This window comes from Paramacrobiotus metropolitanus, unplaced genomic scaffold, assembly GCF_019649055.1.
Source record: "Paramacrobiotus metropolitanus isolate TYO unplaced genomic scaffold, Prichtersi_v1.0 Parri_scaffold0000021, whole genome shotgun sequence".
Taxonomy (NCBI): domain Eukaryota; kingdom Metazoa; phylum Tardigrada; class Eutardigrada; order Parachela; family Macrobiotidae; genus Paramacrobiotus; species Paramacrobiotus metropolitanus.
The window spans coordinates 694,998-765,418 of NW_026570241.1; the positions used below are offsets into that span (position 1 = coordinate 694,998).

At 41.3% G+C, this 70,421-nt stretch overlaps 6 protein-coding genes across 9 annotated transcripts; 4 read left to right on the forward strand and 2 right to left on the reverse strand.

Moving 5' to 3' along the window:
- Nucleotides 1–1,844: 1,844 nt before the first annotated feature.
- On the forward strand, nt 1,845–12,773 carry LOC129586518 (uncharacterized). Of its 2 annotated transcripts, none has more exons than XM_055479794.1 (6): nt 1,845–2,225; nt 4,460–4,552; nt 4,863–5,064; nt 6,103–6,592; nt 9,297–10,282; nt 12,347–12,773. In XM_055479794.1, exons 1-5 carry the CDS (start codon nt 2,210–2,212, stop codon nt 10,185–10,187), a joined length of 1,692 nt encoding a protein of 563 aa, XP_055335769.1. In that variant the 5' UTR covers nt 1,845–2,209; the 3' UTR covers nt 10,188–10,282; nt 12,347–12,773. The 2 variants fall into 2 exon arrangements, with proteins under 2 accessions (XP_055335769.1, XP_055335770.1); XM_055479795.1 differs by lacking the exon at nt 1,845–2,225 and adding an exon at nt 2,253–2,669.
- A 401-nt stretch (nt 12,774–13,174) lies between these two features.
- LOC129586652 (protein SEC13 homolog) lies at nt 13,175–18,158 on the reverse strand. The gene is made up of 9 exons (XM_055479975.1): nt 17,560–18,158; nt 17,139–17,189; nt 16,391–16,521; nt 15,719–15,867; nt 15,258–15,350; nt 15,064–15,107; nt 14,878–14,999; nt 13,977–14,244; nt 13,175–13,493 (listed from the first exon to the last, which is right to left on the reverse strand). The coding sequence occupies exons 1-9, from the start codon at nt 17,560–17,562 to the stop codon at nt 13,344–13,346; spliced, it is 1,011 nt and encodes a 336-aa protein (XP_055335950.1). The 5' UTR covers nt 17,563–18,158; the 3' UTR covers nt 13,175–13,343.
- Nucleotides 18,159–23,319: 5,161 nt separating this feature from the next.
- Nucleotides 23,320–37,580, forward strand: LOC129586651 (oxidation resistance protein 1-like). 2 transcript variants are annotated; one of them, XM_055479974.1, is made up of 8 exons: nt 23,320–23,642; nt 25,629–26,152; nt 29,061–29,893; nt 30,697–31,008; nt 33,012–33,473; nt 35,052–35,440; nt 35,927–36,000; nt 36,921–37,580. In XM_055479974.1, the coding sequence occupies exons 2-8, from the start codon at nt 25,638–25,640 to the stop codon at nt 37,054–37,056; spliced, it is 2,721 nt and encodes a 906-aa protein (XP_055335949.1). In that variant the 5' UTR covers nt 23,320–23,642; nt 25,629–25,637; the 3' UTR covers nt 37,057–37,580. The 2 variants fall into 2 exon arrangements, with proteins under 2 accessions (XP_055335949.1, XP_055335948.1); XM_055479973.1 differs by lacking the exon at nt 23,320–23,642 and having other exon boundaries at nt 24,515–26,152.
- A 794-nt stretch (nt 37,581–38,374) lies between these two features.
- Nucleotides 38,375–52,008, forward strand: LOC129586521 (histone deacetylase 6-like). 2 transcript variants are annotated; one of them, XM_055479799.1, is made up of 26 exons: nt 38,375–38,744; nt 38,915–39,033; nt 39,178–39,209; nt 39,781–39,930; nt 44,168–44,265; nt 44,625–44,729; nt 44,834–44,871; nt 45,111–45,141; nt 45,219–45,411; nt 45,920–45,979; nt 46,051–46,140; nt 46,211–46,240; nt 46,311–46,387; nt 46,496–46,609; nt 47,021–47,197; nt 47,676–47,826; nt 48,159–48,199; nt 48,257–48,374; nt 49,001–49,098; nt 49,155–49,265; nt 49,327–49,395; nt 49,609–49,744; nt 50,090–50,152; nt 50,215–50,474; nt 51,334–51,404; nt 51,539–52,008. In XM_055479799.1, exons 1-26 carry the CDS (start codon nt 38,719–38,721, stop codon nt 51,712–51,714), a joined length of 2,634 nt encoding a protein of 877 aa, XP_055335774.1. In that variant the 5' UTR covers nt 38,375–38,718; the 3' UTR covers nt 51,715–52,008. The 2 variants fall into 2 exon arrangements, with proteins under 2 accessions (XP_055335774.1, XP_055335775.1); XM_055479800.1 differs by having other exon boundaries at nt 51,549–52,008.
- Nucleotides 41,156–43,189, reverse strand: LOC129586523 (uncharacterized). Its single transcript, XM_055479802.1, has 2 exons — nt 42,797–43,189; nt 41,156–41,730 (listed from the first exon to the last, which is right to left on the reverse strand). The coding sequence occupies exons 1-2, from the start codon at nt 42,969–42,971 to the stop codon at nt 41,393–41,395; spliced, it is 513 nt and encodes a 170-aa protein (XP_055335777.1). The 5' UTR covers nt 42,972–43,189; the 3' UTR covers nt 41,156–41,392.
- Nucleotides 52,009–54,871: 2,863 nt separating the features above from the next.
- Nucleotides 54,872–55,647, forward strand: LOC129586524 (uncharacterized). Its single transcript, XM_055479803.1, has 2 exons — nt 54,872–55,054; nt 55,132–55,647. The coding sequence occupies exons 1-2, from the start codon at nt 54,979–54,981 to the stop codon at nt 55,527–55,529; spliced, it is 474 nt and encodes a 157-aa protein (XP_055335778.1). The 5' UTR covers nt 54,872–54,978; the 3' UTR covers nt 55,530–55,647.
- Nucleotides 55,648–70,421: the final 14,774 nt, after the last annotated feature.

Here is a 70,421-nt window from a genome sequence, read left to right on the forward strand (position 1 = left end):
TACAGTACAATATCACAAACATGACTATGTACAATACAGTATATGCATCCTTTCTCAATTTTAACGAATACCAATTTATTTTTAAATAATTAATACATTTTAAAAGGGAAGAATGCAAGCAACACGTGTGTAGTACTAGTCAGTACCGCCGGTAAAATCAACGAAATGGCTACGCTGCGTACGCGCACGAGAGTTTATTTTGTATTAATTTTGTTTACTTGTTGTAAAAAATAATTTCTTTTGGATTTCATTAGTTTGTTGTAAAAACCGGCATGCGCAAACATTCATAAACTCGTACGCAAATATTTATTCATAATTCAGTAGGTTGCCGTCACATTAAAATTAATTAATTAATTAACTGTAATCTCCAACTGCTACATTACCATTCTACACACCGGAGAATATCTTGCTTTCAAAAAGTACCATACAAAATCTTACCAAATACAAACAATTACATGTACAAAACCTTTGAAATTTTACACGCTCAACCCGCAGTAAAACCATCTCCAGAATTTTTTTAATAAATAATCGAAGCCAGCCACCAATAAATAATCACATTCGCACGAATGGATTCTTCCCCAACAACACCAGTACCAAAGAAGCAAACACCAACATCTAAATTTCTAACAATCATCTAAACACCTCACTACGCACGGTAATTCTCCACCACACAAAAACAAATCAATTTCCACACAGAATTTTTCAAATCAAAAAACACTCCAAAGTAATTTATATACAACAAAAATCCACACCACACATTTTCGCTCCTCCTCCAGAAGCACACTCCATCCCTACGTGTACCTCACATCCGTCTCCCCGATCGTCGCCACATCCCGGATCTCCACAACAGGCAGAGTTTCACTCTTCCTTCGCTGCATCAGCTCATTGTGGCAGTCGATCATGGACCGCGATCCGTGCAGCGACAGCCCCAACCCCAACACCACCACCCCCCAGCCGGCGATGAGGGCCACGGTGTCGATGAATTTATCTTTGGGTTGCGCTTTGGGAGCGGCGGACGCTGTGGAGTGCGCTCCTTCAGCTGGTGCAGTTTCCCGTGGAGGGTCCCGGGGAGGGCGTCCTCCTGGGGGAGGCTGGAGCCGTGGGTGGCGCTGTGGAACGGGGATGCCGGGGAGGTGAAAGCGCTAACTGGAAAACAAACAGACCGTGATGCCCGACCTAAGAAATCAGTGGAGAAACGTCAAAATCACCACAAACCAGGATAAATCGACAGCGAACCCGTGGATCGCCTCCGCCAGTGCCGTCGCACTTTGGGAAAGGATTGACACAAAGAGGAAACGATCTTCATCATGGAGGTTTAATGGTAAATTTCCACTGAATGAATGGTTCGTAGAAGATCGCCAAACGAAAATAAAAAATATAACAATATGCAGCGATTGTGCAATGGCAGCAATGCCGTGATGTTGTGACAGCAAGCGCCTCCAGGCTTCCGTCGATGTTTTCTATCGTTCAAACACAAAAACAGAGAAGTTCCTTGAATAAAGAATCGTTGAAAAACATAGAAGAAATGAAACAACAATCAGATTATCCCAAGGAGAATCTCCAGAATTATTCTGGTTTAAAAATCGTTTTTTTGTACGAACAAACAGGCATTTCCCCGTTTTAACTGTTTTCGAGCGTATGACGTCAACGCCAGACGGATGTGTGCATGCAGCCAGCACGTGTTGTCTGTATCGCAGTGAACAGACTGCGCCCCATGGTGGCTGCAGTATTTTTCGTGCGCGTGCATTGCGCGTGCTGCACGGCGCGCTGCGCAAATGGACCAATGGGCATTTCAGTCTTAAAATCCGTTCCGCAGCCGTTGTCAGTCGGCTGTCTCATTTTCAGTCAGAGCGTTTTCGCAAAACCTGTCAAGCGAAAACAGTCAGGTTTCGCTATTTGCCTTGCAAATTCCCAATTTGGACGCTTTTTCTCTCTTGGGCTGTTTTGCCGTTAAAATATTCGGCAGTGCAAATATTTATTATGTTTAGTCACGTTTCGTGGACAAGGCCAGCCTTTTGAGTTGGCGTAAAAGCGCAGAGATTTGTTTGGAATTCCGGCCGTACAGCGCGCGGTCCTCTGAAAACTGAAAGGAATCTTTTGTTGGTTTTATTCCAGTGTTATGCTTATTGGGCAGCATAATTCTGCTGTATTTTGTTATTGTTAATCCGGAGTGAAGTGAAGTGCAAGTAATTCGACTGCCTTTGCAGCAATGCGGCGCTCCACAGGTGGGCTCTCGTTCGGATGATTTTTTCTTGATAATTTATCAACTAGGCGCTCATTTAACCGTAACCGATGATTGTAAAAGCATTTATCACCATAAAACCATAAAAGTTTACGTATGAGAACGTAGTTGGAGCGGTAATTTTGTCGAAATTGTCAAAGTTTATAACGGCGGTCTGGGTTCTGGTTTTTTTGCAACGATTGGCTTCTTTGGCGTGATGCGTCGAGGTCGCATCTTTAAAAGGAAAAAATCTGATGGGCTTTCTAGAAAGCTGAACTGTCTCGCTTAATTCTCTTCGCATTTGATTATTTCCATCGTTATTTGACGTGGCCTTTGAGCGGGAAACCCAAGCGTTGAAACGTGAAAAACGGGCGCTGTTTAGGCGCGATCCTGACGTCGAACGGGTGTAGCCAGGCACCGGCAAAGTTGGCAGCCGCGACAAGCGAACGTAAGCCATTACGCGACCGTTATCAACGCCCGGGCGCCGCCCGTTTCCAGTTAATTATTTTAGATGTTTTGGTTAATATCTTGTTCGTGCAGTGTTAAATATTTTTATTTTGGAATTTTAAAATTGTTGGCGTATTAATCGTAAATATATAAAATTATTATGAAAAGTGCAGTTTAAACTTTAAAGCGTATGTCGCATTGTACGTTTTCTGAGCATACTTTGAAAGTAAGTAAATAACCTTGTTTTGAATTTTTACAGCGACCTTAAAGAACAAACTATTGTGAAATTATTGTTGAAAGTTAATACATGTAGTATTTGATACTGGTTTTTAGTTCCTGTCGCAGTTGACTGGTGCCCGAGATTTGCGATCGCCCAGTTAAAAAAATATTCTAAAATGTAGGAAACCTTTCCCTTAATTTCGATTTTTGTTTTTACTGTTTAATTTTTCAAAATTATCTTACGACCTGGCTGACCGGTTTGCCCAGCATGAGTAATTTTGATGAATCGGAGAAGGAGGCCGCCAATTTCTGTCGGGCCAGCGGCCCACAATGCAAACCGGCCCGGTTTCATTTATCGCCGGGATCAGCGAAAGTGAGTAGATCCTGTGATATGATAGCAAATCCAGGTGGTTTCACGGGATGTGTGTAATCGATTAGAAATATGTAACCCCGGGACCTCTTTTCTTCCTTTGTTTGCGTGTGGATTCCGTTTTCCTGCTGACCTGTTTATGGACAACCGCCGTGTGAAAAGCTAATGCACCAATAAAACCCTGTGTAAACTTTCAGCATTTGTGTGCCTGCTTCGGTGCTTGAACGTTAGAGAACATTCATTGATTATCAAAATTAAAAAATTCGTAAAATTATCCAGTAAGTTGTAAGTGAAATCTAACTCGCTTTAAACTGACAATTACCATCCGGTTCCAAAGCGCCGGAACGGATTGAAGTGAAAGACAAAAAATTAAAATGGCATTTTTAATGTTTAATTCAAAAAAGAATTCGAGCAGAGCTTTATTGAATTTTCTAATGGGTTTTTAAAATAATTTTATTTATTTTTCATTTTTACTGCATTATTGTTTGTTATTAACTTTATTTTCTTATGTACACCCGTTATCATACTTACAATAAAGTATAGCTAAAATTTCTAGCTGAAAATGTTTGATCAATTTTATTTTTCCTGCCAAAGCTCGGCTACTGATTCGAATCGATGGGATTATAGGAGTTGTGATGATATTATTAATTTTTTGTTGTTGACAAAAAATGGCCGTCTGATCGTTGCAATATATAATTGGCGATAACCTTTCGGTAGCTATTACGATAATGGTGGTCCATTTGAAGGCACTTATCACGGCGCATGACAAAACGATTTGTCGTGTATTTATGTTCAAAAAATGTAAATAGCCCCTACCATCAGTGGTCCATCCGCCGGTACAGTCCATTCGGCAGCGGTGATTTATTATCGTATAGCATTTTTCTTGTCGTTCCGGATCTGTTTTTCCCCACCCCAAAAAACAAGAACGGCAATTTAAGAAAAAGAGCGACAGGCCGCGGCCAGTTGCATGTAAACGTGATCTGGCTAATCGAAGCTGTTGCTGTTCAAGGCTATCATCGTCTAGTCGTCTCTCTTTGCTCAAGTATGCCAATCACCGATAAACACTCACAGTACACAAGCACACTGGCCCATTCCTCGACCTACCGCAGTAAACGCGGTTGGCGTACAATTGCTTTTAAAAACAGCTTGTAATGCGCTGTAAATTGTCGGCTGCATTGGAGATGAATGTGGTTTTTTTGCAGTGGTTGACAATATTTCAACGGCCGGCACCGATCTAATATGCCTTGATGACGGAGAGTGTGATTTAATCGCTTTGAAGGATATTACGCAACAGGGTAAGTTTCTATTTGATGGATAATACGTGCCAAATTATTCACTGGGATGCAAGGTAGCCGGATTCTGAAAGAGTTTAAAATCTGTTTGATTTTAAATGCGGCGTAGCTGCGTATTTTTCGGCGCTTCATAATCATTGCACCATGATGTCATACATAGTTTTATTACGGTTCGATTTATTCGAATATATTATGTAGTTTAATTTAATTACTGCGCAGGTGAATAAAATGCTGTACAGTTTTATGGCATTTGCTTGGCGCTTCACGGTGCAACGGTGATTTTGCCAACTAAATTTCGGTACAATTGGTTTAGAATCGCTTATGCAAACACCGTCGGTATGTGGCAATGTGGATGTGGTCATCAGTATGGAACGTAAAGATATGAGTTTATTGTCGAGAACGCCGGCGCGGAATGGCTGTTCACCGTTTAGTGGCGGGATTATGGAGCTGCGTGATGATCCGGATGATTTATTTGATGAACGATTTGACTGTGAAATTCGCACACCGGAGGCCATGTGAGTGTGTGGATATGGAATAGTGAATACTCGTATGGCTTTTATGATTAAAATCACCGTATTTAATGTGCGGCTTTTATTGAATAAGGCATTATCATAAAAGGTAAGACGGCTCTGACAGTTCTTTCCGGCTATTCGATGCGCTCAAACAAATCCATCTTTTCTGCCTTGCAAATAGCGCCATTGATGGTAATTTTGAAAAGGAATTTTCGGTATGGTTTGTGATATTTTCTGACAATATTGAAATATCGATAATTCAGTTGGTTTATTTTTTTTGTGTGAATTTTTGATTTTATTGATGACTGTTGCTTTTAATGCGCATTTTGTTTGATTTTTATTTTTTGGGTTATAAATCTCGGTAGAAAATAGTGCCGGATGTGAGGAAATTGGTTTTTTTAGGTTTATAAAATGATTATCTAGTTGATTAAATCCTCATTTGCTAAATGCACTGCGCTGTGGCAGATTTGACAGCTGAATCGTTCGGATTTGGCGCTAATTCGCGAGTGAATTAGGCCGATTGCTGGTTGATAACTGATAAATGGTATAACACGTTTTTAATCGATTTCTTGATTAGATGCGGTGATGTTGTGGCTGCTTTAATCTGCTTTTGAGCTGCTGTGATGACGGCCTTGATAGGTTTAATTGGACGCACTGGGCCAGTGTGTTGATAGGGCTGTAAACTGTGTAAAGTTGGTTTATTTATTGTTTAAAGTATGTGCTCATAATAAAGTGGCCTAGACGTGTACTGTGGTACGCTGGCTTTGGGAGGCAGAGTCACATTAGCAAATAAAAAAGTTTAATAAAAAAATGGAAAATTGAAGCGCCGCTTAACAATAAGCTATTTCTAAACGAATATTTATTTTTTCGGGTTTTTGGCAGTAAAATATTTTCGTTATTACCCGGTTTCTATAAAATATCTGAAAATCAAGCTTGCATTAACCTCATTCGGATTTTTACACGAAAAACAAGGCTGCACTTTGTAAATTGGCTACTTCAAAAATGTAAAAGTTATCGTCAATCAAAACTTGTACGTATTAGGTCGGATTCGGAAGATGTGCCGGTGAAAACACTGCTGGATAGCCCGCTGACCTTTAAGCAGCGCGTTATCGCCGCGCGCGAACGCTTTCGGGATTACGAGAACAGTGCGTCCAAGGAGATGGATGATTTCCTCAAACTGATCATTCCCACACCGCAGTCCATGACCCGTTCGACCAGTTCCTCCGGTATCTCCTCGCGATCTCCCGATTCGGTGGTGCTGCTGGATTTGGCATCATCCAGCCCGAGCAGTGCCCATTCGGAATACAATCTCAACCGTCAGAATTCGCTGTTGCGCCGCAAACCGGAAGAGTTGGGTTCGGGAGCGTTGGCGGAGATTGCCCGTCGCGCCCAGGCACAGGAACGGGAAATGTTGGAGGCTGGACGGGAGCTGATGCGGAAGATTAAGGAGCGACGCAGTTCACCCAGTACGCCGTGTTTGGAGGGAGAGAAGAGTGTGGTTGGGGATGATGGTACCGTCGCGTCGCCAACGGTAAGTTAGAATTTATATTTAGCTGAGCAGGATCATTTTCAGTGATTTTTCAGCATCAGTTTTAATCCTTCATTTAGATAATCCTTTTAAATTTTAATCATTAAATTAGTTTAGCTTTTGTAAATTTTTAAATGGTGTTTTGTTGCCAAAAAAATTCCGATTTAATACATAATTTCGATTTTCCTAACAAGTACGGATTTCCCAGATTCTAAAAATAAATCCTGTTTTTTCTTGTTAAAATGAAATGCGATTTGCGTCCATAAATTCACAAAAAGATGTTGCGGTTAGTTTTTTTAAACTTCTGATTTAGACATCGTTTGTTTTTCCTAACATTTCGCTTCGGCATAAATGCTGTTTATACGCTAAAGAGGTTGGTGGGTGACAAAATTTCGTGAATAATAAGGAAGTAGAACTGCGAGGGCGAATGTCGGAGTTTTCACCGGTTTGGCGGGCTGCACATGTGATGGTTTTGTGGTGGTGTGATTTTAACGATGCGGTTTACTGGGTGTGAAGTGGTCGTGCGGTGAATGGGTGTAAAAGCCGGAATTATGCTTGTTTGACTTCGCTGTCTGTATTATGCGTGTATGAGCGCAGTATGCGCAGGATGAGTGTACGGGGGTGGGCAATTGTACGGCGGGAGACAATAGCGGACACGGCGCCCGAGTGGGAAGGTGATGTTCGAGGGGGGATTGGGTTACGTGTGCGAGAAGCAACTTGAGAAAGCACTCGACCGATTTAAGACACTCCTCTTGCACTACAGAAAAACACGCTCTTCACGTGGACCATGTTTTCTGAGTGTCTTACAGCTGGAGTTTCGCGCTAGTAGTTGTTTTCGCATTTTCGTTTAACTTCTCCCGAGTTCAGTCAGCACAGTTTTTGTTATATTGCAGAAATTTTTTTATCCGCTTACTTGTATAATTTGCCTAGCCATTTTATTTGTGCTTTTTTATTTCTTCGATTATCAGCTACTATGCCTTCCCATTATAATATTTTATTCTCTTGCATTTCTTAGACATATATTGAATCAGAAATTATTTTGGGTTTTTGTGTTTCGAGTTGCTTTTTGCTTTTTATATTTAATTGTTTATTTGTCTTTTGGAAAATTATTTCTTTTTTAATTCTGTCGAAACATGGTGCTTTAGTGACATGAGCAAATTTACCGCGGCGACTTAAGTTGTTTTTTTCTTTGGCATTTATTTACAAAGGTGGTTGCTCAAGCTAAACATTCACGGATAAATTGGTTTATTTGTACCTTTGGCGGTATATATAAAATACGATGCAATGTTTGGCGCCGCAGTGTTGGTTCAGTATGTTTGCACATGAATGCCTTGACGATGCGGATCTGTCGGCATGAAGCATTGTTGGAATTGTTGAATAATTCATGTAAAATTTTAATAGGATTGGACATGCGTTTGCTTTGTGATGCAGTTTAGAAATCATTATTAGTGTACATTTATATTGATTTTCCTGCCGTTGTTTGCTATGTAAATTAGCTTGGGTTATCGTTAGCATAATATTTTTCAGTGCCGTTCTGAATGGGTCTCCCAACAGACACGTTGTCGACGATGTTTGACAATTTAACAATTAACATATTTTGCACTATAAGAGCAAATAAAACATTCGCCTACGACATTTCAGTACTTCAAGTTTGATTTATTTATCCAAAAAGGGCAGAAAAAAGTTTAAAAAAACTGTAAAAACTGATTCACATTGCAGCGGCTATTAAAATTACCGTTAACGTCGCTGAGCTAGAATTTTGAAGTACAAGCTCCTTCAAAATAAATTTTTATCAGGAAGCATAAAATTTAATTGTTTAAAAATTTTTGCCTGATTGGTTTTATAATTTTTCCGTTGGCTTACTTTTGCGGCGATTATTGGATTGATTTCGTGATTGTCACGCTAAGACGATGTTCGTGGCTGTAATTGTGTGTGGGTGTCTCAGAGTGGATTTAGGTTGAGTCGATTGATGAAATTACCACTATAATTTTCCACTAATAAATCACGAACTACCCGCAATCAGCCTGATCATCTCTCAGTCAAAAATCTACAATTATTCAGCAGCATGTTTTGTCTACTGGGTGCCATAAACATGGCAGTTCAACGAAGTAGGTCTGCTTGTCACAACTCGGAGTACTTAATTAAAAGATCATGCGCGTAATTAAGTTGTTAGCAGATATAGCTAGAGGAATTTAATTTCTCACTTGCCTTCCTTGTTTTATAAGAAAAAGTTAATAATCTGACTCCCAAAAAGACATGCATTGAAATTTCCTTGTGATAATTATTCAGTTTTTGTGCTTTTAGTAACTAAAATAAAGTATACTGGGTTTTCATTGAATAGTTACTACACAAAAAGTGTTTATAAAGCAGTTTGACATTCGATATGCAGAGGTTAAAAATATGGGGAGGTAAGGATAGTGCGGTATACACACTTATATGTAAAAGACCTGCGATGTAAACTCTTAGATCTTTAAGGATCGTGCAGCCATTATACTACGAATGCGTATTAACCACACCAGCTAAGCGTGCGTATCCGGCAAGCCGTATTTTCATCAGAAATATTTTTTATGAGTGCCTGTGGACCAGTAGTAACTGATGCCGTAAAAATTGTATGAATTTTTAAAGCTGATTTATTAATAATTTAGAAGTCTTTCACTCAGATTTTTACAACTGCCTGTATCTGACGTTCTTGATCGTTTCACTCCAGATTCCGTCGAGACTGGTTTTTGGATCGAGTCCGGAAATGCCTATCGCTGCTCCAAAGCAATCTTTCATTCCACCTCCCAGCAAAATCCCCTCCCCGCCCAAATCCGCACTGAAGAGTTCTCCCAAAGGCGTGGCTCATGTGAATTTCGCTCCGTTCCCAACTGTTCTCAATCCCAGTCCGTCCATTCCCGCTAATCACATCACAAATGCAGAAACTTCAGCTGAATCGAGTGTAGCCACGGAGAAATCGCAGATTGAACCGGAAGTTGTAGGAAAATCACTCATGGGAGTTCCCAGAACCGGATCGATTAGCTCAGATGCTGGGAAAAGCGGGAAGATTGTTCCTTTAGTTAAGAAATTATCCTTGCCCAATGTTGCGGTTGGAAAAATTGCAAAATCTATGGAAAGCCTGCCGAAGATGGCAAAACCGGCGGAGGTTCCGGCCAAAATCGCCAAGCTGCCGGAAAATCCGTTGAACTGGCCGGCACGAAGTGCCGTGTGCAGTCGATCACTTCGCATGCCCAAACTGCCGGCGGAGAACATTGTCAAGGGTGTTGCCCGCATGAGCTTCCGGGATTCCGCGCAGAAGGGCACATATAACACGAAGAAAACGGAGAAGACCGCCGCGGAGCCCTTGAAAGCCGTGCATGATAAGAAAATCCCCGGTCGCTTCACCTTGACCCCGGCGTTGGCGGAATCCGTGGCCCGCTTGTCCACGCCGAAGAAGCCGTCGCCTAAGACCTCACCGGAAGAGAAACCGGTCAGTCCGCTGGATTTTGGCAGTCTGCTGCGCGCCAAGACCCCGTCGCCGCCCAAGAAGGAGAACAGCGCGACGAAGCGGCGTTTATCGTTTATGCCGTCGACGGCGACCGGTGGAGCGGGGCGAAGGTGACGGCCAGTGCGGGGCGGGTGCCGGCCGGACGGTTGAGCTTGAAGCCGACGGTGGCGCTAACGGAGAATCTGCCGTATCGATGGAATGGGGCGAAGGTGGGTGAGCGTAGGGTTTTTTCGGTAATGCAGGTCGTTTAGTCAAGCGAAACATTGCGGTCATTAGTTTACGCATACTATAACGGTTTTGCGGGGGAAATTTGTAGAAGAAATGCTAATTTATTCGGGTTGCAAATTGAATTCCGAAGCAAACTTCCCGAGAAATGTCAGGTTCATCCGCGGAGATTACCAGATTTTATAATATAACCGGTATATAGTATATACTACTGTTTATCGTTAAATACTATTTTTGGTGTTATTTGGATACAATTTTATGCGATAACCGCCTTTTTACAATAATTGTTTGTTTGCTTATGTTATTTTTAGGTTTCGTCTTAGACTTAGATTTTTAGGTCTTACGCATGGCAATTCGTTTTTGAAAAAATTTAATTGTAACTTGATATATTTATCTAAATGTTATTTTCAAGGATAGTAAAAAATGCAAATTTTTGCAATCAGTTGTTGATGGATTCAGATTTGGTATCGTCAGTCGCCGTTTAGTGGTCTTGAAGTAATTGCCAGTTTTCTGCTCGGTAGTCAATAGTTAGAAATTGACACAAGGAGAATGATCGTTTTCTTTCCTGTTCGTTCCTTTTAATCACCAGTGAAATTGATGTTTATCTATCGAACAGTTGCGGTTGGCATTGGATAACAGCCAGCTGTTCTTTTCTTTATTTTTTGCTCAACGGAATTGTGAATTAGCGCACCGACCCACTTTATGATGCAATAAATATTGTCAAGCTTGTCTTGGTGTGTGAAACGCCGACGAGGCAAGTTTAATGTGATGTTTTTCGGATATTGGCTGTTGATATGCCGCTTGTGGATCCTGGATGATGGAATTTCCTTGTATTTTTTATGAAGCTAGAATTATTAATAATATCAAAGATTCCTTTTCTCTCATTACCGATTTTCTTATTAAATAATTTCGTCTGGAATGTTTTGGGTACTTTTTCGTTTTACAAGTTGGTATTTTATATCGGCGTTGATCTGGTTAAATTTTCGGCTGCTTTAAACGTTAAACGCTTTATTCGTTGAACCGAATTTACTGGCGAGTTATGAGTTTTAATAACTGGAATTAAATATTGACAGAATTTAATGCTTTTGTTTTTGATTGAAATAATAGAAATATTAGTGGTCGGCGTCGTTTCAGATTTGATTTGAGACGTTGGCTGTGTAATGAGTGGGCTTGGAGGTCAAGTTGTCAGGCGGTCGCGGGTAAAAGACAAAAGCGGTGGTTTGTTTGCGGATAAATTGAATATTGACACTTGAACCGATTAGCATGGAAATATGGAAAATAGCGTGGAGAGAGTCGTTAGGTGACAAAATTTATTACGACCGGGAGATGGTCATATTTAATGGCCATAAATAATATATTTTCTCCGGGGGCCGGCGTCGGTCAGTCAGTCAGCGGTGCAAGGCGGCGTAACAACAAGCAGGTGTATTTGATATGGATTTATGCGCCTGATAGGCCGCTCTTCATGACACATTGCGCCCGCTGGTGACCGATCGACTTGTCGGCTGCTCGATTTAAATAGTTTAACCCGTTTGTCCACATTTATAAATAGATTTTAAAACATTATAAATGACTTGATAAATTAGTCGAATACGGAATAATGACTGGAGATATAGTATCGAAAAAAAATGCCAAAGTCAGTGAACAATAACTCGGCTGGCAATGAGAACTGTGTCGGATTGTTTTCCTTTTGTTTGCGCATTTAATTGTTGTTTTCCTCCTTGTCAAAGCAGACTTAAATTACAACAGTAAGTAATCCAAAAATTATATTAAAAAATTAGACGTTATGATAATTGAATAAATTATAACGTAACTCATGCCAAAATAAATAAGGCTAATAAAGAATTAACAGTAAATTTTTAAAAATTTATGAGTGACCTGATAAGTCAGCTGCTTAATTAGTGGAATTCACAATTGAAAGAAATTAACGAAAATCGGTGAATACGGTACGAGCTACAGCTGGGAACGATGTTAAATTTGCGTCATATGTTTGTGCAGTTAATTGTTATTTTTTCTCGTCACAATATTATTAAATTTGTTATTTTTTACAGGCTGACACGCGCCCCAGCGGACCGGTTGCCAGACCGGCGGCCAGTCGTAACGGCAGTGTGGGAAGTGATAATGAGAATTTGTTGATTGACCTGTGAGCGATGTGGACCAGGAGTCACTTTTTTGTTGGATGTGCAAGATTTTGGGAGGATTTTTTGTCTCAGCTCGGCGGTAGTTATTTATTTTTCCTGCGCTGGCGTTGTGATTTTTTGTGAGAAGGAAATTCATTGTTTTTGCGGACCAATATTTATGGTAAAATTTGCTGTTGGATCTGACTAGGAAAGGTTGGCTTTTGGGTACGTACTCGGTACTCGTACAAATTGTTCCCGTGTCAGTAGAGTGCGGTGGATTTTCTATTTTTCAGCTTTGACTGCTTTGGAAATTCTGGAACTCTTGTACAATAATTTGAATAAATTTTGCTGGTTATTGTTTTGGCTCTTTTACTTACGTAATTTGAAACAGGAGATGCTTGTGAAGCAGTGACAAGCATGCGAAGATATGTACAGATGATTATTCAGTCAGTCAAGTGCAGACAATTTTTTAAAAAATTCTGTGGACAAAAGGAAAACGCGCCGGTGAAGGCTGCGTAGGAGGAATGGGAACGGTTCGCGATTTCGCGTGTATCGCATTTTTCGCAAGTATAGCGGCGGTTTTGATTATTTGTCACTAGACGAGTGAGGGTAATAATATCACGGATGAGACATCAAAAAGTGATCGAAATTTCGGGATGAGTTTGCGTTTTGGCTATTTTAGACTGGTGGAAATGGTCGTTGCACCTGCAACTCGTCAGGAACAATTAATTATTTGTCACTATTCACTACTAATTTGGATTCCCAGTTTACATTCTCTTATTCATCCAGAAGCCCACGGTGAGCAGCGGAATCTCATTATATTGTAGAAAAACTATAATTGTGCCAGACAAATTCCATTCAAATACGCAAAACGTTACCAACACAAATGTTAACTGGTCCAGAAGAGAAAAAAGGAAAACGGTATGATTTAATGGACTTGAGTGGCATCGTAGCCTTCGTAGGGACGGCTGTCGGCCTGCTTCCCATCGCCTTCTTCATTCCGTGGCCCATCCTCCTCTTCAGACGGCGCTTCGGTTATCGGCTGCCATTTCCCATTGGTGTCACGAAAGATCGTCATCTGTGCACAAAAAGCGAAAATCAGGAACGTTAAATAAAGCAATTTTTAGTAATACAGAATGCGATATAGCGATAACAAATTCTTGGACAGCAAAATGCGCCATTGCACTACATTGACAGCCCCACATAATACTTACGGTTAGAACTTTTTAAGAGGCCTTTTCCTACTTTACTTAAACGCGATTTCATCGAAAAACTATTTCATTGAAGCTCAGTTCAAAAGTTTCAAACAAACATCCATCCTACAGAAAAAATCTGAAAGGTGCGTACTACATAATGTTGAAATTGAACAGTACTCTCAGGTATAGTATGGCAATATGTACGACGGCGCTTATTTTGGACCAACACAAGAAGAACAAAACTGACAATTGAAAATGTATACCATCGCTCAGTTCAGAAATTAATACGCATTTATTCAAGCGAATATATTATTGGAAAAGCACTTATATCTACAATATTTAAGCAAACTTTCTTGTGCGCATACCGAATTCATGCCCCAGAAGACGCCCAGCGAGCTGCCGGTGGGATTGAAGCTCAGCGTCCAGGGAACATCCTCAAAATGCTTCAGCAGTTCATACGTCCACCCGGAATGGCCGTCGTGCTTCCAGATGAGCACCGTGCGATCCTGCGAGGCGCTGGCGATGGTGGTGTGCTCGAATAACCGGTTAATGCGCCAGGCCACATCGCGCACCCACTCCGTGTGCTTGTCCAGACGGACCTCCTCACTCCAGGGACCCGAATCGCCGTTTTCACTGCAAAAATCACGTATTTGTATATATATAAAAATCATTCTGGCTGTAAGCTCTTAATTCGACAATATTTTCTCCGGTAGATATTCGCTTTATCTCGCTACAGAAAGGGTCCAATCTGTTGCTTGAAAAATCGCACTGAATTGTGAGCAAACACAATATCAAAAATATTTCATAAAATACAGCAATTACCAATAATATAGGTAACAAATTATTTCACACTATTTTTCTTGAATTTCTGATTGGACTCCTGCTGCATTTTGTGCTCGGTAAAACTACGGTAAATACTCCTTGTTACTGATGGAAAGAACGACAACGCAGTACAAGGGCACAAACGTAATATGCACGAAGCTAATAAATATAATGGCTACCGATCTTAAACTGAACAGGTGAATAATTCTTAAAACGGTTTAAAACAGTTGTATAATTTTTGAAAACCTTTTATACTTCTGAAGGATATTTTAATGCGATGACCGCAATCATTCACAATTTATCGGTACAATACTTTTGAAGCTTCTTATCCCGCTTTTCTCGAAATTTTCAATTATGCTGATGATTAATCAATAGAGCAACGATTCCAAATATACTAAGCGGCCATGCTGATTTAATAAGAATCCACAGCAGAAAAAGACGTACCGCCAAATCTTGACCATATTATCGCAGCCACCCGTGGCCAGCCGTGCCGTCACGGTTTCTCCGCGTTTCCCGTTGATCGGCATGAAGAACGGATCGCCCCAACTGACCGCCAACACTCCCAACTGTTAAACAAAGCCATCATGTTAGACAGTGCTGTCGCCATCGAAAATCAAGCAAATTATTTACGGGATGAGCGTTAGGGATTTTCACTGGTTTCCAACTGCCATCATCTGCAAAAACACCCGGTTCATGAAGTTTGTCATCAGAGAAAAAAATTCACATCAGCAAAAAGGGAAAAAATTATAACGGCAGCGTCAAAAAACCGAACCTGATTCAGGATCCAGCAAAAATCTTACCAAGATTTTACCAAATACACCCACCTTGATAGGATAAAATGATGATGTTTCCGTCGCTCGCACCGCATGCCAGCATCAGACGGCCCAAATCAAACGGAGCAAAGGCCAAACAATTCACTAATAACCACATGACGTGTAAACTGACACCGGTAATCAACATTTGCTTCAAATCGAACAAACACCCAAATTTATAAAATAAAATCAACTCTAGATAAACTATTCCAGCCAAAACCCGGAGAAAGCAGCAAAAACGTTTTTCAAAATTATTCAATTATGTAGAAATTCGATAGAAACCCAGGGTGCTCATATTACTTAGCTACATACAATCTCCGATACAAGTGACATGGATAATACTAACTTCGAAAAATTACCAATTAAAATTACCGTTTACGTATCTCGTACAGAATACGGGTAAGTAACCAAATTCAAAAATACATTATATTACCGTTTACTTATATGTACACATAGCAACATTCAAAAATCACCTGAACTATCGTGGACGTATTCGTGCAGCTGATTCCAGTGACCGGCTTCCTGGCGCCAGATAATCACCTTCTTATCATACCCACAGGACGCCAGCACCGTTCCGTACAGCGGATTCGCCCAGCTGACCTGCCACACGGCATCATCGTGCCTGGAAATAGCAGCAGAGTACAGACAGTTTCAGAGACATGTACAACGTACTAGCGATTTTTAAAATTTTTTCACAATATTTAGCCATTTACCGCGCTTTTACCGCAGTCGGCGTAGGCCACAACCGCAGTTTAGACCGCAGTCATCAAGATATTTTCTTTTCAAAACCCACAACAAAACACATTAAAACGAAAATTAAAGCAGAAAGTAAAGTCTGTAAAGATGAGGAATAAAAGGGACAATCAAATAAATACTTCTATGAATAAACGTGAAATTTACAAATTAAATTAATTCAAATTCAGTTTAAATTGTACGAGAAACTGTAACTTAAATTCAAGGTAAATTTAAATACCGATCAGTCATATGAAATCTGTCATGTGACAATTAAAGTAACGCCTGGCGCCGACGCCGTGGGCCTTCCCAAAATTACCGAGAAAAACCACGAAAGAAAAAGCCCCTGCCGTCGGAAGGCGCCAACAACGCAATGACTGTTCACTGCAACAGCCCCATACATTCTTCCTTACCCTTTGAGATCGGCAGCGTGGACGATATTCTGACCGCCGGTGTCGTCTTTCTCCACATGGAAGATCTTCACCACGCGATCCGACGAGCATGTGGCCAGCGACGTCCCGAAGTGGTCGAACTTCACGTCGTGCTATCGAGAGCAGAGGGAACACTTTGGAGGATAATCAATATTTCTTAACACTTTTACCCGTAAGTAGTAAATCCAATAGTACCATAAAAACACCACGTAATTTCTAAAGGCTTGTATGCCGCCTAGACATTCTCCAATTAAACATATTCCCCAAATTATAGTCTGGTAGCCAATAGTAAACTAATTTTAAAAAACACCACGATAAAAAGAAAAAGTGCTTCCAAATTTGTCTTCCAGAATCTGAAGGAAACTTGAAAGACCATTTAGACCCGCTGAAAAAACTCCTAGAAAATACTGTAGAATACAAGTAATTTTCTACATATAAAACTCAAAATAACAATTAATATTCCCAAATATTTTACCATAAGAAGACACAGTTTTGAAACGTTTTCTACAGTTTTGAAACGCATTCTCAAATTAAAATTAGCCACGTCCTTATTAGTTATTATTAAATAAATATTAAAATATATCATGATAAAAGGAAAAAGTGTTTACACTGGTCTTCCGGAATTCGAAGAAAACTTGAAAGACGTGTAAAAATCCTTAAAATACTGGGGTATTAAGTATTTCTCCCTATTCTTAGATTTCTATTGGAACGGTAAGTCTTTACTCTTTACCACAAGATCAGCGTGTCCGGAATTCACTCGTCCAAGAACCTGAATCTGGCTCTGCAAAGAACACAAGACGGTGACAACGTTAAAAGCCCGCGACAACGACATCGTGGAATTTATTATGCATTTTGAATTTAATATTCCCTAGCTGATAAATATTCTAATGATCTAATCTGAAGACCACACGATCAACGTTTACAACGTTGGCTGTATTTCTAATTTCCTGCAAAAAAAGATCACACTTCCAAAATAATTAAAACTCTGAGAGAATCTTCCAAGTTTTCGTGAGAAATATGAACTCGCAACGAAACTGCTTCCATCACATTTCGTCTCTGGGCAGCGAGCCACCATGTTAAGAAGTACAATACACGCCGAAGATGAGAACATCACGATGCACGACTCAACCAAAACGTCTTCTTGCACTGACCATGATGACAGCCAAATCGCGATTTGGACGGTCAAAAGGGAAGGTAGTCGACTAAAGTCGAGGCGAATTCCCGTCAGATTCTGACACTTTGCAATCACGATACAAATTGTCTTTATAGAGAACTGCAGGGAAGATAAAACCACACAACACAACAACACCAAAATCTCGCAGATCCAGACTATCCAAAGTAAGGAGTTTGATGACTTTGATCGCAGAAGAATCGTACTGCTGGCGCGTACAGAATCCAGAGGAACTGTGCGCTGTTAGGTCCTCTTTGGGAAACGCACTGTATCGCGCACAAAGCCCTATTCGCCTCCAGCAAAAACGTGGAGGTTCCAGTAGAATACTCGGTGAAAACTTTACAACACTAGTTTAACTTTAAAAATAACAACTGAATATTTCAAGTTTCCTCCTCGTCAGTCGTCACACTGCCTGGGAAGTTAACAAAACACCAACCAGCGACAAAAATGACGTGTACCGGCCAAGTTATTGATTCTTGCTAAGGTAACTGCCACCTTTGAGTTATCGTTAATCGAGAAAGCTGCGCAATGCACAGCCGAAGATATCGTATTAATCTTGATGTATTATTAACCCATTTAGTCCGGAAGTCCCGGTTTTTACTTATTACTTTTACTGACTCCCTGGTCAAGAGATAACAGGTCGAAATACCTCAACAATTATTCACAAGTAGATAATCGCACGCATTTATTTCTCTCATTCTTTTACTACTTTTTCTAATATGTTCGAGCTGGATAAATCAACGGAGCTCACCGGTCAGGTTATGAAACATCATCGCGTACTCGTACATTAGCGCGTACAGAATTCACAGGAACTGTGCGCTGATAGGTCCTCTTTGGGAAAATGTTATGTTCATTATGTTTGAGGTTATGTTCATCGGCTAAGTGGGTGGAAAATGCAGATTGCCGAAGGAGGCTTACATTGTGGAAGAGAATCTACTACACGTTAACGGAAAGAAGTGCCAAGCGATGTATATATGTTCTGATCGAAACACACAACCGGACCCAGAAGTCGTTATCAATGGATGGGTTGTCAACATTTCAAATTGTGTCCGGTATCTCGGCGTTGAGATTGATAACCACTTGAAGTGGAGCGACCAGTTCAGAAAGGTACAACGGAAAGGGAATTTTGGCATTGCCATGATTAAGCGAGCACAACAAGGGCTCAGCATGTCACAGCGCAAAGGTCTTTATCACGCCTGCTTTGGTTGCCATATCGCACACCAGTCGCCGGTATGGTCTGCAGCGTCTTCGACTGAGCGCGACAAGCTAGCCGGACTGCAACGTAAAGCTCTGAAAACCATCACCGATTACAAGATGCCGGTTACTCCGGAACTGTTTAGGAAGTTGGGTATTCTTCACATATTCGACCAATGGCGTCAGAGCGATGCGGTGTGGCTTTTCAAGATCTGGAACAAAGATCAATTCCCGCTTCCGGTCTATCTTCTGGATATGGTCCAAGTAAAAGATAACACCATGAGCTATAACCTGCGGAAGCCGGCACGGATCGAGGTTGCACGGGCAAAGAGAGTAATCGGAGAGAAGACTTTGGAAATGCGTATAAGGCGTCTTTTCGATAAAATTCTTGCTGTTAACTCTAAAATTTCAATGCCAGTTCTGTACCTGCCTTTAAATTTCTACTCAAATCTGTGGATCTGTCTTAGTTCTTTACTTGTATTTAAAATTGTTTTTTGTTCGACCAGACTTGAAGTCCCCTTGGGGTTGTCTGCTCTTGTGCCGTAATAATAATAATAATAATAATAATAATAATAATTGTACATGTTAGCAACTGCGATATACTACATCAGCCTACTCAAAAATCCACCCTTAAGAAACTGATTACTTCGGGAGTTTTGCATACACCGGCGTTCCAAATAAAGGGTAGGCTTTCAAATTGATTTTAATTTGGCGCGCATATAATAAATTATTTCTACGGAACAACTATAATGTGCAACTACAAGTTGTACTGTATGTGCGGATCATCCCTTCCACAACTGCTTGAACAATATGCAAGCACACAAATAATTAAAGGGGTAAATATTTGCAACAATCAAAGGAACATGAAACAACTGATATTAAATTCTGGTTGGTATAAAATTTATTTTTACTGTTCTGAAAACGTGGTCCGCATCATCCAGCGTTTTGATGGAATTTGATAAGGTAATAGGTACTTCACCGGCACTACGTACATTCGTATACGCTCTTGTGTTATTACAGCAAAATCTCTACAAGTACAATTCGTATCGTTTGGGTACTATTAATTATATGGTACGCATATGTACCAGCTTGCCTCTTAAGGAAAATGGCCCGGTAAATAGCGTCAAAAATGGGATACATATGCTAAAACTAAGCTAACGATAAATGATTCGTATACATTGTTCTGAAAACATTTTGCGCGCGCAACATCCGGTTGTCGAGATATAGCGTACTAAAATGGGTGAAAAGTTTAAAATGCATTGTTGTGTACCAAAAGTCTGGTTATTACCAGATCTTTTTGAAACTTTGCTGTAAAAGACACATAACCATAAAGTCAAAAGTGAGGCTAGGTATGTACCTAATACTCACGATCATATATAACGGTCCTCATACTCATAATCCTACTCCTAATTCAAAAATCATACTCATATTTGCTCTCATAATCATAATCATACTTTCATCCTACCGGTCATCATACTTTTGTTCAGTTCATAATCATAGCTCATACCTCTGCCATTACGCATACTGCTCACTAGCGTGTCAAAAATATTATTTGTACAGTACTAGCATATTTACTATATTCGATCAAAGCCACGATAGTCTACTCAATCGTCTACTTGTAAAAATTATTTCATCCGAAATTGAAGCAGAAAATCACTTTATCAGAAAATGACTGCACTACAAAATGAATTCAGTAAACTTAAACTGGATAATGAAAGCGAAATGATAAAAAACGGCCAATGTCAAAACGACAGCGGATTTTTCTGCCGGCGGAAATTTTGTGTGGTCAAAATGGCGGCGGAATTTTCAATTTTGTATGGTAAAAACGCTGGCGGAAATTCTCGTAGTCAAAATGCCGGCGGAATTTCCTGAACATGCATTTTTTTACGGAAATCACGAATTGATACGAAACCGGCTAATTGGTAAACTTATTGGTACAATAAACTGACAATGGCTTTTTACCGGTTTCCATTGCTTGTTCTAGCTTGCTGGTTGAAATCTGCGGAATCGGAAGAAAGGCAACATTCAAATGCTGTTGATCAGTAGCGTTGCGATCGCTTTTGGCCGATGGAAGTACTTCCAGCATCATCTCCATTGCGGCTTGCCAGTTCGCAAGCTAGCTCAAGGAATGGAAACCGGTAAAAAGCCATTGTCAGTTTATTGTACCAATAAGTTTACCAATTAGCCGGTTTCGTATCAATTCGTGATTTCCGTAAAAAAATGCATGTTCAGGAAATTCCGCCGGCATTTTGACCACACAAAATTTCCGTCAGCAGAATTCTGCCGTCGTTTTGACATAGACCCGCAAAAACTGAGAATACGGACTGAGTACAAAAACATACCATTGTCCACTTTCGTCCATTTTTTAAACTGGTGTAAGTTGAAACGATACATGATACAAATATCTGAAAACCATGTAACTGGGCTGACTACACAGATTCCAGCTGACTATATGTTAGCGAAAGGTCGCGGTTAGCAACATCAAGCAAGAGAGGAAGCCGTAGAGTTAACACAGACTTTTACTTTATTAATAATTACGGTATTTATCAAGAAATATAATGCATCTACACTGGTATGAGTAGTGGCAAAGGTATGAATTATGGTTATGAACAAAAGTATGATGACCGGTAGGACGAAAGTATGATTATGATCATGAGAGCCGATATGAAGGTGAAATCTGAATTAGGAGTAGGATTATGAGTATGAGGACCGTTACGAGAATTAGGTACATACCTAGCCCAAAAGTGAACCAATATCAGATCAACAGCATTTTTTTCCGATTTTAAATGAATTTCAAAAATTTTAAAATTCATTTTAAAATTATGGGAAAGTGCTATGAACCTGAAATTGGTTCACTTTCGACTTTATTGCCATGTGTCTTTTGCAGCAAAGTTTAAAGAAGATCGCGTTATGAGCAACAATTTTTTTAACACATTCTACAGTCTCTTATCTATAATTACTTTTTATATAGATATAGGAGGAATGTTAGTACATCGTCTGTACTTGTAATTCCACAATAACCTTCCTATTTTTCTTAACTTTTTATTTAACTTCCACAAGCTGTATGCATTACGATACATAAAACCCCATGTTACCATGTGCAAGTTGCAACATACAGTTAAATATTAACTGTTTTGAGTTTTCCTAAATTTAGCACGTTTTTTAATAGTTTAGATCAATTAAAAAATACGTACTAATTGTACATACATAATAAACGTACTGCCGTAAAGCCGAGGATAAACTGGAAATTTCCCGCACCGGTTACATTTTTACATTAAAGCAAACAAAACGCTTTAGTGTGCCCAGCGATTAGCCTTTAAATTGTCGCCGGCTCCCGTTTAACCGATCCAGCAGTGAATGTCAACCATGCGCCCATAATCGTGACAATTTGATGGCTCTTCCCAGCTGGCATCCTCCGTGTGAACAATTGCATATAGCGCGTATACGGCGTACTTAAGTATGCGCGCGCGCTTTTAATCGCCAACCGGTAAATTTGCGCTGATCGATTTTTACACGTACAATAAAGTAATCAGTAATTTAATGGTCTATATAACAGCAAAACGCAATAATAATTCTTATTATTATGTCATTTCTCACACCCGCGGTATATGACCGTAAATTAGTGAAATTACTGCAGTAAATCGCGGGATGCTCCGTTGAATAATTACCAGCATCAGCACTGTCACGCGCCGGAAATTACCTGGCAATTTGTGTAAGTACTGCAATAGGATGCAATAATCATATATGCAATGTACAGATTATCCGGTACTTCTATACTGTACCTGATCCTTAATCTTATTAACCAATAATTATAATGTTGGAGATCAATAAAATACAGTTATTATGTTTCATTAATTCGGTAGCTACAATTTTACTTTATGCATAATTTGAATTTTATAGGCATACATTTTTGCTTCTTAGCAGCAATCTGTAATTAAAGAAATTTTGGCCGCCAGAGAATAATTAACGCGCTCAAACGTAGTTATGAGTCAATAATGACGATTATGTATATCATCAGAATTTCATCCTTGACGCATGCAAATTCACCCGATTTCAGTTATGATTATAATCATTCGTAAAACTGGCGGCCAACGGTTCTATGCTAAAGCAGTCACTCAGGTGCAACACCTACGTAGATCGTACTTCCTCCTAAGTCCTACGGAAAACGTAGAGCTGCAGTAGTGTTTCGCGTACATAGCCTTTGCCCTTTTTACAACAGGACTCGACAAGCGTGAAACCGGTAAGACAACGGCAATATCTAGTACGCAAAAACAGGAAAGTGTCCGCTGCGTCGGGTATTGCAAGGTGATGACGGTTAAGTGGATGATGTTGATTGACAGCGACGGTCGCGACATGGACAATAATGCGGTTATAGCCTGAACGGATCATATTCCCCTTGTCGCAGCACTCCGGCAGCACACGACGGGGTTGGGGATTCTTAAATAGGGATTTTCGTAGCCTCTCCTCTCAAAATCAATATAACCGCGGCATTACCAACAACAGCGCTCGAGACTGCACCAGGCTCGATCACTCGTACACAGGGTCGAAAGGGGACTTTTTGTGTTGTTCGATATTAGGCGCGCGTTTTTCGCCTGGCAGCTGGGCTTCCCTCGGCGCATTGTACAATCAAGCCAGCTGCTTCAGATGGCAATAGTTTTGACATAAGTGTAACACTGGATGCTTAAAGAGTACGAGAGACTGGTTTTTTTCACTGCCATTCTACACGCGTTATCTCCACCATGCGCTTGTCAATCCTGTACGCCAGTCAAACCGGATAAGCCCTGATCGTAAATCCCTGCTGTGCTGTTACGTGTACACGGCAACGCGGAGATTTTTATCATTAACCGACGGAATCTGTAATTTGATCAAGTAAGTTGCATGAGAAGCGGCTGCGCGAGCGTAAATCCAAGTGGCACAGGGAGATTTTTCTTCGGGAATCGTGGTAATATGAGCGCCAGCTCGTTAAATTATGCTGACGGGGGCAGAAACACCTTCCGCATAATGATCTTGAGAGCGAGATGAACAGGGTTGTGATGGGGTGTGTGCGGAATTTCAGAAGGCGGAAAGGTTATATCGACCGGTAAAAGCGCGGTGAATGTACACTTACTATATTTTGTCCGCATTGCACATTATTATTAAATTGAAATCCCTCAGTTTGCGATAAAATCGAATAAAAATTACGTGCTGAAAAATAAATCAATTCGCTAAAAATAAAATGCATAGTTTCTTTCTGAAAAAAATTAGCGACGAAAATTTAGATTTAATTAAGTTTATTTTTCGTGTCTTTTGGTTACTGCATCGTGCATGTTTACATACTCTGTACAAATTTTTTACTGTCGATTCAAGCAAATAAATTTTTTTTTAATATCTGCGCTAAATTTTTTTCATTACAAGATGCGGTGATTTAGTACTAGTAGTTTTATAATCAGCTCGATTCACTTTGCGAGTTATCGGTAAACAATGCGCACATGGTAGATATCCCGTTTCCATCGCGCATTCCAGTTGCGAAACAGGATATGACTATACGCGTTGGCATTCTTCGCGAAAAAAACAAGCCGCGACTGTATCACGTGCTGTTTCTCCATTGATTAATAGGAATCTTTTATCCATGTGAATACGCTTTAATACGCTAAGCAGGTGTCAACAAAAAAACCTGATGAATCTTATACAGCGGGAACCGGTTGCGGGTGTTGCCGTAAGAATGTTGACACCACATTATGTGTGTTTTTTTCTTACTGTGATCGGTGGATGCGCGAGCCGCAACACAGAAATCATAACCGTCGTTAAAACGGCATAAATTAGTACACACCGATATTAGTCGGCTTCCCTGTTCCGGTAGCTGGCAGGCGTCGTGTATTTGTACAGTAAAATAACCCCGCGACACGACATTATTGGTTTTTAATTTCACCGGAAGCACTTTTATACCCTCATTCATTTTTCCCTGCGCCCTGCTTGGCCCCTGATAGAAGGGCAAATAAAAATGCCGGGGATATAATATGGGCATAGAGGAATTCCCAGATTGAATAAGTACCGAGATTATGCTAAGTGATTTTTATTATCACCCAGCCACAGTTTTCCTCCGGAACGCTGCTGTGTGTTGTGTGTGCGGGCCATTTGCCCGAAATCGATAACGGATCAAGGCACGCGCCAAATCCATTGAGCCAGCGCATCTGACCACTTCACTGTATGGCCCTGTTCACCGTTCTGTTCTCCTGTGCCGTTCGGTGGAATTGCATTAAATCTTTTTTGTTAGCATAATCAAATCGAGTGCGACATATATGGCACTTATTTTCTACACACGATTCGGGAATATATTATCTGAAAATCGCGGGACGCAGTCAGGGGATTTCCCGCTGACAACGGGTGTCGAGATGGTCTGCTAAATAAATTAGCGTAATTGATGGATCGAACACGGCCGTAATGGGATGTTTCCCTGTTGACAAATGCACGATTACGACGTTTCAGCTGCTGTTGCTGCTGCTCCTTGCATGCTTCTTGCAGCGGGCAAAAAATCCATATTTCGATATTTGCCCAAACACTGATTTTCCTCCAGTGTGTAGCTCTGGCATCAAGGTTTTAATGCCGACCATTCAGCCGATATAAAGTCACATCGTAAACGTTGGATATCAGTTTTATTGACACATCAGTCTATTCTGGCTTCAGGTGGCTGGTGGCGTGTGTGTGCCTGTGTATTAACGGGAATAAAATATGAATTCCATAACTTGCTGGCTGTGCTGTGTTGCGTGATACTGTGGCGTTGCGTGCCCAACTACCAGGGTGCGCCACTGGCCCCTAGCGTGCTCCCGCGCTTATCCCCGCATTCCCTGATCTTGTCCCGTTTTTTTTTATTAGCAGCATGTGGTGATGAAGATGGCCACGCGGCGCGCTTCCTCCGCGTCCTCCTCGTCGACCAGCACGTCCATGGGGTCGACGGGATCGCCCCAGTCCACCCCGGATAAGGATGAGCAGCATCTGCCCGTCATCAAGAGCAAATCCGCACCGCCCGTGGGTACCATCGAGCACCTGGTGGCCGGCTCGGAGACGCTGGAGAGCATCTCGGCCAAGTTCGATACGACGCCGTCAGAGCTGGTGCGCATCAATAAGCTGGCGCTGCGCATGGTCTTCCCGGGGCAGCGCATCTTCATCCCGGATCGGGAGTTTGTCAAGGAGGAGAAGGAGGGTGGGGTGCATCCTCCTCCGACAACGACCGCGCCCGCGACGACGGCCGCGCGGCGCAGCAGTTCCGCGGAGTTATTCAAGAAGAAGTCCAGCAGCGAGCAGATCCAGTTTCCCGGACATATTGAGCCTGTTATTGTGGCGGATGGAAAAGCTGGCGAGGAGAAAATCCCCCCGATTGACGATATCGCCGAAACACCAGAGTAAGTGTCGTTCGCTTGCTTTCTACTAAGCTGAAACGAGTCCTCTTCTCTTAAGCTATTTTCTCTGAATAATATTTAGTGACGCTAAACGGCTAAAACACTAAAACTCTTGCTTTCGTAAAGCCGTAATTAATTTGTATTTTTTGATTATTAATTTATTACTACAAAATTAACTATTGAATATCAGCTTTGTTGATATTTGTTCGAGACAGGGCGTACATTGGATTTATTTGTTTTTTCGCACGCTTAGGAACTACTTGGTCAGGTGTAAATTGGTGGACTGCAGTAATTGACGAAATATTTCATTGGAATTTTAGGAATTTTATTTATTGCACAGCTGATTGCATAGCGCAAAAAATGCATACAAATAAATTTACAAATTATAGTACAGTACATGTTTATCCCTAGTTGGCATCCTCTTTGCAATTGTTAGATTTGTTAAAAAATTAGTTTTCTTGGCAGATTTTATGGAAGTAGGTAAAACATCTATAGGTATTAATTATGCAATTGAGGAGACTGTTTGTTGTGGATTTTTATATTTTGAAATCGGTTCGATTATTTTACTGATTAGAGCGCAACAACGAAAGATTATACGCAAGTTTTCTGCATCATTTTATCAGTGCTGTGTTTAAGAAATTGTGCATACGCCATTTATAAGGGTTCCGGTGTAGGGTTCAGGTAATCGGTCATTATCGGGCACCGCGAGGGAAATTTCGAAAACGGTGATTATCATCTTACAAGCTGAGATTTCTGCAATGCCGCTGTAATTGTAGGTTTGCAATTCGAACATCCGGCGAGATTATGGTGTAAATAATTATCCCCCGCTAGCCAAAAAGTCCCAGCGCAAATTATTGCGTCATTGTGCGATGAACAGGTTTCTGTCATGGTAATTTTCGTCGAATACTGTATACCGCACGGCGCACCCGGCACATTCGAAGATTTCTTGTCGCGATTTCTTTTCATGCAGGCACGAGTTGTTAACTGGCTGTCAAGTGGGAAAATGCAACCGCTACAGTTATCTGTTTTTGTTTCGCTGCGACATTGTTGCGCTCGGTGTATTGAGTTGTGGCGAACACACAGAACCGTCTTGGCATGAGAAATCCATCAGCAAAAAAACACGGCCCGCTATTCGGTTTGTGTTTGGTTTACAAGTGGTTTTGTCTTGTAAGGGTCCCTCTTTTACTAAAGTGCTAAACTGTTTTTCGAGATGACATGTCTCAAATGACCAACTGGCATGCGCCGCAAATGTTTATCTTGTCGATAGGCATGCCGGGGAAATTTTTGTTACCTTTTTGTATCGTTTTTCCACTGACGAATTTTGCCTCAGAAAAAAAAGATTATTAACGTCCGGGTTTAGTGTTCGCTGATAATCAATTTGTTTAAATATTTTTAAAAAGATTATTCGTGCTTTTTTTAAATGTCAGCAAATCGGTAGGTAATTTGAGAAATTAAGAAGCGCGAATGGAAATCATATATTTTTAAAATATATTTTTAAAAATGAAAGTTGCATTTTGGAGAGTGTTATGCGTTGCTGTTATGCGTAGAAAATAGAAATCCAACTTTTGCAGTTAACTGTACAGAAAAATGTAGTGTAGCGGTTTTATAGAGTTCTCTTTATGCTAGAAAAAACCCTATTTTGACCTGCGTGAATAAGTGTTTTGGTGATACAGGGTAATATACCTGAGCAGTTGAAATTTTCTTTTACTCTTGCAAATTTTGAGCCTGCACTGTGTTTTGTCTAGAACGTAGAAAGAAAACTATCTGGTTTCTGTCAATATTTTTTGCGCATGCAAAAAACCTTCTTTCAAATGCATAGTGACATTTGTGCGCCCGTAGATGCATGGTGAATAGTGGCCGGGAGAAGGGAAAATCCTGTTTTAATGCAATTAAATGTGATCATTTGCTGGGCATTGTACGAGTGGATCATTGTGGCGGTGTCTCGGGGGAGACGCGGGTCCGGGCCGTGTGGATAGTATCGCGGGGCGGATGTGTAGTCCTGCATGAAATGCCTCTAACCGGCCTAACATCGTCAGCTGCAGCTCCTTGGCAGTCGGCCCAGTGCGCTTGTAAAGCAGCCCCGTTTACTGACAAAAGCGCAGTATATCTATATATGCAGCATTGTATGCCCAACTGATTACGTATGCGCCGCTTACCACGGCTAAGACGATAACGGGATAACGCATGTTCCCGGAAGTGGCAGTCATTTGTAGCCAGTCTATGTACAGCGCTCCCAGTCCCTTCCTCTTCAGGCGCAGAAAGCGCTGCTGGACTGCATCGTTAACTGGTTTACTTGTTAAGCCAACGTGATGATCGTTTCTTCGGGATTTTCTCATAAATGAAACACCGGGAAGAGGCATTTTACCAGAAGCGCCCAAATTGCGTATCTATAATAATAGTAGTACTATAAAAGATATTTTTTTAAATGGACTGTTTGATTTACTGTAATTGGGCTGGTTTAAAACACATTCATGCCCGATAATGGTTTGTTTTCCGGTCTTACCTGTTAAACGTGTTGTAAAATTCGTGCGTATTCGGTATTTTATTTTTTTTATTAATTAATATCATTGAAACCGTAAGGCAGTGGCGACCGGATTTTGTTAATTCGGGTGTCGAGTGGTAGTGCAAACGTAGTGTCTGGGCAGTGCAACTGGAAAGCAGCGAATTAAGCTTGACAACCTGCACGTATTCTGAGCAAAAAAAATACTTACATTTTCAGTTGCTTATCACTAGTTATCAGTATTAATTATTACGGTGAGCAATAATACACTGCTTTCGTACACAGCGTAGATTTTTCCTTTTCTTCAAAATGCTCGTGCTGTGAAATCGGAGAAGTGAGGATGCTGTTTTACTGAAGTTGATAGATTTATACTGGAGTACGGTCTTTGTAAGGTGTATTGTTTCTCCACAGGCCCGAAGGCGGCAAATTGGATGAAGAATGTTATGCGCGCTTCCTGAAGATCAACGCCTCATTGATCGTGGAAGATGTGCAGATCACCGACGCGGGCAACGTTTCCGGTGTCCTGCTCGTTACCCCCAACGCCATCATGTTCGATCCCAACGTGTCGGATCCGTTGGTGGTGAAGAACGGCACGGAGAAGTACGGGATCATCATCCCCATGGAGAACATCCTCTCCGCCGCCATCTACTCCGAAATCATTCCCAAGAAGGTCCGCAAGGATTCCCGGGCGGGATCCATCTCCTACCAGGCGCTGCAGGGCGTCCTGTCCCTGCCGACGCACCTGGAGAATGCCGAAACCATGCCCGACACTCCGGAGGAAGATGAGAAGACTATCGACAAAGCGGATGTTGTGAAAAATGGGGAACATGAGAAAACGGACGCTGAGGAGAAAAAGGAGAGTGAAAAAACGGATGGTGTAAAATCCCCCGAAGAACCGGCGAAAAATGGTGCTATTCAGGCGGAAAGGAAAAAGAGCGGTGAACTGAGGCCGGAGGAGCAGAAAAATGGAGATAGTGGTGAAGGGGAGAAACGCGAGGAGATGAGCAATATTAAAGAGGAGTTGCCGACCATTAGCCATGAGAATCCCGAAGGGGAGCTGTTGAAGGATGGAAAGGCGGACGGGGAGGAAGAGCGACGAGAGGCCCGCCGATTGCAGGTTGCTCACACCGTCAGTGCCCCGGAAAAGGAGACCGGGATGGCCCGGGTACGGAAGTTGTCGCCGTTCCGCAGTCGCAAGCCCTCCAGTGAGCGGTCGTCGGTGTCGGGTGGCGAGGAGGAGCAAAGTAAGTGCGTGTAAGGATGTTGTCGTATTAATCTCGGGATGTGATTGTTTTTTTCTCCATTTTTTGTAACTTGGTGAATGTTTGGCGGGTCAATAGGTGTATTGGTAATTAGGATTATCGTAGTACAATGGTTTCGTTTAATAAGAAATACCTTCCTAACAGATACGTGTTTCGTTCTGCATATAAATGAGCGCTACACATTCTTCGATTGTTTAATTTTTTCTAATATTTGCATTAATTTGCTGGTATTAATACTTGGGTATTCTTAAAGGGAAGTTGTAACTATTCATATTTTGACGGCTGTTGCTTAACGTATGAGGTGATTATACTTTGATGTCGTTATGAGTTTACTATTCTGCATATTTTTTTGTATTTTCCGTGAACGAAATATGACAGATTCGTAATCTGATAAACATTCTTAAGTAGTTTCAGCGAGAAAATCGTAGTACAGTACGAAGAACAGCGTAGTGAACTCTACATTATGGAGATTGATCCTGGCTGAAATTTACACTCGTATTAATTTTACTAGTACTGTACTGTATTCTTTGAAATTGTTGGCGTCCTTAAAATGATCCATACTTTTCTGATTTAAAATTACTTTGCGCTTTGTATGAAGTTGGATGGTTATCGACAATTTGTATGTCTGAAGAAATAATGCTCTGTAATAATAAAATAATAAAAATGCAGAAAATATTCGTTTCGCATTGATTTCCTGCTTGGTAAGGTCGAAGACAACTATTGCATGTGTTGATATAATTGTGGTATATGCATGCATGTACAGTGTGAGCAATGTTCGTACACAGGCAGCGATGGGACACGCACAAAGAAAGGCGCACTGGCGCCGCTGCGGAAATTATCGCGGACGCTGATGATGGGCGGGAAGCGGCCGTCGGATTCGGATGCGGAGAGCACATTGAGTACACCCGGCCCGAACAGCAGCGGCCCGATGGACAACATCTTCCAGCGTACCGGCTCGCTGCGCGGCACCATCTCGCCCAAGATCAAATCCTTCGTCGACTACTCCAGCGGCCTGTTCAATCCCGGTGATAATGCTGATGATACGGTCAAGGAGACGCCGTCCATCAATCCGGAGGAGGCCGCGTCACCGCTTCCAGGTGGGTGCAGTGAAGTGGCTGAGTAATTAGTGTGTGCCAGGTTGTTCATGAGTGTTGCATTGGGATAAGTAGTGCTGTGTAGCTGCCGGCGCTTTTTAAAGCACTCCGGCTGATTCATGCCGATCCATTGCGCTGTCTTTGCAGATTTATTTTCTGAGGTAGAAAAGTGTAGAGTGCATTATATTTTGATATTAACTGTTTCAAATCTGTCTGTTTTGATATTAACTGTTTATTTTTTTTAAAGTTTAGTGTCCTTATTAAATATTGTATTTCATCATTGATAATATCATATATATCATCATCATCATGTATATATATTATTTAAATCTCTTACTATATTTTTAGTGCCCTTGTTAAATATTGCATTCTATCATTGGTGTAATTTGTTCAGAGAACACTACCTACTGAGTGAAAATTGACATTAAAATGTCGGGTTACAAAAATTCAAATTTGCAAAATTAATATAATGTCTCCAGGCTGATGAAAGCAAATTGTGCAGCCATCTGGCCGATAGTCGTAGTGTTGTGGGACTTGTGGCATATCCATTTGATCTGAAAACAGTTAATCTGAGACGTAAGCGTACCTATCTTAGCAGCTTTATTTGTAAATTTATGAGTGCGGATAAAACTGCGTTTTTAGGGCCCCACAAATTATGCTTTTTCACTTCGTTTACGAGTAGCAATTTTATTATTCGGCAATAATATCCGACTCACGAGATAGCAGACTGAAGAAATCTAGAAGAGTTGCCAGTTTAATCGGAAACTGCTGAATGCACTAAAATTTCTTGATTAGATTGATACATCTGCGGTATTTTCCGGTGTTACTAAAGCACTCCGCTTCACGCTACAATTGTTGTACCATGTTTTATTCAAGAAAATTAGTATGAAAATAAAATGCGTAGCGGCGTCGCTGTTAGGATTTGCCTATGTGGGTGTACTTAATAAAAATGTGGTCGGAAATGAAAACCTGCCTTGTAGGCCGGCGCGGATCGCGTGATGTGTGGTGGGAAGGTCGGGGGTGTAAAATGTTGGTTCTCGTGCGGAGAGTAAGGGAATAATTGTGTGCCTAATAGCCACCTGGAGGCAGACGTGATTGCGTGATGGAATGGGGTTAATTCTGGTGATGGGAGCCGTGTCGTTGGGGCCGCGGCATCATCCATGCCGGCCCCGCTCGTAATGGATGTCGTTGTCATGCTTAATGCTCTCCCTGTGGTTTGTTGGCGTTTTTTATTCCCCATTTCCAGGCTGTGCATTTAGGGAGATGAGAGAGAGAGAGCGGTAGCCTGAAATGTGGTTAGAACATGTCATTACACGATCCCGGTTTAATGCGCATGTTAACGTCTAGTTCTCCACTGCTGTCTTCCGCGTACGATACAATTGGAGTGAATCCTGGGAAACCTTCCTGTTGTTGGAATTGTTAGCGGCAGTGTGCGCTTACCTTCTGTTTAAACGGTTGGCAGTTAACGAGAAACAGAGAAATCGAGAGAACGCTCGTTGAATGATTGTGGTTGTACATTTTTGTGTTGAGCTGAAATAACAATGATAATGATAATAACATACTATATGAGATCTGTAAACGGGAACACGACGTGTGTTTTAATTTAACGATCAGACAATTTATTTACGCTAATTCCTTAACGACTGACGATCGTACCTCGTAAGCGATGCCATACTGTAAATTGTATATTGTACAGAGTTGCTCCTTTGGCGTGAATTGTTATAAGATCTGGAGATGAACGTAGAAGACTGGCTGGCTAGTAGGTTAATGCAGTCGTATAGCTTCTGTGACAAAAGTCGGTAAATTTTGAATCTCAGTAAATTTTGAATTTTGAATCTCTGTATTTAAATGTGAAATTATAAGTTTTTTTACTCAAATATACTAACGTATGCTGATTAAAGTGTACTGACTTTTACTAACGCACATGGGTTTGTATGTTGCACGTGATTAAAGAAGTTTGCCAAATGGAAGATTCGCTTAGGATAATTTTTGTTGAAATGTCGCAGGCGAGTCTTTCACCACGTGGCAACTGCGGCGCGGCCTGTCCCGCGAGGACCTCCTGCAGCATGCCTCCGTCCGCCGGCAGAAATTCGGCTATCGCTCCCTGATCACGATGGACGACCGGCCGGAGCTGTTTCGCACCGTTGAAGATATGCTGCCGCATCTGCATGTGCAGCAGACGGCCGCCACCGGGAAACCGCTGTACCTGTGCGTCCGGGTGGGCGCCCCTGTCAACAAGAGCCCCAAGGCCATCCACGGCCCGGTGGAGGCCTACGGGAAGAAGAAGCTCAAACCGGAATACTGGTTCGCCATTGAGCGCGACAAGGCCGAGAAGTTTTACGGATTTCTCGTGCACTGGAAGCCGGAGGCGTACGGCACGGAGATGATGGACCCGGCGGAACTCGGGTTTATGTTGTTCGATGAGCCGGATGAGGAGATGCACGAGCATTTCGCCAAGGATTTACGAGGTGAGAATTATAGTTGAGAATATCGTTTTGTTAAATAGACCACGTTTTCTCCGTAAATACCTTTCTGATCATTATTCTACAGTAAGATATAACGCTGACCTTTCAATGGCTTTAATTTAGATCTAGCATATTTTTGGTACATTTTGAAATGCATTTTTTTCTTGATGAAGAACGGTATGAAGAATGTAGTGTATGAACAGAAAAAATAAATCTCTACGGATAAATGTCGTTCAGTGAGAATCCCTGAAATGTAAAGTTATATTTTTCCGAACTATCTAAACAGATTGTTTCTCGTCGAGTACTTGTTTTGCGGGGAAGTGCTGATGTTTTTGAAAGCGCCTTTTTTATTTGTACTTGATTCGCTTTGTTTATTTTTTCTGATGCGTTATTACTGGAACCTGCATATTGCTTGTATGTAGTATCAGCGTAGTTTTTAGATTGTTTCTTTTTCTTGTCGAAATTTTTTCCGGTGTTGTGACTGCTTATTCCGTCAGGTTTTCGTCTTTTGCAAACTTAATGGAGTTTGCAGCGCACTTGTGTTTGGTTGCAAATTTTATGGATGCTTTTGTAAAAAATTAATGCATTAATAAGTAAACATAATGTTTTGTCAGTCTAAAAGTAGAGCGACTTTCAGGAATGCTGAATACCGTGTGTACACGAGTCTGCTGAAAAGGCGCCTTTTCTGTCGTGTCAGTTCGGTACACTGCAGTCTGCACCGTCATCCTGATGTGTTCGAACTTTTGAAGTATCGATTTTCGGTAGCTTTTATCAATTTCATGGTAGATGGTTATTAAAAGCGATAATAATTGCTAACCGAAGTTAAGGCGCTTTTGAAATGCTGAGGGGAAATTTCGGGTTTAGTTCGCATCAGTTCGCGTTGAATATTGCATAGACTAAACGCCGTGCTATTTTAAGTTTTTACTGTTTAATTTTTAGTGAACGTGAGGTTATAGTTATTTCACGATGGGTTTTCACTTTCGAGTGGAATATTATGGCGCCTATTCAGGCAGTGAATTATGGAGAATCGGTTTCCTGGGTAAATTGATTAATATGCTTTAAAAAAATGTTTTCGGTAAAACTGGCAAATCGTTTAGAAATCATTGATTTATTATTCTTTACTGCTGTGTAAAGTAGAATCGAAAATTAACTAAGAGCGATCCAGTATGCGAATATTTGGGAATTGTTACATCGACAGACTCCTGTTCAACCAAATATTAACTAACACAATTTTCAGTAGCACTATTAAATTACGTATCTAATTCAGGTACGACAGACTTGAACGTATCTAATTGAAGTGATAATATTGGAGTGTTAAACGTAGTGCCTGGGCAGCAAACAAGTAATTGAGCGCGAGAATTATGGAATTCGGTTGCTGCAACGTCCAGTGTAGTGTGCTTTGTGAAATCGGAGATGGTTTACGTTTTTTTTAAGAAATAACCAAGCATAATGCTTTTCCGTACTGTTTCTGTTTGTTTTTTAAGTGCTGATATTTGTGGTTGTTCTCGTACAAGCCCTTTGTTAAATAATTTGTTTCTTTCCGGTTTTGTTGGATAATATTCTGTTCTTTCCTGAATACAGGTATGGCCAAAGAATGGGAAGTGATCGCCTTCGATGAGGCCCGTCGGCGCGCCTTCTTCCTGGACCGCGAAGAGAGCATCCCGCTGCCGGAGATGCGCGGCGGGAAGAGCGACATCCTGACGGACAGCATGTGCCAGTCGCTGGTGCCGCATCTGCCGGCCCGCGCCCAGGGCTATCCCTGGCATCTGGTCTACAGCACCAGCGCCCACGGCTTCAGTCTCAAGTCGCTGTACCGGCGGATGCAGGATATCGATGCGCCCTCGCTGTTCCTGATTCAGGACATCCACGAACACGTCTTCGGTGCCATCATCTCCTGCGGACTGAAAGTGGCCGAACATTTCTATGGGACCGGCGAGAGTTTGCTCTTCACATTTGTGCCCGAGTTCAAGGTAGGCTGTGGCGAATATGAACCGTTAACGATAAATATCGGACAATATTACCATCCTATCGTTTCTCCCACGGTGTAATTCTGTAAGAAATTATCTGAAATGTCTGTGCATTTTGCGATTAAAATGTACTTTTTGAATTAAAGTTGGTACATCTGAATAATAATTTATTTTTTATTTATAGCGGGTCCTTTGTTTTTCGCAGCCTTTTTAGGTTTTGAAGTTTTTTGCTTAAATAAGTTACGGTCCAGTTTCCGTTACTTTGTAAGTGATGATTGCTGTTACATTTTGCTTTTGTTTCTGAAAAAATTATTTTGCTTCTCTTTGATTTAGGTCAAGTTTGCATTGGTCAATTGATTTCGCGAACTTGACTCCAGCAACCCATGCACTACACTACGCTTGTTGTGTGATATGAGAGAACGAATTTACCTTCATGTGTTGATCCCCGTTTGGTTGGAAATGGTATTGCTAAAAATTGTTTGTCTGCAGGTGTACAACTGGAATGGTGACAATCAGTACATTGTCCGTGGACAACCGGAAAGTATTGCCATTGGATCAGGAAGGTACGTGAACGATAGACGTAATTCGCCCTTACATTTACCTAGCTGGTAAGTTACCCAAACTTACGTGGAGGAAGACATCTTATTTTTCGGCTGGTTGCGCAGTATCCAAAAATAAATGGAACCTTGGCACCAGTAAAAATTTACTGAAATTTTGTGTGATCGTGAAATTCATCGCAAAATGTATGGATTATGCAGTACTGGGATTTACTGTACAAACCAACTGGAAATTTGATAAGCGTTTATGGTGCTGCTAGTCGTTTGGTGGAGAATATCGGATTAGGTGGCGAATGATTTTCTTATCCATCAAGCATAAATGTGTTTCGCCATTAACCGGGTCCATAAAAGTTTTTAAATGCGATTCGCTGGAAAAGGGCACTGATTGTCAGTTTTAACATTTCACTAGTGGACTTGATAAATTTTCACTGGATAATACATCTGTTTTTTTTTTTGCGTTTTCAAGTGTCTGCAGAATTTATTGGCTTTTACATGAACACCAAACAATCCCCACAGCAAAAGTTATTTTATTTTAAAATTTTTATTTTTTTGTTTTATTGAGATTGAACTGTAGATAACTTTTCCCAATGGGCCGTAGTCTTTTTCGAGTTTTGGGCAGAGCAACTACTCTACAACACCCATGCAAAGGCAGTTAGTTAGCACCTGTTTATCTGAAACAGTTAAAAGATCAAAATATACCGTTGTATACGTATAATGTTTTATTGTACTTATCGTTAGCTACTCACTCGTAGCGTTCATCCTGTGACCATTTTTGTCTTCAAATTTCGAACCAGTCAAATAATTATTGTTTATAACAGAATAAGAAATTCACGCACCTTCGAGAACATGAGATTCTGTAGCCGGATTTACCAATACAATAATACAGTTAATCAAATCCACTGTTTGATTACTGTTTGTCATTGCAGTGGGACCTTCGGTCTGTGGTTGGACAGTGATTTCTTCCACGGTCGCACCCAGGAGTGCACCACCTTCGACAACGAGCCCCTGTGTCCCTGCGGGGATTTCCAGGTGAAGATGGTGGAGGCGTGGAGTTTCTACTGAGGAACTGGAGGAAACCGCCTGCAGCACACTGTATAATATTATACACACACCCTGCGCCTCTCTTGTCCTGACCGTCTTTTGGATTGCTTTGTGATCAATGAATGAAGTGTTATAATTATTCTGCGTTGACCGGAATTGCGCCCGCCGATTCCCTTTGGCCTCCCTGCTCACAATGCGCGGATTCTTCGATATTATTATTCGATAATTATTATTCCGATAGTGGTGCCCGAATTGTGCGCGTGACCTTGCGATATATGTTGGCGTTCCTGTTGCGGCTGGTGTTCAGAGAGTTTTATTTCACAGAATTTTTTCTCTTCTTGCGAAGTATGGTGTTTGGTTGGATGGTGTATACTAGCAGTGGCTGGGATTTATGTGTGTGATTTATTCTTGTTTTCTTGCTTCTCCCCCCGCAGTTGTCGGGGGCATCAGCTGTGAATAGGGTGCGGTTTAGTCGTGGCGGCATGCCCGTTCATTCATCCTGTTAATAGTGGTGATTATGGATTGATTAAAAACTGACGATAGAACATCGTTCGAGATTAAGAAAATGGTAAAATCAGCGCAGTTGTAGTGTAGTGACTACAGAACTAACCGATAGACGTCCAATCTGCGAGCTTAAAATTTGCGCAATAACTTCATATTTGTGACATTTAACATACGAAATTTTTTTTTGCAGTCGCAGCTCATATTATTAAAGGCTTTATGATGCAAAGTTGCAGCTAGTGATGCTAAAGGCAGGGTCGAAATCTACAATTTCAAATCAATGTTTCGCCTTCCAGGTTTTTAAATCAAATCATTTCAAAATCCTTTAAAGACCAGCATAGGCATAGAGCATTTTAAGCGGTTTGAAATGACAAACTGAATTTTTAGAATCATTGTTGAAGTAGTTTTTGATGGAAAAATTAATCAGGTTAAATACAGTTTTTTTAAAATATAATCGAGGCTACGAGTACTGAAAATAACGTAATATTATCAGTAAAGTAACCTTTAATATTGCATTCAACTTTTTATTTATAAAACAAAATTGAGGTTACGTTTTGGTACATAATTTTTTTAATTTGGGATTTTATTTATGTTTAAGTCAATTTAATTTATGTTTAAGTCAATTTAATTTCCAGACACCTTGCAAATGGGTGAAATGACCAAAACTTTTAATTTCAAATTTTGCAAAGATGGTATTGTAAGCTGAGTATGCAGTGCTTAATCTCGAGCGTGCAACTGCTGTCGCAACAAGCTACCGCCCACGGAGGAAGTGTAGTACTGATAACTCTCTGCCGTTGTCAGTGCTGCGCTACTCTTGTTGTTTTGCACGCCATGTTCATTCTCAAAAACAGTAGAACCTGAAAATCCGTGCAGGTTTTTGGTCCTTTACTTTTGGTTCTCTCATCCAGGATTTCTGCAGCTTCCTTCGCAGATGTAGAGCAAATTCGCAGTTTTTAATTATTTTACAATGCAGTTATCATTCAGATTTGATATGCACATGTAATTCTGCATCAACTGCATGCATACTTCTATCGCAAGTGGAACGGTGACGACAGAAATATCAGAATCTTCTGAAGCTGCATGTGCTTTTGGTTATTGACTCTTTGACTGGTTGACAGTTTACTACTTGTACAATTTTCGCTCATTTTCCCTTTCGCTGCTGAAGTGTTCTGGAGTGTGGAAATGGCCGAGGACGTGCTAACCGACCAGTAAGATATACCTTTCCTGTGGCTGTACCTCTTTTCGTCGAGTTGCCAGATAGTCATATAGACGGATAGAGTGCCTGTTTTCGTTGAGTTGCCATTCCGTTGACAACGGAAAACTTCTATCATCGACGGATGCACTGTTGTAGCTTTCTGATTTTCTTACGTTTCTACAGGAAGACCGCGTTTATCTATGACAAGGACATGGAAAATCATTTCTGTCCCTGGGATCCCCTGCATGCAGAACGTCCCGAGCGCACCCAGTCCATCATCAAACGGCTCTTTCATCTGGGAGGTATACGCAAAGGAAATAACAGGAAATCGCCAATTAAATGAGCGACGTCGCGTGTTTCTCATCGTTGCTCACTTACAGTCGTGCTGTATTTATTCCACTGCTTGCATAATCTTCGTCATCTAATTTCGGGCTTTTTTATTGCAGTGAATTTGACCAAGCAGTGCATGGTGTTGGAGGTAAGAAAATCGAAAATAAAAATGCCTTGCAAAAATTTTGCAAAAAAATATGAATTTAAAATTATTAAAATCCGGAAAATCTCTTTTCTGTATTGAAGTTTCTTCACGGATAAATCACGAAATAATATGGTACGAAGTGAATAATATGTCAACGAACATACTGTATTGCGGTTTAACTATTACCGTTTATTACAGACAAATTATTTATTAACGAAACAAATGAAAATATTTCTTTTTGGTCAGTGTTAATAAGAAAATAATTAATAAATTATTTAAGTACATAAAAAATGATAAAATTGGTTTATACTCTGCGTTGAATAAATGAAATAAAAGCGATGCGTTCCGACTTTCTTAGCTCTTGATTTCTGGGTTGTATTTTTTGTTTTATTTTAAGTTTAATTTGTGATTTAGTTTTATTTTTTGGTTTTAATGATATCTCTCAAATGTTGCTTAATCAGTTTTTCTGCACAACGGTGTTTCCTTAGCAATATTTCAGATGGTTCGTGTTTTTGAAAAGTTTTTGCTGTTAATTTTTCCTTGTCCGGTTTCTGTTCATGATTGTTCTCTGTAGTCGCGACCGGCCACACGCCGGGAACTGCAGTTAGCGCACGCGAAAGAATTGGTGGACACGGTGGCATCGCATTGCACCGCCAGACCTCTGCCCAATCAGGCGCATCTCAAGAAATTCTCCGAAGTCTTCAACGATGTCTACATCAATGAGGTAAGACTTATCACGATCAGCGATGGGTATTTTGCACAGAAAACCCTTGGCTTCTCTACGTGGTTCTGTGGTGATTCCGACCTTTTTCGATACAAGTACTTATTGGATTTGCTATCAAAAGTGCAAACTCTCGCGCGAATTTTTACATCTTGTGAAGTACGCTGATATTTATAGTGTATCGTGATTTCATAGCTACAAATAGAAAACAACTGCCGAGTTTTTCTCTACGTATAGTGGTCGAATGCAGTAGAATAAGGGCTGCTATAGCAATGTCCTGAACTCGAGTTCACAATTGCTAAACGAAGATGGAAGGTATATTACATTAGAATTTGTGAAAAGCGGATGTTTTTTTAACATCGGTAACTTCAAAGAATAATTTTGAGAAAATTGTCACTGTTGACCGGTTAGCCCAGAGGTTTCGGACATTCACAGTAAATCGTGCACTATTAGCGCGCTGAAAAGTGAAAGGAATATTTTAACGGAGAGTCGAGACTACGAAAATAGTGAAAGTTTATGGTGATTAATCATAGAATAGAGGTTCAGATGCTCTGTTTCTTTGGTCTGTACGGTCTTAAGTTGCAGCAACGTATGCTTAGAAATGAGTTGGTAATTTGATACGAATATCAAACGATTGACTTTTTTCGCAGAACATGTCATTCGCTGCGTGAAGATCGACAGATCGTCCTGATAGGAAATTATAGTCGCGCACAACTTGAGATTTTGTGTGGAAAACTTATGAACCGTGTACCGTAGTTTTCAGGAATCTCTAAGAAGACTTTGTCTGTTTTTGCGATTCTGTCGATTCCTGAGGAACATCTGCAACATTGCAGTAGTCTTGCACACCGTGTTGGGTGTTGTTTATTGTGTGTACGAGTAGAAACCGAATTTAGTAATTGGTGTGAATTGCTGGAAGGTCAATAGGTACATTGTTATTAATTTAATAATTTACTACTATTAACGATTTATCTGCTTTGAAGGTGAGATAAGATTGTCTTATATTTTCTCACTTGTTGTTCTTTGTGTCAAACGGAAATCTAATCACTTGTTTTCGTGGTGTAAAAATTCAGAATTTATATCTTGAGTTTCTGAGAGATTGCCTTATAGAATATAGAATAAATATCGTTAAATGAAAATTGCCGACGTATTGCGTATTGTTTATGCCTGTTCAGATTTTTTTGTTATTTTTTATTTCGTTTTATGCGCTTCTCCGACCCGGAGAAAGATACAGACGCAGGCTTTTATTGTCAAGAAAATTATTACGAAAGTCCTTCACCGAAATCTCCAGAGAAACAAGTTGGCTTTGCTAAAACATTTTGCGACGATTTCATTTGGTTTTCACAGCAAACTGCTTGTTAATCGTTGAAAAAATAAATCATCGCCCGAAAACGCTAGAGAAATCAAACCAATAGCTGCGTGAAATGGAAAATTAAAATGACGAAAGTAGATATCCGTTGATTGCTTGCTACTGCTTGAACACGAGGGAAGCATGACGCGCCAATCCGTAGATCATCAGGCCGAACGCTCCCATCCCGACGGCCGTGCGCACGGCGTGCATGCAGTTCCACTTCTCCAGCATCTCTTTGCGACGCGCCGGCTCCACGCTGGACGGCACGCCCTGCGTCATTTTCTTGTTGTCGTCGACGATCTGGTTGTTGGTCGGCACCATCACCAGGAGCGTGTAGGGCCACAGGGCCAGGAAGGCCGCCCCGGCGCCGATCCACAACTTCCGGTCGAAATCCGAGTTGGTGATGCGCAGGCCGTGCACGATGGCCGCCACGCTGGCGGCTCCGTTAACCAGGCCTTGGAGTAGAAGAAAAAAGTTTTAATTCATTTGTAAATTATGTTGCGTCGTTGTAGAAAAAACTAGAGCAGGAAAATAGCGATATTGTGAAACAAAGAGCATGCGGCAGAGTTGGTTCTTTAATCTGGGTTCCTTTGGTTCAGTTGTGTGGTCATAATGTACTCGTACTACGTTTATACGCGGCTGTGTGCGTACTCATTTTTTGCTAGTTTCAGACTTTGTTCTGGGCACCTTCTGAAAATTAATTTTTGTCTATTAATTATAACAAATTATTGTATTTTAGATAGTGCTCGTGTAAAATAAAATGTATTATACCTGTACACGTATACTTTTGGATAAAATAATAGTTTTATGCTAAAATCTGTATTTAAATATATTTTCATAAGTTTTAAAGTTAGAATGGAAGCGGTGACTGGGAACGCTCTATGTTGCCGAACGCAGTTAGCAATCAGTGTAATTAAACCAGCACGCTAATAACGAGATTTAAGCACCAGGACTCAGACTGGCGTATTTGTTATTGGATGCTGATCTTTGTAGTGCACCGGCTGTTAATCCTAAAAGCGTCAGTCTCTTGAGGAACGGCGCACGGTTCAACTGGAATTTCTACAGAATGATGTATTTCAATTTTTTTCCAAAATGATGATATTTGACGAGCGGATTTTCCAAAACATACGACATTACTCTCGTTTTACACTGTCCTGTTTAAAAAAAAAGTTTTATGATTGCGTTAACTGTGTTAAATTTTTTATGAAATACTGCAGACGATTTAGTGCACCCTGGAGATCGCTTTCGGAAAAATCTGCTAAGGATAAAAAACACTTGTAAATCTAAAGTAACAGTTGCCGAGTTTCAGTACGCATTATGCTGATCAGCCTTTTTACTTTCGTTCTGCAAGTTTCCGAAGAGCTGTTAAAACCGTTGCACTACAAAATTCACTTTTGGATAATAGTACAGGCTAGTAGCGGCTTATACGGTGGCAAAAAAAAGCGGTTATTGCGGAATTTCCTATGAGAAGTCGCATCTTAGCTTATCAGTTGCAAGAAACCAAGAAAAATTATGGTTTACCTTGGTAGGCGAAGGCCCGATGGTACATGTGGGGGAAGAACCTCCAGTGCTCATCCAGGCCGAGATCGCGCAGCGCCGGCACCTCCTGGCTGGTCATGTAGAAGGCCGTGCCGGCGAAGATGCCGGTGCCCAGAGTGGCCAGGCTGTCCAGATTATTCAGAAACGGCAGCGGCATGGTTTTTTTGCTTAGAAAACTTTGGCGAAAATCAAGTTATCGGGGAACTGGATTTTCCTAGCTAAAGCTTTTAAGCTGTAACCGGTGTACGAAGTAGTGCTATTCTCACTCAGCCAGATGAGACTTGAGTTGGTGTAAGCGTCGCCCACTTTCCACTGTAGCACAGACGTGGATGACGATAGAATCGACTAAATTTACATACGAGTGTAAACTGTAAAGTCGGCGCTGTACGTTGCATTTGCAGAATGCAGATGGAAGGAAGGCTAATGCAGTTGTGTGCCGGTAGTTATTTTGTTGATATAGGGCTTATTTACACTCTGCCTGCACTTTCGTCAGCCGGTGAAAGGTGCACTTGGGGGTTTGATAGGTTTAGTTTGTACTCGCGTCGGTTAAGAAAATAATGTTGAGTCATTTAAAACCGCTGTTGCCGCTAATGTGGTCAGTCTCATAATATTGAACACGATGGGTCTGTTAAACACAACACGGGATATAATTCACCGGAAATCCAATTTACTGTAATCCACTTGAACATAATTTTGCAAAATATAATTAAGATTTTTAGTTTTTACTTAGATATTTTTTAGTTAATACGGGGTGTTTTTTCTAACGATGCCACAATGGAAAATTCGTTTGTTAAAACATAAAACCAACTCGCCTCGCTGGTTTCAGGATGATCAAAATAAAATCCGTCATTCAAACTTGCGATTTTCAAAATTTATTGCATTGTTTGCGAACATAAGGCGAAATGGACATGACTACTGGATTTTCTTTTCTAATTCGATTGTAAGTTTGTTGGAATTATCGCTCATATGCATTTTTTTAACTTTCGGTTATACTGGATTAATAAAATTAATACTTCTAACTGTAATATGTAGTGATTGTAATTTGTAATCCAAATACAGATAATGATGGTATAAAATAAAATAATGTACCGTATACGGTATAATTATTTTTGGAAAAATTCACTAGTTGTATTATTTTATCTTTTGACTCTTTATCTGCTGTCTGTTAATCCTTATCTATCCGTTGTCTATTCTGTTTAGTTCGTGAACAGAAGCGAAACCACCTAAATAACTCGCGAATAATGTATTATTTTCGTTGTATTCGTGCGCCTGTTTTTTCGACGGGGTTTCGGTTTCAATACGGTTTCTCTCATGGTTTATTTTAAATAATGCTGAATTTGTCGAATTTTGCAGAAATCTTATGAGTGCGCGCTGATCGCCGCTGGCTCGACCCTGGAACTTATCGAACATGTCGCCAACGGAAGTGCACGCAACGGCCTTGCTCTGGTCAGGTAGGCTACCTGAGTCGGGTTTTCAAAACATAAAAATATTGTTCCATGTGTGCTCGTTGTTTTTAATTGGCATCATAACATGAATGAACGAATAAATTTTTGTTGTATTTATTTTTACTTCATGGCTAAACTGTGTAAATTATTAATGAAATTTTAAAGGATTACAGATTATGGTCCAAATCAGAGTGACCCCGTAAGAGTCACCGTATTGCCCGTTTTTATGGCTTCTTTAAATACTAGAAAGTTTTATTATTATTAGTTCTTGTTATCTTGTTATTTTCTTGTTCTTGTTATTTTCAGTATTTTTTCATTTCTGTACCGTGTTGCAGTTAAGTTTGTGCATTTTTGCCGTGTTGCAGACCGCCCGGCCATCATGCCTCCACCGCGGAATGTAACGGGTTTTGCTTATTTAACAACGTAGCTATTGGTGCTAAATATGCCATGGAGAAACACGGATTGCAACGGTAAAAGCTACCGAATTCAACGGTGTATTTCTTACCGTACACTATTATCTAAAAACTAAGTAAAAATACAATTTTCTCTTATCGACGTCGCGGATTTGTTGCAGGATTCTCATCGTTGACTGGGATATTCATCATGGGCAAGGTACACTGCTGCGCTTGGCGCTACTCTACTGTTCGTTAATTTTCCACGTCATTACGATCATTCCTTGATTTTATAACAGTTTAATTAATAATCGTATATTCCCATCTTTTTATTTTGTATTTCTTTAATTTTATCCGGTTTCCTAATATGTATTTCCTATATTTTAGGGAGATGCTTACAGAATTCTGCAAAAAATAGTTAAAAAATATTTGTTATATTTTGTGATTTTTTCTTTGTAGGAACGCAAAGAATATTCTATGATGATAAACGGTAAGTCAGCGCGTAGAGCGTGAAGATCTGGTCGATGGTGCCTGCAGCCACCGTTCTACATTCATGTATAATTTTAGAGTTTTGTACTTTTCAATTCACCGCTACGAAGAGGGCGAATTTTGGCCGAATTTATTGGAAAGTAACTTTGATTTTATCGGGGACAACGAGGCAGCCGGTTACAACATCAACGTGCCGCTGAATAAAACCGGCCTGGGTGACAACGACTACATGGCCATCTTCCAGCAGATCCTGCTGCCGGTGGCGTACGAAGTAAGGATAACCGCCTTGGCCGATTGCTTGCAGAATAATAATTTCTAATAATTTACCGGTTCGCTTATTTGAAATTTTCACAATTTCTTCTTAAGAATGGTTCATTCTGGAAGCGCTAGTATTACACTGGATTTGATAAAAAGTCTGGTCATATCATTTGAGAATACCGTAGATTTACAGAAAAAAGGTACAATGTATCGAGTGAACATCTACAGTGCAATGCTATAATTCATTCTGTTACACGATAAGGAGTAAGCTTTCGCCCTTACGTGCCATTATTCTACGTTAAGGGTTGTATGTCGTTGTGGTTGAAAATGCAGATTGCAGAACACATTTCTGCCAGCTGCGAAATGTCTCTCACAGTTAGTTTATGGTGCTGGTGTTTACAAGCATAAATCAATATCAAACATTACAAATTTGAATAAATCAATTTTGTTTTTATTTTCTTGAGTTTTCAATTATGTTTATGCGAAAAGACTAATCTGCAAAAATTTGCCTTTTTTTGCAGTTTAACCCGCAGTTGATCATCGTGTCCGCTGGTTACGATTCGGCCATCGGTTGCCCTGAGGTCCGTTTGAAAACTTGAAAGCATTTCCAAAACTCAGTAGAATAATTAAGTACTTGTCGATTAATTGACAGGGACGGATGCGAGTGACTCCGGCGATGTATGGGCACTTGACGCACGCATTATCCAGCGTTGCCGCGGGGAAAGTGGCTGTGATATTAGAGGTGAGCCACAATTCACTCATTCCCGGATTTGAGATTTTTCCAATTAATTCGGCTTTTTCTGTTATTACAGGGTGGATATTGTAAAGAATCCTTATCGGAGGTAAATTCTTTGGGGAAAATCTTGCGGATTTTTGCATGCGCCCAATGTAACCAAACAATTATTGTTGCAGGGTGTCGTGTGCACACTGGAAGCATTGATGGGATATCCGTGCTATCCTCTTCCTGAAATAGGCTCACCGGATGCATCGTAAGCTGCAGTGGCATTACTCATTATGACGTCCTCGTGCTTCCGATTTTAGTTGCACCTCGGACTGATTAAAATGCGGTTTATTACCATGATGTGGCCTCTGTGCAGGGTGGTCAAGTCCATTTTAAATGTGATCAGCATGCTGCGACGGTACTGGAAGAATTTAGCATTCCAGGAGATGCTCACTGATGATCCGACCAAAAATGCAAAGTTATTGAAAAAGTACGTCTTTGGACTGTTTGAAAACTATTTTTCAAATTTTGCTTGCCGCGTTTTATCGTTGTAATTACTCGTACTAATTACCAGCGTACGGCTGTTTATTTTCAAATGAGCCACTTCTCTACATTGCGTTTCATAATATTATAATGTATAAATTATAGTATTTTCGTATTTGTAAATGAAAAGATAAATAGGTAAACGCCAGTAAGTAAAGTGCCGATGTAATCGTGCGCGAAATACTTGCTGCATTTCATCGGTTCAACGAAACAGGTTTCTTTTCGTAATCTTTGGAAGATCATCTAATTCGGTGGGATTTTTTGGTTTGTTTTTATGTGACTGAACGATAAATAATGTCATGGTTTTGGCATGCAGTACCATTAAATGGCTAAATAAATATTTTTCCTTTTTTTGCAGATACGATCAACATGTGCCACGTATTATATTCCGCGGTCTGGATGAGGAACTGCCGAACGAAGCCTACGGATGTACACCGTACTATCCACCCAGTGAAGCCGTGGAAATACGCCATGAAATCGCGAAACTGGCCGCGGAGTACGACCGCGGCAGGAAGCAACGTCTCTTGCGAAATCGGTATGGACAGCTTTTATAATAAGCGATTCTTTTGATTGCTATACAATTATAGTATTTGGTGCTTTTTGCTTTTGTAGAAGTCTCGAGATTTGCTTAGGCACATTAATTAGGTTTTTGTAGCCTGTGAGCTGGTTTTATTGTGATTCTGGTAATTTGAGATATTAAATGAATTTAATAAATTAATAAAGTTATAAATAAATTTTAGAAACCAGATCACGATCTTACAACAAAAAAATGTTAATTGGGTGCCCGCTTATGAAGGTGAACTTGGATTCACTGGATTTCAAAATGTTAAAATTTTCATTACTTTGAGTTTCATTACTTCTTGTGCAGGTGTAGCGGAATTTACAAGAAAAAAATTTTTTGATTACCTGTTTATGGTTAGTGTCGGTTTAGTTGAATTTTTAAAACCGTAATTGGTGACCTTTTGTCTATAGTCTATCGGTTTTCATTTGTGTGTACTTTGATGTTCGCACAGGACGTGCGTCGGGTATAATCGGGTGATGGAAAACCACAACAAAATGGAGGAAGCGGAGGAGCCTTTGAATATCGATCACTGGCAGAGAATTCGTGTTATTCATGATCGTCTGGCCAAAGCCGGTCTCCTTCACCACTGCACCATCGTACCGGTAAAATCTTGGTATTTTCCGCAACATTTTGTTCCATTCTTCTTTGTAAATTTTATCTTAAGGTTCACGGCTGTTTTGTTGCTCGTGTGTAAACTGTAATGTCTGAAGTGATCTTTTATCTCATAAAATCGAAAACCAAAACAACGTAGAAAATTTTCAGAATTTCACAGAAAACATTTCCCAGTCCCTGGTAAGATATTTTCATATGAAGGAATTGGCTGCTGCAGTTACTATAATAATAAATGAATAATAAATAAATAGTAATATAATACTGCAAAATAAAAAGTGGAATTCTTGACATTTTTTTTAAGTGCGGTCGTTGTTTGTTGCAGGGTAACCCGGCTGGAACGGAGGATTTTCGTAGCATTCATTCGTACGCAGTACCCATTGGAAATCTAACTCGGTTATATTGATGTTTGTTTGAAAACAGGGAAGAATATTCGTCCTACTTAACGGCACCGGAAGAAGCCATGATCATGATGACCAAGTTCCAAAAATGCAATGTTGCCGAGGAGGAAAAATGGGCTGACGACATCCACGTCACCAAGGTGATTTATAGCCAAGAAATTTATAGTATTCTTGTAGAAATTCATGATGCTTCCGGAAACGTGACAACTTGTCACCTGCCGGTTTGAAAAAATTAAATTTCACTCGTAATCTGTGGACGTTTATAAATTACCGTTCACTTTGATCACATCAGTTTAATTTGTCAAATAGTTTATGGAAAAAAACTTAAAAATCAGAAATAAGTTATAGCGTACGTTTGGCAAAGTACATTGCATCTTTGTTCGTTAATAAAATTGTTTAACCACATTACTTCCTACTTCCGGGGCAATTTCCCAGTGTGACATTGCACTACAAATTTTCTCTTATGATAGCCACGCTACTTTGTTTGTTACATGCTAATTTATACAAAATTCGCCCACATTCTCCGAAATATTAGTGGAACAATAATAGTTTCCTTATCTCATATCGTACAGTTGGCTTAAAATGATAAAATTTTGAAAATGATCGAGTGATCGCGGACTGCACCGTGTACAACCATTATTTCGATTTTCATACCGATTTTTTATTGACTATTAATAAACAAAATCTAGTTTCTTAATTTCCTTTTACGACCAGAAATTTTGAAAATTATTGCAGAATTTGTAAACGTTGTTCGTATTGTAATTAGGGTTCGGCTGATGCTATCCGGTGCGCCACGGGCTGCGTGCAGGCGGTGGTCGATGAAGTCGTCAGCGGGCGAGCCACCAATGGATTCGCCGTTGTGCGGTAAACAAACTCCTATTTTTTAAATCATTCAGTCTCATTCAGTTGTTCTTTTGCAGGCCACCCGGCCACCATGCCCATCATCATTTTCCGGCCGGTTTCTGCTTCGCCAACAACGTGGCCGTCGCCGCCAAACGCCTGTTGCAGAGCGGCGCACTGCCAAATAATCGGTGCGATATTGGTCAGTTAAATCGTTTGATTGCAGTACGGAAAACCCTCAGTGTTTATTAGGATTTTGATTGTGGACTGGGACCTGCATCATGGAGATGGTGTCCAGGAGGCATTCTACAATGATCCACGGTGAGAGACGGTTTTTTTATAATAATTATCAGCACCAGGTGTTGACGTTTCACAGTCAGTTTATATTTACCTCGTACGTATCTCGCACATTTTAATTGGTACAAACAGTAGATGTCTAGGATAGTTTTAGTAATTTATTATGCCATTCATTGTCTTTCAAAAGCTCTTGTAGGTTTTGTTGTTATATTGAGTGTTTTGTTTTTTTTATAATAGTGTTCTATACATTTCCATCCATCTCGGACATAAAGACGGCAAAGATTTCTATCCACCGGGACCGGGGAAAAATCGGGAGAGGGTTGGCGATCCACCGGGGCGTGGTTATAACGTCAATATTCCGTGGGGGGATACGGTAGGGTTTTTTCCCACTTTTGCCTTGGAAATCGCACAGTTTTCATTTTATGTCGAATTTCTTAACCGGCTTCAAAAAATTTCATTAAAGACAACTTAAAAATATTAATAAGATAAAATAACAAGTGAAACACGTGTACTTAGGAACAATTCAATATAGTAACTAACACAAAACCAAAGTTGGAAGGAACAATTTTGTAGGTAGATTTCAGTGGTAGCACTTTTTCCCAAGATCCTAATCCACTTCGTTGTAATTAATTTTGCAGTTAATGTTTAGCATATTATTTTTGAAAGCGAGCGCCATCCGACTGAAATGGGTTGTGATGGCATTTTGTATATGTTTTAGGGGCGGACCGATGGCGATTATATTTTAGCATTCCTGCAGATTGTGATGCCCATGGCGTATAAAGTGCGTGTCTTTTTTTCTCCCGTTCTCAGCCGCGTAATAATTTCTCTTTGTCGCTTGTACAGTTCGCGCCGGACTTGGTATTAGTCTGCTGCGGCTTTGACGCGGCCAAAGGGGATTTCGGGGGCTGTCAGGTGACGCCGTACGGCTTCTGGTCCATGACCCGCATGTTGATGTCGCTGGCGGGTGGGAAGGTGGTGCTGGCCCTGGAGGGCGGCTATGAACTGCAGCTGCTGGAGGATTGCGCCGAAGCGGTGCTGCGGGCGTTAATGGGACTTCCCTGCCAGATGACCTGTCCCGGCAAACTCGTGGCGTCCTCCAAAAAGTACGCACCGGTGAAGTTATTAGTATTCTGGTTTTTTCTGTGCAATAAGTTTATTGAGAAGAATATTTTACCGACAAAAAATTAATTTTACCTGTGCCAGGATTATTATTGGCAATATTCGGACGAATTTAATTTAATTTACGCATAATATACGAGTATCCTCCTAAAAGTACGCACCGGTAAACTTCATACACACCCGTGGATGTATAACAATAAATCGTTTTGTACGCCAGATTTCGTGACATAATAATCTTGGTCGAAAGGCTAATGGCAGTTGTTCCTAAATACCAGTACGGCGTAATCAGTGAATTTGGTAGTGGAATTTCGTATTTTCGCTATGAGTCTTCGACCAACGGAAAATACTAACAAAACTCCCTCTTGACGAGCTGCAAATATAAAGCCGAAATTTTGATTTGATTTTCTGATTTTTTTTATTGTGTACTTCGTTTATATGCCAAAACGAAGTGTGTTAATATAACTGCATTATAAAACCCCCAGTGGTTATTCAGAGTCGTACTGACAATGAAATGTTATGATTACTTTGTACTTGTTAACAGTTGTAAGATGTAGTTTTCACTTGAGGACTTAACGTAGTGTTGTGGCTGGTAAACTGAGGAGCTGTTGTTCTTTGAAAGTACCACACGCCTGTAAAGCGCTAACAATAAGCGATGAACTGCCTTGTTTCCTTTTGCGTTTTTCTCTGGTTTAGCAGATTATCGTTTTTCTTCAAAACTAAGCTGAATACGTAATTGCCTCTTTTATATTCACCTAAGTTTTTGCAGGCGTGTTGCACGAATGATTCACTTGCTTCGCTGCAGATAATTCGCGCTTTCTGTTTCTTACCGTCGTCTCTTTGTAGTTCCATTCTGGACATTAAACGCGCCATCAACATCCAGATGCCGTACTGGGTGGAAGTCCTCCAATATCGAGGTAAAAAAGCCGCTGTGTTCAGCTGCGCCACGTGGCAGTGTTTATTTTCTGCTAATTTCCGCTTGGTGGTGTGTGGTGGTTGCGCTGTACTGTTGTTTTCCGGTTGTCTGCGCCGGTTTGTGGACACATTGTAGTTGTTCTCAGTGATACTCCACTCGCCGGCCAGCGACGACGACCTGGACACGGCCAGCCGCCCCGGGCAGGCGTGGATGTACGAGGACATCAGCGATCCGGAGGACACCACCAGCGAGTCCAGCGCCAGCACCCGGCGGTGAAAGGTCACGCGGCGAAGAAAATTAAAAGAGAGTAGAATATGGCGTTTAATTTTTTTTTATTTTTTCCAGTTTTGTTCTAGGGTTTTCTTCCTGGTTTTGCTGTAGCGTTTAACAGGGTTTGTTTTTTTTCCAAGGGTCGAATGTTTTTAACGTTTAGGCTGCGTTTGGCGTTTATTTTTTATTTCCGAAAGAATATTGTGATCGCATGTAAACTTCTTATATATTTAAACATGGTTTGGATGCGCTAAAAATGTTTGTTTACCATTTTTCTGTAGTTTACAAAGGTTGTATGTGGCGTTAACTGGAATAAAATAAGAAGTTTGTTTGGATGCGCAGATTTTGTGCGTTCATCAGCAGCTTTTAATGCGACTTCATAATTGTGAGAAATCAGTCGAAAACAGACTTTGCCGCGCACACTCTAATTTTGCAAATTTTGTTTTCCCGGTGAACATGAGAAATCTTGAGATTGACCAGTCATAAATGTAGATGGCATCAACTAGTGCAATCGATCGGACCAAAGTCGCCTCCACTTCAGTTAACCCGTATGTTTCTGTACACGGCGTAGCTACGCGTCTGGTCACTTGAGAATTTGTTTTCCCCGAAACATATTCGGGTAACGGAATGTTAGTTCTCCATAAGCGCAGTCAGCATTCGCAGTCTTGATGGTTTTCGGACGTCGGAAGCATGACCAAAAGCTTGGTGTGGAGACTCGGCTGCATATACATATATGTATAAGTACGGATGTTCTGCCCTTGTAAAGCAGTATCGTACTTACTGTATCTTCTATGCTTTCCGTGGTACTACTCGCGGTAGGCATTTAGCTTTGCGCATTCGCTGCGGCTTGTAGTATTTTAGCGCGTAACTTAGGTAAAACTGAGCGTTGGCTGTATTACGCGTTCATTGTTCACCAATAAAAATGGTCGCATGTTTATCCAGTGTGAATATTTTTGGAGTGCTTATTTTGGTGGCCTTTGCAATGCTGACACCCCCCGGTAAGAATCATTACGTAAGCTTTCACAGTATACAAAGGGCATGTGGGCCTCATGCGAGGTGAGCGTTACCTTTTGGTGTTTTTGGCAGCATGGGGGATCGGATCTTTCGCAGTGATGAGGGGCCCGGACTGCGACGAGCCGGACGGTTGTGATATAGCGTTTGGTTCCAGCTGCAAATGCTGCTTCGGCGATTGGCATAAGTCCCTGTGCGCGGAGGCGCAGCAGGCCCTGATCCCCAAGCCGCCCACCACCACCGTTGCCCCGACGAGCACGGTAACGCTGCGTGGGACCGATCTGTCGTGGGACTATAATATGCGCCACTGCTATACTGATAACACCCGACCGCCGCGGGTGTGTGTACCGGAAACGGGTACCAATTGTCTCTGCTGTCACGACCCGGATGAGCATAAGCAGTGCGAGAGGAAAATGAATTTCTCTAATAACCCTGTGTTGTGGCTCTGAGAACACATATCTGCAGTATATAGTTTGTAGAAATAAAATTTGCACCAATAGTTTCCTTTCATTTGTGTGGCTTGCCAGTTACGGTGCTTGGTAGTATACCACAGCCTGATATGTAATCCAAACAATTCATGAGAACGACGAAAGTACATGATACTGTATATGTCGCGGGTATGCGTAGCTTTCCAAACGTACGAGTAATTAACAGCGCAGTCAGCTTGCGAAACTCTCCCAACAGTTACAATTAAGCTGCACGGCCGACAAAAAAGCAAGGGACAATATATGTCAAGCAAGGAAAATCACAATTATTACAGTTCAGACTATTCACATTTATTAAAGTCTATTCACAGATTGTTCACAATTGTTACAATACTGTTGGTCGGAAACTGCTTGAAACAGTACACTGCAGTACACAGTCTGCTTCGCATTGGTTTTCGCTTTTGCTATTTATGTTGGCCAGTTTGTTGTTAACGTCCTTAATCGCAGTCAACTGGCGGCTGCCAACTTAACAAACGACACTGAAGGCATGTGTATTTGTACCAAAATTAAACCATAAACGTTTCGTTTTTGTAGGGCGCTCTGTACTGGAAACACATTTTTCAGTTCTCTTTCGTTGTAGTATTGTACGATCTGTACTTCAAGTAGTGTTTTATATGGCGTCTCCGTTTTTCTCATGGTTTCTTTCGGATGTTGCAGAGTTTATAGCATTTTTCTTCCTTTCGTTAGGTCGAACTTTAGAGATGTAATTTCCCAGATCGAATTAAATCAAGACAGTACTTGCTAGTTGCTCGTTGTTATTCCCTGGCGTTATAAAAATTAGTTAATACTCTTTGGCAATCTTTGTTATATATCTTCATCGACAACGCTAAATTCCACACTTGCGCAACTAAATACTGAAGTTTTTATGTCCAACTTGTAGATAACCTTCGCGGTCATGACAATATGATCTCTTTGAAAAGGATTGTGCCAACCCGAAATTTTATAGCTCACCGGGAGAACATTGTAAAACATCGTTACATGTCCACATTTGTTTTCGATTTTTGTAATTAACGAAAGTCGGAAAAATATTAAAAGTTTAGCCTTACACATATGATAGGAGTACATGTGTTGCAGAATTCATCTGTGCCTTGAGAATTGCAGCCCGTTGTTCAAATTTTTGCATTTGCCTTATCTCTACGCTTTCCCTTCATACAGATTTTTACTTTTTCGGTATTCGAAATACTGAAATCGAAACTTTTTATTTCATCTATCTGTATGTTTTTTTGTAAAGTCATCGAGTAGGAGAATATCACCGGCGAGTTCAGCGTTTTCCATCTTTTTGGCTGCTCTGTGTGCTTATTTTTTATCCTCGGAAGAATATTGTGATCGCGCATTCACTTGTTACAACGTTCACATATGATGCAATGTATTAAAAAAATTATCGAGTTTCGTTTACGCTTTTTTAGAAAAAATGTTTACTGCGTTAACCTGAATTAAAAGATGCCTGAATGCACAGCTTGGGCGATTACTTGTTGCCTTCAATACGACGGTGCAGCCACGTCCGGCCACTTGAGAAATGTCTTCCCAGTAACGTATTCGGGTGCAGAGTGTGAGTTCTGCAGAAACACCGTCAGCACAACCGGTCACAACGGTTGGCGGACGTCAGAACCACGAGAAAAGCTAGGTGGAGCTTCTAGCGCAGATATAAACAGGGAAGTTCTGCCGTTCCAGTGCCGTTCATAAATACTGTCACTAAGACAATTTGAACTCCTGCACATTCAGTACGATTTGTAGTTTTTAACGGGTGCTCTGATTGAAACTGAGCATTGCTTGTATCACGTACCGTACTTCTGTTCAGCAGACATCAAAATGGTTGTACACACATCCAAGGTGGAAATTTTGGGGCTTCTTATGTTTGTGACCATCGCAACGCTTACACTGCCCGGTAAGTACCAGCTTTCCGCAACATGCAAAGATCATGTGAGCCTTGTAGTGATAGTGACCTTTCAATGTCTCCGGCAGCATTAGTTGCCCCGTATTGCGATCTAAAGGCGCAGAGCGGTTGCGACCTGGTGTCAGGTTTGAGTTGCAATTGCTGCCTTAACGAAGCGCTGTTGTTCGACTGTCTCGATCGAATGGAAACGCGTCGGTCTGAGACCACCAAGCCCCCCACCACCACCACCACTACACCGGTGCCGCCACCCACTACCATCGTTGCCCCGACGAGCACGCTAACGCTGCGTGGGACCGATACGTCGTGGGACTATAATATGCGACACTGCTATACTGATTATAACCGACCGCCGCGGGTGTGTGAACCGGAAACCGGTGCCAATTGTCTCTGCTGTCACGATCCTAAAGAACACAAACAGTGCGAGAGGAAAATGAATTCCTCTAATAACCCTGTGTTGTGGCAGTAGCCCTGTGTTGTGGCATAATCTAATAATCTAATAACCCTGTGTTGTGGCATACTCCGTAGTTTGTAGCAGTACTGCAGTAGCATTTGCACCAATAATTGCTTTCATTCGTGTGACTCATCTCTCCCTCAAATTAAAACCGACCACGAGTTGCTGCAGTTTAGTTTTGTTTTACCATCGTATTATCCGCAGTAAACGTTCGACGATGCCCAATACAGTGCGTCTTAATACGTATGTCACAGTTTTATATGTTACGGAAAATATTCATAAGGTTAGACACACTGCGAGCATGTTTTAAACCTAACTAATCGCAATTCAATTACATTTATCTATATTACGTATATACGTACAGAGTACATAGTTTTTTCATGTTCTTTGACGTTTGTTGTTTTATGGTACAAAGAGAAATTCACGATCAAATTAAAGTGCCGGTACACGTAACGGAAGGGCTGTCCGAAAGACGAAGGTACGTGTCACGGGCATGTGACCATGCGCACTTCTGCAAACGTAACAGTCAGTCAGCTTGCGGAACTTCCTAGCAATTACAATTAAGTTACTCCGCCGAAAAAAAAGCAAGCACGTCTCTATGTCCAGCCAGGAAATGCACAATTGTTACGGTAGCTCTGAAACTGCAGAAATTTACCGTGTAATAGCTCTGAAACAGTACTTGCGTGATACAGTACTTCTTTGTCTGCGCTCTGCTGCATTGGTTTTGGCCTTTTGTTATCTGTACATATGTTATTTGTATATGTAGCCAGTTTCAATTTTTAACGTCTTTAGTCGCAGTTAACTGGCGATTTGTTTTTAAAGTCCTCGAGTCGGAGAACACCACGGGCGAGTCCAGCGCCTAAGTTCCGTGATCAAAACAGACTGATAGAGATGTCAAACAACCGTAAATGTAGAAAGAATGCGTTGATTTGTATGTATTTTCCGGTTTTTCCCTAGCAGTTTTCTTGGGTTTTGCGTAATAACTACTTTTAAATAATATGTTTTTATTTTTTCCAATAATATTCGCAAGTTCTCTTCTTGTTTTACTGCCGTTCAAGAAAACTTCAAGTTTTTTTAAGTAGCACATTTAATTGTGTTTTCGTTTGTTTTCTTTTATACTACAGTAATTTCTGCATTTTGTTGGAAAATCGTTGGAAGATAGACTTTGCCGCACACCCTCCATTTCGTCAAGCATTTGTTCCAGTAACACGCGGAATTTTGAGATTGATCTGTCAAAAACGCAGATGTCATCAGTTCCTGCATATTCGACCGGACGCCTTTAGTCCGGTCGAATAGTTAGACCGTAAAGCGTCTGTATATCTGTACTGAGTGTACGCAGTTCGCAGTCACGTTTGGCCACTTGTTAAGAATTTCCCAGGAAAATGTTCGGTTGCGAAGTGCGAGCTCTGCCGAAGCACAGTCAGCATTCTCCGTCTCAACGATTTTCAGACGTCGGATGCTTGGCCACGTAGATTCCACTGCAAATACAAAGTATAAGCAAGGAAGCTCTGTCGTTCCGCAGCATTCCGTAAACTCTGTCACCCACTAATGCAGTTTTGACTCTTGTGCTTTCGATACGGTCCATAGTGTTTTAGCGGGCGCTCTGATTACAGCTGAACGTTGATTGTCTTACATGACTTTATTTCTCTTCAGCAGCAATCAAAATGGTTGTGACCGCTGTGCATACATCCCGGGTGGGAATTTTGGGACTGCTGCTGTTGGTGGCCTTCGCAGCGCTAATACTTCCCGGTAAGAACCAGCTTATCTTGTTAGCCTGCTAGTGATAGCAACCTTTCGATGTTTCCGATAGCGTCGGGCTCCCCGATTTGCTATCAGAATTCACATTCCTCTTGTGACTGGGTGTTCGGAGATTTCACTTTTAAAGCGACTGAGATGGTTTGCAATGGCTCTAAAATCATCAATGGCTCTAAAATTCCCAGATACAGTATCTGTGCTTTGTTTGTAGTATGTAGCATGTAGTAAAAATGAAGCATTCCAGGAGACCCTCATTGCGATGATGCAGCCATGAAAGATATATTTCTATCGATGAAAATGAACGGTTTTGGTAACGAAACTTAAAACATTTTTAGAAATGTCCCCTTACATACACTTAACAATACATATGACACAATTTTATGTGGTAGAATTCAGCTTTGCGTTGAAAATTGCTGTTTCTTAGTTTGGTTTTCCATTTGTCACATCTCTACTTTTTCTTTTCGTACAGATTGTTACGCTTATTCATTCTCGGTATTCAAAAGAATAAAATAAGAGAATTTTTATTTCATATACGTTTTTTTGTAATACTTCAGTAGAGAACACCACCGGGAGCGCCTGCAGTCCCGCAATGAAAGGGAACGTGGTAGGTGCATGAAGGTGCCGGCAGAAAGAATGCGTGGATTTGCATCTACGTATTTTACCAAACAATCTTCCTGTGTTTTCTGTTTTAACTTTTACTTATTTTTTTCATAATATTCGGCAGTTTCCTTCTTCGTTTTTCACTGGCGTTCAAGAAAGCTATTTAAGAGCTGCTTTAATCAGCATATTTTTTGTGCTCATCCGTACTAATTTCTGCGTTTCGCTGGAGGGCCGCCGGAAGACGGACTTTGCCGCACATCCTCCAGTTTTGCAAGCTTTGCACATTCCAATAAACACGCGAAATCTTGAGTTTTGGCCTGTCGAAAACTAGAAGTCATCAGTTCATGCGTATTCGATCGGACCAAAGGCGCCTCCAAAAAATGTCCATAAAAATTCTGTGCTGAGTGCACACAATTCGCAGTCATGTTTGGCCACTTGCTAAGAATTTCCCAGGAAAATGTTCGGGTGCAGAGTACGAGCTCTGCTTAAGCGTAGTCAGCATTCTCCGTCTCAACGATATCCGGACGTCGGATGCTTGGCCACGTAGATTCCACTGGGTATACATATAAGCAAAGAAGTTCTGGTGTTTCCGTAAACAGTGCCAATGCTCCAATTTTAATTCCTGTGCATTCGATACGGTTTGTAGTGTTTTAGCAAACGTTCTGACTGAAGCTGCGCCTTTCTTGTGTCCTGTGACCTCACTTTTGTTCAGCAGTAATCAAAATGGTTGTGACCGCTGTGCATACATCCCGGGTGGGAATGTTGGGACTGCTGCTGTTGGTGGCCTTCGCAGCGCTAATACTTCCCGGTAAGAACCAGCTTCCACAATGTGCAAAGACCGTGTAGGCCTTGTAGTAATTGTGGCCTTTTGATGTTTCCGGCAGCACTGAGCGAGTACCCGCCTTGCGATCTGTCGCTTCAGTACGAGTACGGTTGTAACATGGATTCTGGTTCGGAGTGCAATTGCTGCGGCAGCGGTGCGCTGTATGACGAATGTCTCGATCGATGGGAAAGGCGTCAGCAGTAGGCCACCGCGCCCCCACCATCACCGTTGTCTCGACATAAAATATGCGCCACTGCTGCACTGCGCCCAGCCGACAGCCTTGGGTGTGTGGAGTGTGCATCGGTCACCCTTGCAACTGTATCTACATACTGTCAAGATCCTAAAGAGTTTAAGCATGCCAGAAGAAGATAATTTCTCATAATAATCCTTTGTTGTGGCTCTAAGAACAATATTACGTATTTGTCCCAGAATCTTTAATGTCATGATGTTCTTTTTAACTGCTAAATGCAGCATTTTTAAAATAAGGTCTAGTACTTGTACGTTTATATGCTTGTAAATGCAAAAAAATGGGGGTATGCAAAAAATTCTGTGCACTACATTATGCGCCATTATCTCTACGAGAACGTCTTACAACAATAATTACTGTCAGCACGATATTAACAAGATGTCGCATTATGTTATGAGTATGGCTTATGAATATAACGCTTACTGTTAAACTGTATATAGTGTATAATATTGTACATGTACGTCTCCGCTGTGCAAATATCCCGTTCTGATTTCGAGAACAGTTTTTCATGATTTGAACATCCGTCTCTGCTTAAAGATCGTCTGCCAGCCCGGTGTTGTTTTCAGTTGTGGAACGCCGTGCAGACTGCGACCAAGAGACCGATAAATTAACGCCGGAAATGCGATGATAACGCTACTTCACATCCCGTTCAAAATTTATAAATATTAATGCACTTCCCAATCGAATGTTGCGCGTGCAAAGGTCTTCACCCCGATGCATGCCTGTACAAATCATTTCATTTAGATGATGCCATAAAAGTGTGGACAAAAGTGAGCAAGAGGGTTTGTCAGGACCGATTACAATTGTCCCGTGGCTCCCAACACAAAGCTTGTCGCTACCGGTAACCTCTCTTTATTCTCTCGAAAGTACAAATTCATCAAAACTTTAAACAGCTAGCCACGGTTTGCCAGGTGCAACCGTAAGAATGGTTTCGAGCGTAAAAAGCACTAATCTGTACTGTACTAGTATATTTTACACTATGTGCTGAATTCTTTTCGATCCCGGATTTGTCGCTTGTTTACTGCTAATGTTTCGATACACGTTTGATTATGGACTGACAACTTTTTGATTTATTTATTCTGATGTCCAGCGCGGTTGAATGTTCCATGCCTGATTGTCAACTCATCCGGGAATGGATCACCTGCTATCGTATGCTCTTGAAGCATTTCCGTAGTAGTAGGAGGTAGGTACTGCGTACATCGTACAGACACACAGCAAACAAAAGCAGATCCATGATCGCTTGGATGGAATACGCCAGACACGTCATGCGAATGAGCCAGAGCGGGGCGTCAAAATCCGACAGATAATACGGTATTATAGAGGAGTTATTCTTTACCGGTAACGACACGTTGAAATACTCCTTCATGCTGGTGTTTTGACGGGATTTACTGATTTATTTGACGGATCATTGTGCTGACTGATCTTTCTGATTATGAAGTTACCGCAAATGAAAGAGGTATTTAATTTGCTAGTGGATCGGTTTTTCCACACCGATAGTCACGGCGACTGGTTTATCTTATATAGTCGTACATGTCAGTGCGTTACAACGTTAAATGAATAAACTCTTCAATGCACTGTGTACGAGTATCCTTTTTGCGCTCCGGCAATAAGGCATATAGACAATGATGGTGGGTGCTCATATCTCGCATTAGTCGCTTGCTATGATACATTTGCGCAAACGGTGTGAGAAGCGTAGCAATATCGAGTCAGTCAAGTATGCACACGTAAACACAGTATCTGATGAAAGATTTATCTGTTACCGCGAGAAATCGGTGTCGACAAATTAACTACGTAAGCACTGTCTGAGTGTCTCCCTCTTGGATCTCCCCATCAACAGCGAATCCGATAAAATGTTTTGGAGGGCACCCACGCCATCTGTTTAACAGCGGCCTTTTGTAGTAAAACCCGGATTTCAATTTAACTCATTAAAGAAGCACAGCAAAATCGAAATCATTCAAGTGTGTATCAAGATGCAACAATACTGTAGTTGATGAAAGTTTTGTCACTCTTATAAACAGAGAATCGTCTTTTCTTGGCGGGCACCCGCCCAATCTACAGATAAATCGCTTAGTCCTTGTACAATCCGGCCGGATTTTTACTCAATATGCCCCAACAGGTGCGCTAAAACCTTCTCTCATTGTTTTTCTATGCTCTTCAAATGTCTGGAATTATGTTCGTTATTTGAAAATTAAATCTTAGTGTACACACTACACAGACTAACTTGCTGAATGCACACTAAGCTTGTGCGCATGGACAGGTACAGGTACCATGTGTATGCACTATGTACCGTGTACAGGTACCATGTGACGGATCCTTCCCTTGATCGATACTTCGAATTTCATTATGTTACGAAGATCCCAATAACGGCGGTCCGCAGGGCTAAAAAACTTTTTTGATTCAAAATACGATTCGATTTGATTTGTACATATGTAACATTACCCATAGTTCGATAAATTACCAAAAATTTGACATGATTAAACGGCTAATTGGTCGCTATGTAGTCCATCCTGATTTTTTTAGACAGCGACGATAACGAAAACGAGGTACTTCCAGTACAAATCACTTCGTACTCGTTCTGCCACTTCCCGTGGTAATTTAAAATCGCCAAATCAAACATGACATTCGCTGTCCTACTAAATCGGTCCCCTTTCGAAGTCCTCGTTTTCCCGAAAACGGAAAAATATAAATTTTTTTTAATCGATAAGAACTATAAGAGCGAGTCAGCATTTCGAATGTACCGTCGAATGCCGGTGTAGTGATATTTCGCTTGTGCATTTACGGTTTTACCGTATGCTGACCATGGTGAGACTCGTTTATTTACCGGCCTCGACATCAAATTCGCACTGCTGAGCCTGTGCTGGTTTGGAAGCCAGGATATAATCGTACAACGCATTTCCACTTGTTTACTGCTGATGTTTAAAGACGTTTGGTAATGGATCGAGATATTTTTATTTGTTTTGGTGGAAGGCTGAGGACACCAAGTTTACCACCAAAGTCTCCCGAAACCAACATTCACCAGTCACCACTATCAGGTTCACTACACCACTTTTAGAGAATTTTTATTGGCTTGGGCTAATGCCACATCAGTTCACAACAAAACACTATTGTCACTACAGTCCACATCACGATTTGGCTAATGGCACTACAAAGGGTCATTTGATTTTTTTTTCGTATGCAAAACAGTTCGCTAATGGCACTACTACAGTCAATTGACCACCTGTTTCATAAGCTACAAAACGCTAACAACACTACATAAATGATTCAGAAAATATTTACAGCGGAAACGTAGTGGATGTGTACTAGAGTCAACTGATTAGTTGTAGTGTTATTAGCGTTTTGCAGTTTTTCATAAAAAAAGTCAAATGACTCTTTTGTAGTGCCATTAGCCAAATTGTGATGTGGACTGTAGTGACAATAGTGTTTTGATGTGAACTGTAGTGGCAATAGCGTTCGCCATTTTTATTTTATCTAATACTCGTACATCACGAAAATCTTCTTCAGGTTACAAAGTGTGGGATGAACGATCACCCCATTGTGGTTCATCTGCGTAACGTAAGGTCATCGCGAGAATGCATTAGCAAGTATTTTAGCGAGATTCGGCGAGCAAAGGTAACTGCAGAGCAAGACGCGTAACATGATATAAGGAGAAAAACTTAATCAGCAAGATTCTGAGCAAGCTGCAGCAAGACTGATTTCAAGATGATTCTCGCCGTGAGATGCAGTCGGTAAAATGTGGAGAATAAGGATTCTTATCTTAAACAACTGAACAGCCAACACAGCGTAGGGAAAGGCAAATAACACTCCTACTAGCTGTGCAAACGCAATCCAGTATCTATAATCTATCGCTTCTTGAAGCATTTGCGTATGATTATCAGATAAGTCTTTCGTACATCATGCAGACAAACAGCAAACAAAAGCGGATCCATGACTGCCTGCAAGGAATACGCCAGCGACGCCATGCGAATTAGCCAGGGCGGGATCCCAAAAATAAATTGACGTAGGACAACTTGTACAACGTTATTGGGGGTCCATAAGACGAGGAAGCTGGTGGTCATCGCGGTAAGTGCCAACAGGGCGTGTGACTGATTTCTTCGCCAATTAGTCCCAACTACATGCGGACGACCGGAGGTATTTCCGATAGCCGGGTGTAGCTTGCGACTCCGCCATGCATTAATGCCGATAATGCACGGGAAAGATAACAGTACAATCGTGGTGGGGATGTAGAAAATCAGTGGCAGGTAGTACATTAGTGCTTCCATTGCGCAGGAGATCTGGTGATTGACCAGAAAGACATAGGAATTCCGTAGAATAATCGGCAAGCAAAGCGCATGGCGCACAGCCATAATACAATGCAGGTGTAAATGGCAAATTTACAAGAATGATAGTTGCGATAGGTTAGGGGTGAACTGATCGCCCATAATCGATTTAAAGAAATACAAACATGGGAGTATGTCGACACACCTTGCAGCAGCAAAGCACCGTACAGATAAACATCACACGCCGATTGTCCCATTGACGACGGTTGCATAAAGCTCCATGTGACTTCCAACGGAAGAACGCAAACGCACCAGCAAAAGAGATTACTGATCATGAGGTTGATGACATAAACGACGAAACCGTTGATCAGGTTGCGATTGGTTAGGAATGTCACCAACAGTGTCCCGTTTAAGATTAGAATGGGCAGATATACGGCAGCTTGTCTATATGCTGTAGAAGCTCTACCGTTCATACTTGCCGCATTTTGACTGCTTGATATCATCGAGGAATTACTCTGTGTAGGGAGAGATATGTTGAAATATTCCTTCATATTGATGATGGGACGTGACTGACTGATCGCGATGGGGCAATTGGCATTTGGCAATATCTGATCATAAAATTACCACATAATGACAGAACAACGTAGTTGGTTTGCTGATGGACACGTTCTCCACAGTCCACACTGATGATCATAGAAACCGGATGCTGCTTATTTTAAATGAATGTTATGGCGCTGCATTTTTAAATCAGTGCATCTTGCACGGCGCACGCACTTTGGATACTTCTCGAGCTCGCTCTTCCGGGAATAAGGGCAGTGATTTACGGCATGTAGGTACTCATGGTGGGCGAGTACGTTCTGCATGCCATAATGCAACTACAGTACTCAAAATGGCGTGGGATGCGCATCACAGTCGAAGTCATTCAAGTATCCAGCATCCGCATTCAAACAACAGCTGATGAAAGTTTTATCTTCTACCGGGAGAAATCAATGCCGGCAAATTAAGCAGGCAAGCACTGTCTGACTTCTGAAAATTAGGGAATCCGCATAAACAACGATTTAATGAACCGTATTTTCGGGGGAAAGTTAGACCAGACCAAAGTTCTGACGTACTGTCCTAATACAATCCGGCCTAACTTTTAATCAGTAATCCCAAATACAGGCGCGCTAAATTCCTCTCATCTTGTATCTCTTCAATGTCTGGAACTGTGATCTTCATTAAAAAATTGATCGTTCTTTGGTGCACGCAATAATGAGTTCAGGAGAAGCGGGCGTTGTTAGCTCTAATTACACAATTATATGGTACGAAAAACCCAGGCGGAATGTGCATGCCGGATATTGGGTGCCGTGTTGCGACAAGAGCGCAACCGGAAAAGTGTACGAGGAAGACACCAAGGTGTTTCTTTATAGATGGCATCTGATGAACCTACATCAATTCCAGAGACTGTAAAACGCTTGAGGTTCTTCACCGAATAGCAGATGACCCATTTACACGTCAGTCGAAGAGATTGAATGCGCCCTCATACGGCATTACGTTAAAAAAGCGCCAAACGATGTACACGCAGTATCCGAACTTTTAATCAGTTTGTCTGATTGCACTAATTATTAATTGGTGCACTAATTATTTATTAGATTTGGTGTCACACAAACCTTGGCAAATAAACTTCTATAGTTGCAACGGGTCCTAGTTAATATTCGTAGCGTTCGGTAGCGGAATTTCGAATTGGAGGTTTGCCGAACAAGGAAGTTAGCAATTCCCTCTCAGATTAGACAGATTCGTGCTATAACACGAGAGTGCGATTTCTAACTTGAAATTGTGAAAATAAACAGCAAATATTTTGTTATTTAAGCATTTAACATATCGGATGCGGTTTCTTGTAGTTGCATTTTAATTCTGCCATTTTAATTTTCTTCTCTGTCGTTACGGCGCCGTCCATAAATTACAAATCAGTGTCAGAATATATTTATGACCTTATGTTGTTTAACAAATTATACAGTAAACATAGCTCGAAAATCTCTCATGCAGATTCCATCAGTACATATTGAAATCGGGAATGTGAGCGATGAAATTGTTACAATGCGTTATGTCATTTAAGTGCAATGCGTGCAGCTTTTTGTGAATGAATTAAATTATGTATGTGCTCTTACTTTGATTTCTCAGCAGATGATTCAGATGACATGTTTGTTCGTAACAATTGTCGCTGTGCAGCGCCCTTGCTTGACACTAGCATGCTTTCAGTGTATCTGTGCTAGTTGCTCACGCTGCTCTGTTTGATTTTTTCTGTTTTCCGCTTGGCGGTTGTTTACCATTTATCATTGTTTTTTGCGCCCTTTGTGACCACATACACATTGTGGCCGCTAGCGCGCTAGTTATGCTCCACTCGCCGGCCAACGACGATAACCTAGCTGGACTTGGATTGTCACCAGTTCTCCCGCCCATGGGAACGGCGGATGTACGGGGCTTCAGCGATCCAGAGAACACCACCGGCGAGTCCAGGCAGCGTTTCGCGATGACGGAAAATGTTGGGAAAATCGGTTATGAACATGCAAAACAACAAACTTTGAAACATAGCGTCAGTTTTTTATTTTTTCCCCGGGTTTCATGACTTTCATCTGGGTGTTTTGTGGTGTTTCGCAGGGTTTTGTTTTTAAGATTGGGTAATAATTTTTCTGCAACGTTTCGTCTGCGCTTTGAGTTCTGTTAGGCCTGGAAGAATATTGTGATTGCAATTTGCACGTACGGACACTGTTGGCACATCTATACACTTTTTACTATAGCATTGAAACATGACTTGATGCGCTGAATTTTTCGTGCTTTCGGCTGTTCCTTTAAGCACGAATTTCCATAGAATGGTAGGAAATCTTCTTGTAAAACAGATTTGCCGCCCACACTCCATTTTTGCAAGCGTGTTTTTCCAATAAACACCCGATATTTTGACATAGGTCACTTACTGTTGCCTCCACTTCAGTTAACCAGTGTATCTGTAGTACAGAGTACAATGCGCCAGCGCGGCCACGTCCGGCCACTTCAGATTTTTTTTCCCAGGAACATATTCGGGTTCGGAGTGCGAGTTCTGCAAAAGCACAGTTAGCATTCCGAGTCTCACCGGTTGGCGGATGTGGAAGGCACGAACAAAGCTTTACGTGGAGACTCTGGTGCAAATATAAGCAGCAGCGTTCTGCAGTTTTAAAACATTTTGTAAATGCTGCCCGTGATTTACTTAGACTCTGTGCATTTGTTGCAGTCTGTAGTACGAGTTTTTTGACGAACGCATCGAGCGAATATTGAGTGAGTGTATTTGCTCGCTCGGAAGCAAAACAAAATGCTTCTACATTTATACGGTGTGGTTATTTTTGGACTGTCATTGCTGGCGACTTTTGCAACGGCGGTGTTTCCCATCGGTAGCAAGCTTCCAAATTATAACGGTAAATTAATGTGGGCCTAATAGTGAGAGCGCCCTTTCGATGTATTTGCCAGGCTGGGGCATTCGGTATTGGGCTGTGGTCAACACCCCGGACTGCGATGTGCCAGTGGGTTTGGTACGATCTGCAAATGCTGCTCCAACGACAATGTGTGACGAAGCGAAAAAGAATCCCCGGCCGCCCACCCCTTCAACCCCACAGACCCCGCCGACAACCACAACCATACCCACAACGCCTACCACCCCCGCTCCCCCTCTTCCGTGGAGCACCACGATGGAGCATTCCTATGGCCGATACTGGGATTTCAACCAGCGCCACTGCCTTGCTTCGCCCGGCAAACAGCCTTGGGTGTGTGTACCGGAAACCGGTACCAGCTGCGTCTGCTGTCATGGCGAGGAGTATAAGCAATGCCTAAAGAAGGCGAATTACTCTAACAACTTTTGGTTGTGGCTCTGAGAGCACAGTTGTAGCACTTTAAGAGCACTGTAAAGTTTGTACCAAAATCTTTAATGTCATAATATGCGCTGTGTAACTGCAGGAGACAGCATGCGTAATACAACTTATTATGGTCAAATTCTATAAATGTCGAAAATGATGATATTACAGTGTACACGTATCTGTATACCATCATGCTTACGAGCATGTTTCACAAAAAATAATTACTGCCAACATGATATTACCCCGATTTCGTATGCATCTGTGGTATGATCATATTCTGTACGAATAAGATACTTAAAACATAAGATATGATAATAATAAGATAATTATAAACCCGTTGCACAGTGTCAGCATAAAGGAAACTGCAGTATGCCCGCCCTAGTCCACAGACAATGAACCGGATGAGCCAAAACAAGCCAGTGCCTGACCTGAGCATAATAGCACAGGGCATCGGCATGAAGTCAGGAATGTCGAGAGCCTGATCACACTGTTCAAGCAAATCCCGTAAACGGTGGGCAAAACACGGAGCTACGTCTGCAGAGAATGTACCTGCGCGCAATGGTTGGCTCTGTTCTCTGCTTATCTCTGGCGTCCGCTGTTCTTAGAAAACTTCACAGTTAGCTTCAGCTGACGTGTGAAAAGTTGCGAACGGTTGCTTTGTGCTTAATGCTGTCAGCTCCCAATAAGGACTGCCACTAACGTGCAGTGACGAGCAAAACGCAATGCGCCTCGGCCATAAAAGAGGGAGTAATAAGAGGGGGTCGCGTAATTCATTTTTGGTTCACCAGTTCGTAGTTACTGACCAAGCCAAATCGGAAATTAATCAGGCACATTGTCAACACATTACCTTTTTCTTTTTCTGTATACGAGTATATTCGTCCCTCGTTGTACATGAAGCTCAGTTGTACGGTATTGTCTATATTTTGTGTCGCTTGACTCTGATAATCTCTAAATCTGGAATGATTATCCTTTGATTGATTATGTCCTTTGATTGATTTGATGATCAAATCTGGAATGATTCAATCTGGAATGGTTAAATCTGGAATGCTGTGACGACCTTTGATTAAATCTGGAATGGTTTGCTCGCCGCTGTATTTCTTAATTCCTTAAGGGATGGTCATCTTATCAACGGCGTAGAGGCATGGGTAGCGTTTATGGATCGGAAAGTCGTCATTAATTCTGGTGCGCTCTAGAGAATAAACAGAAACACAGGATGGACCATAGATGTCGATTGACGCTAATTGAAATGTTTATCTCAAAGAAGCCTACCCGGTAGTAATTTTTCTAATAACACTCCCGGAAATACAATCTTCCCTCCAAAAAGATTTCCGAATGCTCCACATTTGGAAAGACATTAAACAGGCATAGGGCTTGACGTAATACACTACTGTTGCTATTATTTCTTGTATTATAGTAGCATATATAAATTGTAGTGGTTTTGCTTGTTGTGAGATTTGACAACCCATACCCAGTCTGCAGTCACGCAAATTGTAGGATCACGTTCGTTAAACAGAAGGAGGGGGCGTAAGCAGATGCAAATCCAATACAACACTGTGAAAAGCAGTGTTTTCATTTCGAAGTGCCCTGTATGCTCTGCATCCAAGATTATTAGGGAAGTGAGCCCGGTCTACCCAGAACCAGAACCGGTGAGCCCAGAACTGCATTTATTTTCCAGATTACGCGTTTCTCAACGCTCAAAATAACTATGCTGGAAATTGTGAGCAATATTTTTCGTTCCACTAATGCAGTCATGCCTTCTTAAAACAGCAATCTAACCGATATCTCATAAACTACTTTGTTGCTGCTTTCAAGGTGTTAAGCCTTTGACGATCTGCAGCGCTTCGAATGCAATGTCGGAATTTCTTAACAACAATACTTTCAATTCGACTAACGCAACCATTCCTCCCTTCGACAGCAATCTGACCGGCATTCCGTGGAATTTTGTTGCTGGGTTCAAGGTGTTCACCAGCATCGGTACGTTCTCGCTGAACACACTTGCTTGCAGCCTGTTAATTGCCAAAACCACGCAGCACACTTCCTTCAACATTTACGTTATCAGCCTTCTGGTAAGCAACATTTTATATTCCGTCCTTGCCGAGTTTTATGATGTCATTCTCTTGCTGAAACCGACCTGGTGGGTCGGTAATGTGGCTTGCGACGCTTTCCTTTACGCGAGTGGTGTTGTCCCAACATGTATGGGTTGCTCACAAGTCCTGATCACCTGCAACAGGATCGTGGCCGTGACGTTTCCTCATTACTACCGTCGGCATCACTCTCCATATGTCGCGGTTGCACTGTGTATTGGAATGTGGATCAGCGTTCACCTAATCTGCGTGCCGGAGAATATTATGCACGCGCTATGGTATCGTGTACCGGGAGACCTGAACGGATGCATCTGGAATCTCGAGGGGGTGGTAATACGAACATATAACAAATTTCTCGACATCGCTTTATTTGCCCTGCCCGTGGGGATTATCATCGGGGCGTATCCGTATCTGCTGTGGAAAACAACCAGGTGGCGCCGCTCTCGGCCTGTTGGTGCGGGCCATGTTGACGGCAACGCCACCCATGGAGTACACGCATTTAAAAAAGAAAACAATACGGCTTTCGTTGTTATGACAATATTAACGATTACCGTGTTGGTTTGCTGGGCACGGCCATTATGTTTGTATTTTGCGACTGATTTTGGAGGTGTTTATTTCTCGGATGAAATCTACCAATATGCTCACTGGATGTTCGAGTCAGAAGCGGCCATGGATGCCTTCATGCTGCTAATAAGTGTTAAAGATCTTCGCGAAACGATTTTGAATTGTTTTAGATGGCGGAAGGAAAGTGATCCAATAGACTCTCGTCAGCTGGGCGACGCTAATGTACCTGCCACAACGAACTCACACACGTAATGAGAGTCATGCTAACTTGGCAAACTTGCTATAATGCGTTTACCTTGCTATAATGCGTACTTGCTTAATGCGATGACTAATTAGTTTTGCGATGGTATATTGTGTTCCGCATTTGCAGCATTACAAATTTTGTTATTGCAACCACACTTAATATTGTTACTCATTTCGTGCATGCAGAATCCAAAGATTTGTAACTAAAACTGTTTAATCTTATGCAATGATTGGCACTAGGGCGTACTGTACTATTGTACAGATTGATATCCGAGAAGCAAAGAGAGATTGCATGGCAGCCACCTGAAGCAGTCACTGAACGATAGATTTTTGTTTCATAGACTTGTATGCTAAACTGAATCACTTCTGTTTTTCGAAACCAAGCAAATAACATTCAAAGAATCAGAAAAAATTCACAAGATTTTGATACTAAACTAGTAATGATCCATGGTGCAGGACACAAGTTATAGCCATT

Coding starts and splice junctions, on each gene's coding strand:
- LOC129586518 (XM_055479794.1), top strand. Junction 4,553..4,862: donor GAAGGATATTACGCAACAGG/GTAAGTTTCTAT, acceptor CAATTGGTTTAG/AATCGCTTATGCAAACACCG. Junction 5,065..6,102: donor ATTCGCACACCGGAGGCCAT/GTGAGTGTGTGG, acceptor TGTACGTATTAG/GTCGGATTCGGAAGATGTGC.
- LOC129586652 (XM_055479975.1), bottom strand. Junction 15,868..16,390: donor CACGCTGCCGATCTCAAAGG/GTAAGGAAGAAT, acceptor TGCTATTTCCAG/GCACGATGATGCCGTGTGGC. Junction 14,245..14,877: donor AATATGGTCAAGATTTGGCG/GTACGTCTTTTT, acceptor TGATTTTTGCAG/TGAAAACGGCGATTCGGGTC.
- LOC129586651 (XM_055479974.1), top strand. CDS start 25,638: ATGAAGATGGCCACGCGGCGCGCTTCCTCCGCGTCCTCCTCGTCGACC. Junction 29,894..30,696: donor GGGTGGCGAGGAGGAGCAAA/GTAAGTGCGTGT, acceptor GTTCGTACACAG/GCAGCGATGGGACACGCACA. Junction 33,474..35,051: donor TTTCGCCAAGGATTTACGAG/GTGAGAATTATA, acceptor TCCTGAATACAG/GTATGGCCAAAGAATGGGAA.
- LOC129586521 (XM_055479799.1), top strand. CDS start 38,719: ATGGCCGAGGACGTGCTAACCGACCA. Junction 46,610..47,020: donor AATGCAAAGTTATTGAAAAA/GTACGTCTTTGG, acceptor CTTTTTTTGCAG/ATACGATCAACATGTGCCAC. Junction 48,375..49,000: donor ACGACATCCACGTCACCAAG/GTGATTTATAGC, acceptor TATTGTAATTAG/GGTTCGGCTGATGCTATCCG.
- LOC129586523 (XM_055479802.1), bottom strand. CDS start 42,971: ATGCCGCTGCCGTTTCTGAATAATCTGGACAGCCTGGCCACTCTGGGC. Junction 41,731..42,796: donor TCGGGCCTTCGCCTACCAAG/GTAAACCATAAT, acceptor TTCTACTCCAAG/GCCTGGTTAACGGAGCCGCC.
- LOC129586524 (XM_055479803.1), top strand. CDS start 54,979: ATGGTTGTACACACATCCAAGGTGGAAATTTTGGGGCTTCTTATGTTT. Junction 55,055..55,131: donor CGCAACGCTTACACTGCCCG/GTAAGTACCAGC, acceptor TGTCTCCGGCAG/CATTAGTTGCCCCGTATTGC.